Here is a 72,089-nt window from a genome sequence, read left to right on the forward strand (position 1 = left end):
AAAAAGCCTGAGGACCAGCAGAATGAATAGAAATATGCAACCTTGAGTGTGGAAGGGGGGACCCTCTAAAAAGCACCAGAAACTTGGGAGGTGACAGACTCTCAGGACTCAAAGGGAGGGACTTCTTCACTTAGATGAAATGGGGAGAGAGAGCTCCTAGAGTCCACCTTCAGTAGAAAGGCAGGGCATCAAGTGGAGGGATAGGGTTACCATCTCACAGTCAAAAACTCTGACCCAGTATTATTCCTGTCTAAAAGAAATGCAGGAACAAAAATGGAGAAGAGACTGAGGGAAGCATGATCCAGTGACTGGACAACTTGGGATCCATCTCAAGGGGAGGGTCCATATCCTGACACTATTACTGACGCTGTGTTGTGCTTACAGACAAGAGCCTAGCATGGCTGTCCTCTGAGAGTCCCAAGCAGCAGCTGACTGAAAGAGATTCAGATACTTACACTCAACCCTTAGACTATAGTCAGAGACCCCTGTGGTTGAATTTGTGGAAGCCTGGAAGAATCTGGGGAGGAGAGCAAGCCCGTAGTCCAACAGACTCAACTAACCCAGACTTCTGAGATCTCTCAGACACTGAACTACTAATCAAGCACCATAGAGGTGCAGGTCTGAGGCCCAGGATACATATACAGGCAATTACTGCCTGGTCTCAGCGGAAGAAGATGCATCTAATCCTCATGAGACTTGAGACCTCAGGGAGCAGGGAAGGCCTTGCATGGGGTGGGACATCCTCTTGGAGACAGGGGAAGGAAGAAGGAATAGGATGAGGAACTGTGAGAGGGTGGAACGAGTAGGATTAGGGCAACAATTGGATTGTTTCGGATATGTTGCCTGTATTAACTCTGAGAATTCCATGTATACATATAGTGTACTTTTACATCTTAACAAAGTTCTTCTCCACATTATACATGGAGGCTTCCCTTTCCCTCCAAGATTAGGGAATAGCGTTTTTAATGTGATGTGCTTTTCTTTCTAATGATCTTTCCTATTAAGGTCTAATCACAGTATCAAGGCCCTTTTCTCTAAAATTCCTCATTCCTAAAAGGTCAGCTTCCTTTAAGAATAAACACAACTCCTGTTCCAAGGTAGAAGAAACCAATAAAACAGTGAAAGTGAGATGACTGACATTAACAGTTAGGAACACTTGCAGAGGACCTGAATTTCGTTTTGGGGCTTGTTGTAATATCATACCATGATTGGAGTCATTTATGAGCTTAATTCTTAATTTACTGATATCTAAAAGTGAACTTTAATTTTTAAAAATTTTTTAGGAAGACAAAACAATAAGCACATCAATATAATGAAGATTTTATGTTGTTGTATGGATAGCTTTAGTTTAAAGTATTATCACCTTGTCTCTACTTGCAAAATAAAATCTGGCTGTTACTGGACTGTGTTCTCTGCCAGTCTGTGAGTCATCTGTTTACTCCATGTATTCACAGAAAGCCATCATGTGCAGACAGTGCGTGCAGACAAGAGTCCAAAGGTTATTCGGATAAACCTCCAGTGTATTCATCCATGCCTGCAATTCAGTTATTTGTGTTCATGTCTTTTGATATGTTCATGTGTTTAAGATATTACCTTGTAGAACAAACATCACAAAAATCACGCCTCCTTATATAACCCTTGCTAGACTAAGACCTTTTGCTTTGAAACTGTCCATGGCCCTGGCTAGGCTTTGGTCTCAAGAAATGACTAGACTCCTTTACCCAGATGGTCTAGAGGCCTCCCAGTAAGTACAACAGGACAAACTGATATTACACCTCATTACGGGAGGTGTAATCAACAAAATTAAGTGTTTCAGAGTAAAATCTGTTTCTTCCAGAAATATTCTATATATTGATATATGTATGTTTGTATGTCTATTCCATGTGTAACTGTGTGTGTGTGTATGTGTGTGTGTGTGTGAGAGAGAGAGAGAATGTGTTTGTGTGTGTGTGTGAAAGTACATGAATGTGACTCTATGTGGAGACCCAAAGTTATAGTCAAGTATCTTTCTTTGTTTATTCTCCATCTTTATCCCTGCATTTCTTGTAAAAGGACAAACTTTGAGTCAAAAGTTATATGGTGTCCTTATCACATCCACTTGGGGTTGCCTGGGTACAGAAGGTGAAGGGCAACATTCTTAAATCATTTTGCCAATGACTAGAAACATAAAACATAGTAGCAAAAGCCAGATATACCCTGCATAAGCTTATGACCTGGTAACAAAAACACATTAATAAACCAATAATGTTCTTGAAAAGAGAAAAATAAAATTGTTTCCTAGACATAATGAAGGCTTTCCAGGGGACTAATTACCTCTATCTTTTCATGAAGTTAGTGAGGAAGGATTTAAAATTCAGAAGGATGGATTGGAAGGATAAATAAGAATCCTCTCTGAGAGAAAGGACTGGAAGAGCTTGAAGGGGCTCGAGACCCCATATGAACAACAATGCCAACCAACCAGAACTTCTAGGGACTAAGCCACTACCCAAAGACTATATACATGGATTGACCCTGGGCTCCAACCGCATAGGTAGCAATGAATAGCCTAGTAAGAGCACCAGTGGAAGGGGAAGCCCTTGGTCCTGCCAAGGCTGGACCCCCAGTGAACGTGATTGTTGTGGGGAGGGCAGTAATGAGGGAGGATGGGGAGGGGAACACCCATATAGAAGGGGAGTGGGAGGGGCTAGGGGGATGTTGGCCTGGAAACCGGGAAAGGGAATAACATTCAAAATGTAAATAAGAAATACTCAAGTTAATAAAGAAAAAAAAGGAAAAAAAAAAAATCCTCTCTGAGGCAGAGGATATTGTAGGCAGAGGGAAGTGAATGAAAGGTGGAGCTCACTTGGATAAACTTCCAGTATTGCAAAATGAAAACAGCCCTGGGCAAAAGGACAGACTAGAGGAAGTCAAAGGCAATAACTTCACTGGAGTTTCTGATAAGAAGCAACAACCTTTGGATCCAAAGATAACACAGATCATATTTTTTTCCTTGATATTTATACCAAATGAATCCAAATATCACAGTGGGCACATCCATGATTCTCTGCAAGCTGCTGAGGTGGAGAAGGCACTGAACTCTTGGAACTGTAGGTTTGCCCCGGTAGTGTTTCTACTGAATGTAAAACCAGCCCCACCCCCTTTTCCAGTATTTAAGCACTGAAGGCTCCCTGCCTTGAATCACAGCTGGGCAGGGAGGGAGCTCAGCCCTAAAGTTGCAGCACAAACAGCTAAGAATAAAGGACAAAGGAGAGACTTGATTAAAGAAAGCTGCAATGGACCTGATCCCAAACATTTCCTTGGAAACCTGGATGCTCCTGGCTACCATCCTCGTGCTCCTGTATCTGTGAGTAAATTGCCAAGGTTCCTCATCTTAGTGATCAGGACTTAGGGGATGTGGATCAGACAATCCTTTCCTTTACTTGTTTGAAAAATCCAAAGGGAAAATGAAGGGGACATTGTTTGAGCATGGGATGTACAAAGATGTTGTTTTTGATATTATGCAAATCCCTCCTAGGGACTAAGTATACATTCCACTTCTACTAAAATCCACATTTTGTCAGTAGGAGGATTGAGTTGACCTCGGTTACTTTTTCCTCAGATTAACTACCCAGTGCTCAGTGAAGCAGATTGCAAATCACTGGTCATTGTGTTTGGTGGGAGGCTTCCTCTGCCAGGTCTCAGGATTGTTGGTACTGTGGGGATGGGAAGAGCTTTTGTGCTGTCTTTACCTCTGTTTTCTCTGATGCAGGAGACATAGAATGTTGCTCCATGGGCACATGGCTAGTTTCTGCTCCATTTTCTCACCTCTAGGACCACTGATACAGTGCCCCTAGTATATTACATTTAGTCATTTCATTTTTGTGTTTTGCCTGCAATGTATGCATGTATGTATACTACATGTGTGCTTGGTGCCCATTGAGGTCACCAGAGACCATTGTATCCCTCAAAATTGGAGTTACAAATGGCTGTGGGCCACCATGTGGATGCTGGAGAATGAATCCTAGTCCTCTATAAGAGCAAGAAGTGCTCTTAGCCACTAAGCCACTCTCTAGTCTCCCTAAATGATGAATTTTTAGAGCAAACAAGACCTGACTTTGATTCTTTCCATTCACCATTTCCTGTCTAATCCCCTAGCCTCAGGATAGGGGGTTACACCTCCCCTGCTATGGATTCCATTGGCATCCTCAAATGACAGGCACTCTGAAGCAATTTGGATTTTAAATGTTTTCCTTCTAAGTTCCACTGGAAGCATCACTCAAAACATTTATTTCAGTACTTACTTCCTTCCCATGTTAGGATGTCTTCATAATGATGTACGGGAAGCAAAAGGTTATCCTGAGTTCCAGGTTAACAAGTGTGGCCACCTAGGACAACTCATTCTCCTGCCTTTGTGAGTTTGCATGCGTACGTGTGTGTGTGGGTGTGTGGGTGTGTGGGTGTGTGTGTGTGTACACCTTTGAATAGTAGATGCTCTCCCTCACCAAACACTTGACATTTGACTCCTGACATCATTTTACATTAGTAAAAGATAAACATGGTAATATGAAAATAGAAATCTCTCAAATACGGTTTTATTCTTTGAAGGAAAGGCTAAGTATTCACGGTGTCGTGGCAACATCTTCTCCATTTGATCATGTTTTACAGTTAATTTATAAGGTTCCATCTCATTCTATTTGGTCTTAAAGCTTTTATGAGATAATATTACAGTCTTCTTTCAGAGGGTTAAAGTTAAAGTCAGGATTTGTGACAGCAGCTGTGGATAAAATGACTTCACTGGTTTGTAAGTGTCAGGGATATAAGCCTAATGCATAAGAAAATACATAGGCTGGGTTGTATTCATGTTTTGAAATAAACTTGCTCAGCAGGTTTTTTTTTTTAATTCGACAGGTTTTTCTGGACCTGTTCATAAGGTCCTGTGAACCTCTCAGAATAGGTGGATAAGAAAGAGAATGGGCCAGTGATGATGTAAATTCTAGACAACTACAATTCAGGATAGCAGTTCTTGACCCTTTCACGGATGAAACACATCAAATGTCCTGCATATTCAATATTTACATTGGGTTGATAACAATAACAAATTACAATAATCAAGTAATGGTTAAGGGTCATCATAACACAATGAACTGTATTAAAGGGTTGCAGCTTTAGGAAGGTTGAGAACCACTAAGTTATGCATAAATAAGAAAATATTCCTTTCCTCTCAGGGAAGAACTCTCAGGGCACTTGTGTGTTGCAGCTTACATTAAAGATCACTACAAGGGCAGACTCATTGGTATCCAATCAATCTCCTAAATGGCATTACATAAAAGTATTCTAGCCTGAACCTCACTTTAACAGTGAAGTTGTAGGACATTTGTGAATAATTTACTGTGAAACTTACAGCCAAAAAAAATCATCTACTTTTTTAGGGTTTAGGGATTCTCTCAGAGAATGTGAAGATAAAAATGAAGATCAAAAGTAATTATTATAGTTGTCACTCTTGATATTTTTGGCTTACATGTTATACTTTCTCCAGCTCAAATGTAAAGTTCCTGGGTCTGTGCCTGGTAAGTTCACATAACACACAGTGACAATCCCTAAGAGCTCAATCTCTTACCTTACAGGTATGGAACCTCCACACATGGAAATTTTAAGAAATTAGGGATTTCTGGACCCAAACCACTGCCTTTTGTGGGAAATATTCTTGCATACCGCCATGTAAGTATTACTTGAGCTCCTTACCAGTCTTGTTGTGATTGCCAAAACTGGCTTAGGTTCTCCACTTAGAAAGACCAGACTATGGTTTCTCAGAACTTGTGTTTTATTTTATCTTACTGGTTGGGATTCTTCGTTGAGAGATATCAGGGCTAGATTTGGTGGAAGAGACCACAGAGGAATGCTGCCTTATGCCTCTCTTAGGATCTCATTGGCTACCTTTCTTATACAGTTCAGAAGTACCTGCCCATGAGTTAGTGAGCCTGGTCTCTTACATCAACTAACCACCAAGATAAACTCTCACAGACATTGACTCCACAGGCCAATCTGATCTCGAAAACTACTACTGCTCGATGGAGACTCCCTTCTTATCCTATTGGCTTTGTCAAGTTGGAACAGTAAAACAAACTGGGACAGGAAGTAAAAGGTTAAAGAAAATGCTTAATTTGTGACTCAGGGTTTTATTGCTATGAACAGACAATGATCATAACAACTTCTATAAAGTAAAATATTTAATTAAGGCTGGCTTACAGTTCAGAGGCTTATTCTATTATTACCATGGCAGGAAGCACGTCATCATGCAAGCAGGCATGGTGCTGGAGAGGTAGCTAAGAGTTCTACATCTGGATCTGCAGGCAGCAGGAATTGATGAGCATACTGCATGACTTGAGCATCTGAGACTTCAAAGCCCACCCCAGGGACCACTTTCTACAAGGCCACACCTCCTAGTAGCACTCCCTATGGGCTTATGGGGACATGTTTTTCAAACCACCATAATTTGTAATGTTTCATGTGGTTGTGGTATCTCTCTTCTTTCTGTGCTCAGAAGAATACATGATAAAAGAATTCCCTGCCATTCTTTGCTTACCCATTTTCTCACTCAGCAATATACCTGAGACTCACACGTACTCTAGATTAAAAGAGGTCCTGAGTTTGTTCCATCTCCCAATTCCTCTTGTGTTCTAGGAAGCTTATGAGGTAAATAGAAAGGACTGTAAATATGGAGACACACAATGATGCCTGTCCCTGGGATTCTCCTTCATATTCACTTAGTTCCTGTTTCCCATTGTGCCTATGAAATGAATGACTCAGAGACTGTAGGTTAGTGGGGTCCTCTGTCTGCTCCAGGCAAAGGGTCAGGCCACTCGGGGAGGCAAGACTGGGGAAGTTGACCATGTTTACCCCACACCACCACTGGGTGGGTGTCAGGCTGTGGGAAGCCACGGACATGGCTCCTGAGGTGGGGAAGCGCAGTCTGAGAGTGGATCACAGTTGGACTTGGCTCAGGGGTCCCCAGGCCTGCAAGAAGGCTAGGGACATTGGTTCTCAGGTTCTTGGGAATCCAGGCACCATTGGGATGATGTGGAAGAGCTGAGAACAGAGTGAAGGCACACAGAGTTGGATGCACCCCAGTGCTGAGGGGAAAGAGGGGGAGAAGCTCTGGCTAGGTCCATGGAGAAGTCTTTGGCTGAACTGCAGTAGGCTTGAGCTTGGTGGCTGCCATGGCTAGGGATGCAGAGAGGGTTTCACCAGAAGATTAAACAGTGGTGGCTCTGTAGGTGAAAGCCTTCCATTTGACTCCCCACAGTGGATCCTGATGAAAGAGGCAGTCGATGGTTTCAAGGCTTTTATTGTTATGGCAGAAAGTGAATGAATAAAACCTTACTCCACTTCTCTGGGTGGGCCCGAGACCTTTTGCAGGGATGAGTGTCTGGAAAGGGAAATTCATTGGCTAATTCTCCAGGCCTTTAGGTACCTCATTATAATAGATCTGTCTTGAGCCTAGGTGACCTGTGGTCACATCCTCTATCTGTGAAAGAAATTGGGGCATTGCCCTTTACATGACTGATGGCCATAAATCTATGGAGGGATGGGGGTTGGTGACCAGCCTGGTTTCCTGCATGGGAGTCAGGCAAAGCACCTACCATCCCTTGGTATCTTCATGGTTAAAGCCTCCTCAACCAGGAACCAGTGTCTTTTACTCTCCCACAAGAGTCCTTGAGCTTTTAGGAATGACATGTAGGGGAAGCAAACACTTTAGACATGGTATTCACTTGTTCATAGACAAAAGTGGCCATGTTTATACAATGTTGAGAGAAAACTCTGAAAAAAATGTCAAGGTTCTCATTTCAGGCATCTTCTGTATTCTCTTCTACCGATTCATATATGCAAGAATAAGGGCATTCTTCTTATTGCCAATAATAGATAAAATCATGAGTTAGTACATTTAATTTAGGAAAAATTCAAATCATGTGTGCCCCAATTAGATTGGAGCAATCTACTTAAAACAGTTGTCAAAAGAGGAAGATACATGATCTGTCATCTGGTAAATGTGTCTGCTACCACTTGACTTTGATCCTTAGAACCCACAAGGTAGAAGGACAGAATTGACTAACAAATGTCATCCTCTATTCTACACACACACACACACACACACACACACACACACAGACACACACACACAGACACACACACAGACACACACACACACACACACACACACACACACACACACACACAAAGTAGATGTAAAAATAATAACAATGTGTTTTCTTTTCCCAGGGATTTTGGGAGTTTGATAGACACTGCCATAAAAAATATGGGGATATATGGGGGTAAGTATTCTGGAAACATCCAGGGGTTTACTTGAAATGATGATATATCTCAGTTTCTGAATGTCAACTGCAGGTGATAATCTCTTTTTTATTGAATATTTTTTATTTACATTTCTGAATGTTATCCCCCCAGGTTCACCCAACCTCCAACAGGTCCCATGTGTTTTTGATTCTTGATCTCAGAGCATAGTTTATTTGGTGTTGTACGTTCAGAAAATCCACTTAGGTTCCCCAGTGCCCATGTGTCCAAGTTCAATCCATTCCCTTTTTCTATTAATTTAGATGTATATTTGGTTTATTCTCTGTTGAGGTCCTTTCCACCTCGGCTTGAATGTGAGCTTGTCCTTGTTACCAGGTTATAAATATAGATCAATTTGCATTCTTCTACATGGTTGTCACCTCCAGTTGAACCAGGGTTGTTTGACCATTTGTTGAAAATGCTCTTTTTTGTTTAGCACTTTTTAATGGTTTTGAACTCCTTGCCTTCTCTGTATATTAAAGATCAAGTGACCATAGGTTGTTCAGTGGGTTCATTTACAGGATCTTTAGTTCTATTCTTGATCTCAATCTATCTGCCTGTCTCTGTACCAATACCATACAGTTTTTTTTTCACTGAATGGTTTTAACTCCTTTGTCAAAGATCAAGTGACCATAGGTGTGTGGGTTCATTTCTGGATCTTTAGTTCTATTCCGTTAATCTATCTGCCTGTCTCTGTACCAATACCATACAGTTTTTATCACTATTGTTCTGTAATACAGGTTGAGGTCAGGGATGGTGATTCCCCCAGAAGTTCTTTTGTTGTTGAGGATAGTTTTCCTTATCCTGAGTTTTTTGTTATTCCAAATGAATTTGCAAATATTTCTTTCTAACTGCATGAAGAATTGAGTTGGAATTTTGATGAGAATTGCATTGAATCTGTACTTTTGGCAAGATGGTCATTTTTACAATACTAATCCTACCAATCCATGAGCATGAGAGATCTGTCCATTTTCTGAGATCAATTTCTTTCATCAGAAACTTGAAGTTCTTGTCATACAGATCTTTCATTTGCTTGGTTAGAGTCACACCGAGGTATTTTATGTCATTTGTGACTATTGTGAAGGGTGTGGTTTACCTAATTTCTGTCTCACCCTGTTTATCCTATGAGTGGAGGAAGGCTACTGATTTGAGTTAATTTTATTCCCAGCCACTTTACTGAAGTTGTTTATTAGGCTTAGAAATGCTCTGTTGGAACTATTGGGGTCACTAAAGTATACTATCATATCATCTGCAAATAGTGATATTCTGACTTCTTCGTTTCTAAATTGTATCCTTTTCACCTCCTTTTTTGTTTACTGGTTAGAACTTTGAGTACTATATTGAATAGGTAGGGAACAAGTGGGCAGTCTTTTCTAGCCCTTGATTTTGCTGGGATTGCTTCATGTTAATAGTGTTAGAAAAATCAGAAATTCAAGGTCCATACTTTCTTGCATTTTCTTGGGTGTAGTTTCCCCCCCTTGTGTTGGCATTTCTATCTATTATCCTTTGTAGGGCTGGAATCATGGAAAGATATTGTGTAAATTTGATTTTGTCATGGAATATCTTGGTTTCTCCATCTATGTTAACTGAGAGTTTTGCTAGGTATAGAAGCCTGGGTTGGCATTTCTGTTCTCTTAGTGTCTGTATGACATCTGTCCAGAATCTTCTGGCTTTATTAGTCTCTGGTGAGAAGTGTGGAGTATTCCCTTACTGCTTTTAATATTTCTTCATTTTGTGTGTTTTGTGTTTTGATTATTATGTGACTGGAGGAATTTCTTTTCTGGTGCAATCTATTTGGAGTTCTGTAGGCTTCTTGTATGTTTATGTGCATCTCTTTCTTTAGGTTAGGGACATTTTCTTCTATAATTTTGTTGAATATATTTACTGGCCCTTTAAGTTAGTAGTCTTCACTCTCTTCTATACCTATTATCCTTAGGTTTGATCTTCTCATTCTGTCCTGGATTTCCTGGATGTTTTGGGTTAGGAGCTTTTTGCATTTTACATTTTCTTTTATGGTTATGTCAATGTTTTCTATGGTATATTCTGCCCCTGAGATTCTCTCTTCTATCTTTTTTGTTCTTTTGGTGATGCTTGCCTCTATGACTCCTGATCTCTTTCCTAGGGTTTCTATCTCCATGGTTCTCTCCCTTTGTGCTTTCTTTATTTTTTTATTTCCTTTTTAAATCCTGGATTGTTTTGTATAATTCCTTCACCAATTTGGTTGTGTTTTCCTATAATTCTTTAAGGGATTTCTGTGTTTCCTATTTAAGGGTTTCTACTTGTTTATCTGTGTTGTCCTGTATTTAAGAGAGTTATTTATGTCCTTCTTTAAGTCCTCTATCATTATCATGAGATATGATTTTAAATCCAAATCTTTCTTTTCAGGTGTGTTGGAATATCCAATATTTGCTTTGGTGGGAGAACTGGGCTCTGATGATGCCAAGTAGTCTTGTTTTCTGTTGCTAAGGTTCCTATGCTTGCCTCTAACCATCTGGTTGTCTCTAGTGTTAGCTGGTCTTACTGTCTCTGACAGCAGCTATAACCTCCTGTAAGCTTGTGTGTTAGCACTCCTAGAGACTAGTGGGACCTGGATACAGAGTGCTGTTTTAGGCCGGAAACCAGAAGGATCCTGTCCAAGACTGCTCCTTGGTTTCTGTGTCCAGAGGGCTCTAGGAGGGTTCCTCTTGGGCCAGGAATTGAGCATAAGTAGTGGTCTTCCCTGAGTTCTCAGGATTGTCTGCACCTCTGAGAGTCCAGCTAGCTCTCTCTCCCATGAGATTCGGGTATAGAGATCTGTGGGTGTAGATCAGCTCACAATAATCTCTTAAAATGAAGTTATGGTTATAAGTATTTTACAGGCTTTTACTACCACTAGTCTCATATGTCTCCAGATATTGTGGTTCACAGACTGAATTAGTTGAAGAAAGTTGCTTATTTGAGTTTTCTCTTACACTAGATGATCCAATGATGGATCACCTGATTTTTCTGCCTGGTGTCTGTCTCTTCAATTCAATATTCATGTATGCACCACCAAGATTTAACAAACGTTCTCATTTATTTCTAATTATGATCTCGTTGTAGAACTACTTTGTGTTTATCCCTCACTGCTTGAGCTACATTTTACTTCTTTTATAAGACTTCTTTGATATAGAGTCAGAATTTCTAATTTGAACTAGGAACTCATATAGTTGTGTATTGTAACATCTGAACCAACATCTGAGTTCCTGGGCATGCTTCCAGCTACAAAATCTAGTTAGTTGGTTAAACTCTTTCTGCTTTCCCAATACAGGTTTTATGAGGGACGACAACCTATTTTGGCTATAACGGATCCAGATATAATAAAAACAGTGCTGGTAAAGGAATGTTATTCTACCTTCACAAACCATCGGGTAGGCACCCTTTTTTAAAATTATTTCAACGTTTATTCATATGTTTACACATTGGTAGGTGCTTGGGGAGTGTGTATGTATGTATGTGTGTGTAGGGGGAGGGTGTCTCTGCCCATCACACAGATGGAGGTTACAGGCATACCTGGTCATGCCCAGCCTTTGAAGCTTGTGCTTGGAATTCGATCATACACAGCAAACACTTTAATCACTGAGCCATCTCTCCAGTGTCATGTTTATGCACTAGCTAGTAAAAGAAGTTTTCATTTGTCTTCTCCTATTTTATCCAATGGTAATAAACTTAGTGTGTATCTGTGACAGATAATTAATAGAATCCATACATATTATTCAGTTGTCATCTATTTTATTTGCCTTGATTGTGTACGTATATGTGTGTAATGACATAGCAAATTAATACATGTATACTTATCTCTAATAACCAATAGCTAAGACACATAATTGTTGCTTCAACATGGATAAGGCTTCCTCTTGCTATTCTGATAAAGTATCCCTGTATAGTTTCTGTCTTCATTTACTACCTTTATCAGCATATTTTATTGTGCAAAATCATGGGTTTTCTTATGACATTTCTTACTGTATATAATGTACTTTTTTCAATTATTTATTAAGTTGTTTTAATTATTTACATTCCAAATGTTTTCCCCCATCTTGTTCTCCCTCTCAGAGTTCTTCATCCCACCTCCTCCCTTTTGATCCCACCACACACACACACACACACACACACACACACACACACACACACTCACACCTCTTCACATACTCTCCCACTGAGGGCAAACAAGGCAGTCCTCTGCTACATATGTGCAGGGTGCCACATATGAGCCCATGTATGCTCTTCGGTTGGTGGCTTAGTTTCTGACAACTCTGATGCATGAGTTAGTTGAAACTGTTGTTCTCCCTATGTGGTTGTAATCCCTTTCAGCAACTTCAACTTTCCCTTAACTCTCCCATAGGAATAGCTGACCTCATCCCAATTATTGGCTGTAAGTACCTGCATCTGTCTCAGTCAGCTGCTCATAAAGCCTCTCAGAGGACAGATATGCTAGTCAATGTCTGAAAGCATAATATGGTATCAGTAATATTATCAGGGTATAGAGCCTATACAAAGGATAGATCCCAAGTTGGACCGGTCGCTAGATCGCCAGTCTTTACAAGGCTACTTGTTTAAACAAGTTACTATATACTTGACACAGAGTGAAAGGATGTTCCAAGTACTGTTGCTCTGTAGTCCTCGTGAAACAGTGGTTCTCCATTTGTTGGAACGTCTGTAGAAAAAGAAGGCTAGATGATAAAGTCCTAAAGCCACATGCACTGGCTGTGTGCCACCTCCAAACTGGCATAGAGCTAGACATTTGAGACAAATATTCATTGAACATGTAACATTCACTAACTATACAGTCATAAATATTTTTAAATAAATGATACCTGTATTTTTACACCTATGGAGTTTCAAACTTGCATATGGTAACATCTCTTTTACTTTGGATTCTAGAGCTTTGGTCCAGCGGGAATTTTGAAAAAAGCTATCACCTTATCTGAGAATGAAGAATGGAAGAGATTAAGAACATTGCTATCTCCCACCTTCACCAGTGGAAAGCTCAAGGAGGTAATGAATAAGATTTTCATTGGAGACATGAAGAACACATGTGGGGGGAGAATGAGGATCACAGCCCTTTTTAAGTCCTTGTCCTCTGAGGTGAAACCTCCTAACAATGGCCTTTTGGGTTAATGTGACTTCTTGCTCCTCCCTTGTGAAGGCTGTGCCCCCTCTTCTCACTACAGATGATAATTTGTTTTGCATGTAGATGTTCCCCATCATTAACCAGTATGCAGATTTGCTGGTGAAAAACGTGAAACATGAAGCAGAAAAAGGCAATCCCATCACCATGAAAGAGTAAGTACCAGCACGGTTGTTGGGTGCTAGGCTGTTGCATTAGTTAATTCCCTGTTGCTGTGACAAAACACTCCAACAAAAGCAACTGGGGGAAAGGACTTTATTTTGGCTTCCGTTTCCAGTGGGATAAAGTCCCTTATGGCTGGAAGACATGTTGGCAGGAATAGGAGGCTACCTCTTTACACTACATCTAACACTTGAGAAACAGGAATCGAAGCCTATAAAGACTCAAGATCTAGCTGTAGCAGCCTACTTCCTCTAGAGAGGCTCCATTTCCTAAAGTTCAAAACCTCCCGAAAGAGTAGCATGGGCTCCGAACCAAGGGTTCAAACATCTGAGCCTATGGATGATATTTTATATTCAATTATCACCATAACTGCCTGCTGGGATTCTGAACTTCACATTGTTCAGTCACCTTAAGAACCAAATAGAAGTAAGTTGTTGGTGTTACAATTGATGACAGCAACTCTGGCTTCTACTGGGACTGAGACCAGAGGAAAGTTGAGACTTTCCTACAACGTATTATGACTGTAGTAGGCCATCCAAGAAAAAGGGCATCTCCCAGGAAAAAGTAGGGTGATATCTTAGTTTGGGTGTTATGGCTTTGAAGAGACACCACAACCATAGTAACTCTTATAAAGGAAAACGTTTAATTGGAGGTAGTTTTCAGTTTCGGCTGTTTAGACTGTTATCATGGTGGGTAGCATGGCAACGTACAGGCACACATGGTGATGGAGAAGGAGCTTGGAGTTCTATATCATGATCATAAGGCAGCAGAAAATGACTGTCCCACTTCACATGGCTTGAGCATATGTAAGACTTCTTGACTGCATACATAAAACTGCTTGTGCCTATATAAGTCCACCTCTACAGTGACACACTTCCTCCAACAAGACCACTCCCGCTAATAGTGCTACTCTATATGGACCAAACATTCACACACATGAGTCTATAGGGGCCATACCTATGCAAACCACCACAGGTGGCTATATATAAAATTATGCCATTTCTTAATATTAGAGCTGCGATTAATCTACTAATTGTTACTTTGGAGATTCTAGAAAACAAACTAGTTTAAAAAGAAGGATCATGTTTTCAAACACTTGTTAGAGTAGATTCCATGAAAATAAACAGCAAAGAAAGCATTCATCTCATACTAGGACATTGTGTGTGCACCAGGGAAGTGAAAATGTAGAGAGCTTAGAGCAATTTATATCTCATCATTGGTTTATGAAAAATATCAGTGAACCAGTGAATTTTCTCTAGGATCAGCAAGATGGCTATGTTGGTAATGGTGCTTATCACCAAGACTGAGAACCTGTCTTTGATCCCCAGAATCCACAAGGGGAAGGAGAGAATTGATCCCCACAAGTTGTCCTCTACATGCATATCAAGGGACAGGTGTAGCCACTCAATACAAACACTCCACAGAAGAGGTACACATACATGCAATATGCATCAGAGTCAATAAATGAAAGTGTAAGGATCCTGCTATTTCTCTTTTATCCCACTTTTAAAGAGGGAAGTCCTTGTAAGGTTGTGGGCTTTGTAATCAGATAATTTTCATTGAGTTATCCAGAAATACTGATTTAATATTCAACCCTCCTAGCAAATGAGGACTGTGTGGGTAGATAAGTAGAGGTTTTCTCTGGTGCGCATGGGGGTATCTTTTTGTGTCTTACCAGGAATGATATTAGGTTTTACAACTTACAGTAACACTTCTGCCATCTGCATAATGTAAGCCCCAAGGGTGGGAGAATAGCAGATCTATCAGTACCTTGAGAATGGCATGTGATCTAGGAAATTAGTAACAATCCTTGGGTGTTATACTGAAGATGAATAGGCTTTGAGCACACATACCCGTGATACAAAAGTACCTGATACAATATTCTTTTTCTTAGTCTCCTAGGAACAAACAAGCACTCTACATCACACTGGTGAGGCATGGCACCTCCACATTATTCTCCTCCACACTTCGCTCTCACTGAAGCAGTTTGACTCATTGTAGGTTTCACTTTTTCTGTGAATCCATGTCTCTTGATGTCTATTCTAATCCCATATCTATTTCTGTGATAGAATACACTGAATATAAAACAAAAGTTATAAGGAAAAGAGTTCGCAATATCTCAGAGTTCCAGGTTCCAGTCAATCATTACAGGGACGTTAAGGTGGGAACTTGAGGCTCCTAATCACATCCACAGTCAAGATCAGAGCTAAATGAATACATACACACTTGAGCTCAATTTGCCTTTTCCATTCTTATGCGCTCAGGCACCCAAACCAAGGCGAAGGTGCTGCTCAAAGTTAACTGGCTCTTTTCACATTAATTGCAACATACCTCACAGACAAGCCCACAAGCCACCTTGTTGCAACCACTCACTGAGAATCTCTTCTCAAATGAATGAAGATTGTGTGAAGTTAACAACTAAACTAACCCATATAGCATCTGTGACACAACCTAGCATGAGAATAGTGTTAACACTGTCAAATGGGGGGAGGCTGGAGAGATGGCTTAGTGGTTAAGAGCGCAGATTGCTCTTCCAGAGGTTCTGAGTTCAAATCCCAGAAACCACATGGTGGCTCACAACCATCTGTAATGAGATCTGGTGCCCTCTTCTGGTGTGTCTGAAGATAGCTACAGTGTACTTATATATAAGTAAATAAATCTTTTTAAAAAAAGAGCAAGGGAAGAGTAGAGATTAAATAAATATACTTTAAAAAAAAAACAAAGAAAAACTGTCATATGATAAAATATACACAAGAACATGTGATGGAGGCCTCGGTTGACCACAGCAGGGGTTCTGACAATGTTTGCCTTTTCTTCGCTTGTGAATTTAGTCCCATTGGATCCATCATGTTAGAAGGAATAAGAGGAGGTACAGATGCTAATTTCCAATTCTCTCTTTAGCATCTTTGGGGCCTATAGCATGGATGTGATCACAGGCACATCATTTGGAGTAAACGTGGATTCCCTCAACAACCCACAGAATCCCTTTGTACAAAAAGTGAAGAAACTCTTAAAATTTAATTTCTTGGACCCATTCTTTCTCTCAGTGAGTAAGTGAACTAATATTTCCTTATGAATTCTTCCATTTTATTTTCCAATAGTTTTATACATTTTACAATGGCTTTTAATCCTTTTATTTCCCCCATTCCTCTGTCTCATCCTTCTGCTCTCCTACTGGCACCATTCTTACATTTGGTGAGCTTTAATTCGCATGTATGAGCCACATCAGTGAGCTGACTCATGCTTTACATGTTTTTAAAGATATTCAAAATTATCCATGTTGTCAGCTATGGAATCTTTTTTCACCTCAGCAGCCCTGTACATTTAGCTTCCCACTGCCTACCTTCTGCCTACTTGAGCAAAAAGTCTAGTTTCTAATTTCCTATAACTAGATTTGTGTAATTTGTCACCTCTTACGTCAACTTTCATAACTGTCATATTTCTAAAAGTCCCTTATAGGCTGAAGGGATGGGCCATGAATTAAAGTTTGTGTATGTCAAGGGTGTTTCAGTATGTCCTTTCTTCTCGTGGCTGAATTTGTCATCGACGGACATTTGGAATTTTTCAAATTTTTAACAATACTGTTGCTGTAAATATTTATATACAAGACTGAACGATAGTTTCATTTCTTTTCTACATTTACTCAAATGAAAATGACCTATTGCACAATAATGCTTAATATAAATACTTACTTGGGCACTTGCTGCTCTTCCAGAGCACCCAAGTTTATCTCTAGGATTCATATCAGATGATGCACAATCACTTATAACTCCAGCTGCAGAGGATCCAGTACCTCTAGCATTCAAGGGCACCTTCACTCACATGCATAAAACCAAAGGCAGATACACACAACTACATTTAATTAAAAATTATAAAAATAATTTCTAAAAATATATGATAAATTTATCTAATTTTGGAAGTACATTTAATCTCAATATAGTGTTGGTTCTTCTCAAAGGATGTTTTACATCTATAAACCCTATTTGTTCATTTTAATTTGTATCGGTATGCCTCATTACACAGCAGAGCATCCTTGAGGTAAATTCTACTTAGATACAGCGGCATAATTGTTCTTAAATTATTTATTATATTTTAGTAGTTGCTTGACATAGTGTATTGTCATTTTGGGAGCATTTTGTAACCGTACTGGCTGGTTTTGTGTGTTAACTTGACACAAGCTGGAGTTGTCACAGACAAGGAGCCTCAGTTGTGGAAATGCCTTCAGGAGACCCAGCTGTAAGGCATTTTCTCAGGTAGTGATCAACGAGGGAGGACACAGCCCACTGTGGGTCGTGCCATCCCTGGGCTGGTGGTCTTGGGTTCTATAAGAAAGCAAGCTGAGGAAGCCAGGGGAAGCAAGCCAGAAAGTAACATCCCTCCATGGCCTCTGCATCAGCTCCTGCTTCCTGAACTGCTTGAGTTTCAGTCCTGACTTCCTTTGGTGATGAACAGCAATGTGGAAGTGTAAGCTGAATAAACCCTTTCCTCCCAAACTTGCTTCTTGGTCATGATATTTGTGCAGGGATAGAAATCCTAAGATAGCAACCATATTTAAAAGTAATGTTAGTTTGCAGTTTTGTATATCTGTGATATATCAGTTTGACCATGGAATTACAGCACTGTAAACCTAGAGAATTTTGGAGATGTTCTACTTCTCTTCTGATTTTAGAAGTTTATGGGAACGGATTCTGGTGTTTGTATGGATTCTCTGTGAATAGTTGGCTGAATTCACCACTGAAATTTTCTGCTCTTAGCCTATTCTTGTGTCCCCTCCACCTCCCTACACCTGTCAGTTGCAAATTTCCATTCATTCTCATGACCAGCTGTCCATCTCTCCTGTCCCTCCCAACAACTGATCCTAGACCTCCCATCCCCCCATTCCCTTCCCCATCCAATTCCCCTTTTCAATCTGCCTCTAATGACTATTTTATTCCCCCTTCTAAGTGAAATTCAAACATCCCTGCTTCTGCCTTCCTTCTTGTTTAACTTCTTTGCATCTGTGGAGTGTAACATAGGTACCCTGTATTTTATGGCTAATATCCACTTATAGTTAAGTTCATACCTTTTGGAACTGGGTTACTTCATTCAGGATGATATTCTCAAGTTTCCTCTGTGTAGCTGCAAATTTCATGATGTCTTTATTGTTAATAGCTGAATAGTATTCCCTTGTGTAGATATGTAACATTTTCTTTATCCATCCTTCAGTTGAGGAACATCTAGATTGTTTGCAGTTTGTGGCTATTATTAATAAGGCTACTATGGACACACCTGAACAAGTGTCTTGTGGGAGAGTGGAACATCTTGCCCAGGAGTGGTATAGCTGGGTCTTGAGGTAGACATATTTCCACCTTGTTTGAGACAGGTGCTTACTGGCTTCAAATTTCACCAAGTAGCCTGGGCTATGTGACCATCAATCTTCCAGGAAATAATTGTTTCCATCCCTCATATTGCCATTGCTGAGACCCTGCACTTGTCTTTTACCTTAAATTTTGGGAACTGAACTCAGATCCTCAAATTTGCAATGCAAGTACATTACCCATCTGTCCATACCTAAAAGCTCTTTCCTGAACACTGTTCATTGCAACATTTGATTAAAGCTTGATTTATTCTAACAGACCTTAGTCTAACAAGTAAAAGGTGAGAGCAAGTGACGCTGAGATCATTGATCTGTTGGGAACATACACTGACTTGCCCTTTTCCAGCCAATGGTCTGGAACCTGAGCATTATCACAGAAGGAATGCATCTTGGTTGAAATCTTAATGACCTTTCTTGTACTGAGTGTCAGAATAAATGTAATCATTCCAGGTAAATTTTGCATTTTCATCATGATTTCTTTATTTTTCCCCTTCTAGTACTCTTTCCATTCCTTACCCCAGTTTTTGAAGCATTCGACATAACTGTGTTTCCAAAAGATGTTATGAAGTTTTTTAGAACTTCTGTAGAACGAATGAAAGAGAACCGCATGCAAGAGAAAGTAAAGGTAATAACTGGTCACACATGATATTCATTTATCGACAGAGTTAATGTGAATGTACAATTGTTCCCATATAATTTTTAAAAAATAGACAAGGTTAATAACATGGGGTTTTTATATTTTGAAAAAATGAAGCATTGGGAATATAGATATGAAATAAACCAATTTATTTTAAAATAAATGATACATATTATGACTGACATGACATGAAATACATTTTTTAAGATGAAAACTTCACATGCCAAAATATCCCATGCATACAATTTCTAAGGATGTTAATTAGTTAGGAGGATTTTGAAAAACATTATGGACATATTTCAACTCAGGCCTGTATACATGATTGGCAAACACGCCATCCTTGAATAATGGTCCAAGTTGTCATGAGTATATCACAACCCTATCTCAGAGTTGCATATTGGGAAGAGAGTTTATGGCTTTAACATTGGATCAGGAGATCCCAATGCTGCAACCATTATTCATTTCTTCGAGGACTAAGGTCTGTGGTCTTAGTACATACCACTCACATCGCACCTTCCAAAAAACTTTTTCTTTCAGCAAAGATTAGATTTTCTTCAACTGATGATAAACTCCCAAAGTTCTGGAGATAAAGAGTCTCACCAAGGTAAGCAAAGCTGGGTCATATATACTGATGTGCAACCACAAAGACTTATACTTCTTCCTGAAATATTCAAGAGGCTTTCCGTGTAGATTAACAAGTGTGTACATTACAGAATAACGTTTTGTAATATTATACAACCAAAGGTAATTTCTAGAAGCATAGTATTGTTACTGTGTTTAAAGCCTGAAAGGCAGTCATAGCATGTGCTTCAGGCCTGGAAGTCATCAGTGGTTGCTATATCTTATACCACAGAACAAAATCTCATCCTCATTTAGATCCTCTGAGGCAGAGGCTGTGGCTGGAGATTTGCATCTAGACATCCAGTGAGCAGGAACAGCCTGACAGTGGTGATGGTCCCTGGTAACACCCGGTGCTAGTCTACCCAGCCTCTGATTTACAATGAAGCTTTGATTTCCTGTCCAGTTGATAAGGAATGTGTGGAGAAAGCCATGGTACTAATACCATACCCCATTCCTTTCTAGGTTTCCCATACTGAGTTTTCCATTATGGATGGATTATCACAATTTCTGTGATAGTTGAAGAATAATGGCTTTTTAATTCCACTAGTTCCTATGCAGCTATATTCCCATTATGAAGGAGAGATAGATGCCTGCCCTTTTGTTTTCCTTTTTCCTTTCTTTCCACTTCCATTTCTTTGTTTCTTCTTTCCTCACTCTCTTCCTTCTCTTATCCTCCAACTTCTTCCACATATTTTTCTCTCTTCAACATAATCGTACATTAATCCTGTTCCTTTATAATCGTAATTTATTTTGACACACAGAAAAAATTACATTTGTCTACTGTAAAATCCCTTTCATTTGAACTCCTAAATGCTTTCTTAAGCCAATGGAGTGTTGATTTATTAGCTACGTAGGCTTGCATCTCTAATTAGCTAGCACACCAGAGAATAGGGTTCTGAGGCTCTTGCCTTCATATTCTATGTTCAAGTATTGGTTATTTTCTTTTTGCTTTGAGAAGATACATGACAATCAGAAACCTAAAGGAAGGAGGGTTTTATTTGACTTGTGGTTCCAGCTGATTGTTCTTTCATTTTGGGGAACTTGACAACACATGGGGCTAGGCATGGTCACAGAAACTTCATAGAGTGCCCAGGAAGTATGGCCAGGCTACCAAACCTCAAGTCCCACCCCAGTGACCCACTTCCTCCAAGGAGGCTACAACCTTCACAAGCATCACCACTCTCAGGGAACCAAGTGTTCACACAGATGAGATCAACTTGATTTTCAACCCACTACAATAACACAAAGTTCATGTTCACTAAGACAAATAATCTGATTGGCCTTCTTCCCACCAAGAACAGCACAGGTGTCATGATCAACAAACCAAAGCTCTGTAAACTCTTCCAACATTCATTTTCTACTACTGTTTATTCTTTCAGTTTTGAATTTATAAGTTTGGAGCAGGTCATATATTTCTAAAGGTCTTACACTACTTATTACTAAGTGCTTAACAGTTCATTGCTTAACTGAGCTGAGCTTCTGTGCAGATTAAGACCCAGGAGGGAGGACCACACTTGTCAGGAACAGTGTGTTCCATATGAAGCATAGCTAGAGGAATGGGATACTAGTAAAGATGACATTCAGCCATGAATGAATAGCATTGCTAACTTTATTCTATGGACATACATATTTGTGTGTGTGTGTGTGTGTGTGTGTGTGTGTGTGTGTGTTCCACACACAATGTTTGTTCCTCTGCTACTTTAGTGCATTTATTGGAATAAGGCCAGTCACCATCCCTGTAGCTTCTTATTTAGAATAATTAATATTTAGCATCATTCATTTGGGAAGAAAAGAATTTCATGGTTGAGAACAGTTACTCCACAAGACCTTCAATTTGAATTCCCCCAGCACATAAAAAGCCAAACATAGGTGGACATCACTGTAACCCTAGCATTTGAGAGCAGAGATAGGAGAATCCTAAGGAATTTTACCTAACCAGTACAGCTGAAGCTTCCAGGTCTATAAAAGGTCATATTGCAAAGAAATAACACAGAGAAAGACATACGAAGTCACAGTGGTATGGAAATGTGAACATTGACCAGTTAAGTTTCTAAAGAGCAGCTCTGTAAGACATCCTGTTCTTGCTCCCACACCATGTACACACCACACTCACACACATCATACTGACACATACTTCACTCATGCACATACACACCACACTTACACACACACACACACACACAGGATAGATCACACACAAACACACATAGTGAATATATCACACGTATACAAACACTCGCATGGTTTAGATAGGCTGTTCCTCATGTAAACCATGATTTATACACAGCTCCCTCACCTAAAATGTATGGCCTGGTGTGATGAGATGGCTCAACAGGTAAAGACACTTGCTGCCAAGACCTGAGTTCAAACTCCAAGACCCATATAGTAGGGGAAAAAAAATCTCACACTTGAGCAAGATTTTCTTTGTCTTCCAAACACAAACTGACTTGTAGCTTTGTCCTGCTAGAATCTACACACACACACACACACACACACACACACACACACACACACACACACACACACCCACACACACACACCCATCCATCCATCCATCCATCCATCAATGTACCAATAAATGTAACAAAATATACTCCCTTTCCCTTCAGGTTTGACTGATGTGGAGATTGTAGCTCAGTCCATTTTCTTTATTTTTGCCGGCTATGAGACCACTAGCAGTGCTCTTTCCTTTGCTTTGTATTTGCTGGCCACTCACCCTGATCTCCAGAAGAAACTGCAGGATGAAATTGATGCATCTCTGCCCAATAAGGTGAGGGGATGGGACCTGGAGAGGGCAATACGAAGAAGTGTTGATTTGAATGGCTTCTTAGCACATTCAGTGGGAAATTTTCAACAAAAATGGTAGTTCCTCCATCATCTTTATTCAAGAAGGTTCTGAAGAGATAAGTTAATGAGAAATAGGCATCAGATGCTATTTTTAGCAAAACATATTTTAGACAAATTTTGGGATAGATTTTTTCCAATGTCTGTCACCAAAATACTACAGTGAAACATCCACAAGCCACAGTGGCAAGGAATTGTGAGCACTGGTTAGTCATATGTCTGGACAGTCAACTCTTTTGATGTCATGCACTGTACTGTTGCTTGCTGTTGGCTGACTGTGACTGGCCTTGGCTCGGCTGAGCTAGGCAGATTAATTTGGTGTAACTCCACATATCTAATAAGTGGGCCCTGACTCATACTCTTAATTCTACATTATGTTCTGTCCAAAGTTCCATTATGTATTAGGCACTTTGGCCTTTAGAACTTAAACAGGTTGATTATAGTGTGAGGGTGCCTGGTCTGTGAGGCGGTATGTCTGGCTTATCATTCTCTTCAATGTTCACAGGCAAGCCAGCAGGCTAAATCAGCAATAGATAATGAGGCTGGGTGAGGGATTCTGTTCTCATTGTGACTCTTACCAGGGTCAAAACTGAATGTTGATACTAATGACTTACATGTGTCTTTTATCATGTTTGGTATAGAAGAGTCTACTAGCACCTCCTCAAATTACCTACTTTTTATTTTTGAAGTTCAACTGTGTTGCATGCTTTTACTTAATGTTAAATGTTTTTAATTGAAATAGAGCTATGGCACTTTCCTTCTTCATCTGTTTCCCTCCAGCCTGTGCCTCAAACCTCTTCCCTCACTTTCAAACTGATAATTCCTTTTGATTGCTCTTGTTACATAAATATATGCAGATGTTTGTGTGTATATGTATGTAAACATGCATACACACAGAGAGATACACACAACATGATGAGTCCATTTTTGTTATTTGGATATATATATTTTTCAAGGCTGACCACTCTATGATGATAGACAACCAATAAGAAGGCTCACCCCTGAGAGAAGCTAATTATTCCTCTTACACTAGTCATTCATTGCCTAAAGTTCCTCTGTCTAGGAGTGGGACCAAGTGAAATTATCTCCTTCCACATTAACATGTCCATTAATATTGCCACTGTTCTGGTCTTGCTTATGTACCCATTTCTTAGATGGACCATTTCACAGCAGATTTTCACCTCTTCTTCCCCATGTTCCCAAAGCTATAAATTCAGGAGCTGTAATGTGAATATTTCTATTGGTGCTCAGCTCCAAATGATCCATTGATCTCTATATTGTGACCAGATGCATTTTTCTCGTAATGGTCTCCATTTGATGTAAAGGGGAGTTTCCTTGATGAGCAATAATAACTATTTTCTAAATAGCTTAAATCTTTCTAAATCTCATATATAATAACATGCAAGATATACTAAGTAAGATCCTAAATAAGATCCTATATAAGACAAGGATTTGCTTAAAGGCTGGAAAGGTGACTCATCAGTTCAGAGCTCAGATGTACTTTCAGAGGATCTGAGTTCCATTCCTAACACCCACATTATGAGGCTCACAACCACCTGTGGCTACAGTTCTAGCGGTTCTGAGACCCTCTTCTGTCCCCCCAAAGCACATGACATCTTGTGCACAAATCTATAACAGATTGATACACATACATGAAACTAAAGTCTTTGTTCTCATCTGCATTTTATAGACTTTCATATAAATATATAGGTTCTTTGTGGAAAATAACACTGAGGGATATTGTTGTACAATTGTCATTATCTATTAGTACAAATTATTAACATGAGCATGAGATAGTAGTACATGATAATGTTGACAGCTCCAGATGTTGGGGATTATCCTAATAATTGCTTCTCAATGGGATATTTAAAATGTCAAAGGATATGAGTTATTAAAATGTTATGTAAAGGGGTTGGGGACTTAGCTCAGTGGTAGAGCTCTTGCCTAGCAAGTGCAAGGCCCTGGGTTCGGTCCCCAGCTCTGAAAAAAAGAAGAAAAAAAAATGCTATGTAAATGCTAAGTGGATTTATCAATAGGATTTATGCTGTGATACTACAAACAAAATACCTCAGTAGTACTCCATAGATGAAAAATAATTCAAATTCATTTATGAAACTCTTTCCCTCCCCCTACCTCTCTCTCCTTCCTTCTCTCTCTCCCCCCCCCTTCCTTCCCACCGTTCCAGGCACCTGTGACCTATGATGTCCTGGTAGAGATGGAGTACTTGGACATGGTGTTAAATGAAACCCTCAGATTATTTCCAGTTGGTGGAAGACTCGAGAGGGTCTGTAAGAAAGATGTTGAAATCAATGGGGTTTTTATACCCAAAGGGACTGTGGTGATGGTACCAACCTTTGCTCTTCACAAAGACCCAAAGCGCTGGCCAGAGCCTGAGGAATTTTGTCCTGAAAGGTACAAGGATGTGGGAAAGAGAAATTACCATGAGCATGATATGTTGTCTCTTGGTATTGAATTAATGGTTGTAGAAATAACAGTCTATCTGTCTGTCTGCTTGCCTGCCTGCCTGCCTGCTTGTCTGTCTAGGTGAACTTTTAAGAAAGCATAGCATCTGCCGTAACTTCCTTGGCACTATCTTTTTTGTGTATTGTACTTTTCATTCATCTCAGGTTTTTCTTGCCATTCCCATTAGCCATCCCCATCACCTTAGAGAGCATTTGAGTCTCTCATTTCACTAGAGTTTGCCTTCTGGATATTCTATTATGGATGTAATGGGTTTTGCTCTGTATCTGGAGGCCTTCTGCACTTATGGTTAGAGCAACCCTGCTGAGGATAGGGGAGCCCATGGGTCCTCACATTCTTGTCTGTAGCTGTCATCCTACCAGCTTCCTTACTGGCTTATATAATATTATGCCACCTACTTGTCTAGAAGCCTTTATACATGGTTCAATTTTGGAGCTAATGTTGGACTTCTCTCTGAGTCTTATGAGACTCAAAATTTACCACTCTGGTAAGCAAGTCAGATAAGCTATGGCATAGGTATGTATTGAGCCCTAACTGTGCGCTTTCTGCTACCAGAGTCCATGTCTTAGTGGTTGTGGCATGCCAATTGCCACCATGATATTTACCAAGCAAGTCAATTGACATTAATCCATACCAGATGACTTCTGTGTTCCCTCAAGTCTCAGCAACTCCACCTCCTGTAGCATTGTGACTGTAAAAGGACAAACAACCAATTATATTTATGTTGGATTTCTTTAAAGTGAAACAGATATTACATGCACACTTTGTATGAAGAACCACTCCAAACACTGGGAAAATCTAAATATTAATATAAGTCTAATATAAAACAGTTTGACAAATACACAAGAGTAATCTACACATCTTAAAATGAAACTCTATGTGCCCAGCAACCGTTCACCAATGTCAGCCATTCCACGCACACACCTTCCACATTCTTTCTCTCTCTAAACTGTCCATGTGTGGGGTGTGTGTGTGTGTGTGTGTGTGTGTGTGTGTGTGTGTGTGTATGTGTGTATGTAAGACCCATGTTTGTGTAAAACATACTATCCATAAATATTTCACAAGTTTCTTGGAAATAAAAAATACTGGGTTAAAATATATAACCATATTACAATTATCCCCCTTCTCAAATCATTATTCTTCTCTTAAATACTTATGTAGAGTCAAATTCAATTAAAATGTGTCTACTCTTCTAGAATTTTATACCCAAAGAAACATATAAAGAAAACTTGCATAGCGACATTATAAAGTGGAGTGACACTGTATATTTTGTTAAAATGTTTGACTAAAATACTCAATAAAAAAGGAAGGGAAGTAGGAAGGACCAAAATGAAGAGGAAGAAGCAGAAGCAGAATTAAACAAAGAATGGAGAATAAGGAAAAAGAAAAGAGAGGAGAGGGAGGGCAAGAAGAAATGGAGGGAACTGGGAGGAAGAGAGAAAATATCTGGGAAAAAGGAAAAACAGGAAATATAGTTGAAAGGAAAGGAATAATTGAGAGGAGAAGAGATAATCATAGATTTAAAGGTAACAAAATTTCAATGATTGTAGGTGTTATATCCTCTGAGCCCAATGGGCAAGTGAACAATAGAAGTATTAATTGAGGCCAGGACTTGCTCTCCTTTCATTGGTCCTGTTTCTTGTGTGCCAGAATACTAACACATCACTGTGCTAAATGCACTTTTGTTATTTGAAAGTAAACTTTTTAAAACTAGGTATGGTGACCAATTCCTTTAATCCCAGCACTTGGGAGTCAAAAGCAGATAGATCCCTGTTAGTTTGACTTGTTCTACACAGAGAGTGTCAGACCAGCTGAGGCTACATACTACAATCTTGTGTCAAAAATGGTAGATAGATAGATAGATAGATAGATAGATAGATAGATAGATAGATAGATAGATAGACTATAAGTATTTTAAACAGCATTCTAAATGCTTCTCCATTGTAAAGGGAAAGAGAGAGGCCTGTAGCCAACAACTGCCATAGTATATCACATACTCCAAGGCCTAGGTAACATCACAAAGGATGGGGTGGACAGACTGTAGTGGCTGGAGGGTTAGTAAATACGCTCTAAAATGTCTCCCAGACTATTCATGGTCATTTTCATCATAACTGCAAAGCACTTTTGACCACCTGTAAAAGACTTGCACACATTAAAAAAAAATGAATCATGAAAGTAGGAGGATGACTATTTTGGAAGAATAGATCAAAAGTAATGGGGTCATGGTGTGCTGTATACAACTCGAAAAAAACCTGCTGAAAATCCCCAGCGAGACTGTTTTATACTTTTAGCATTTTTTATTCACTTTTACATCCCAATCACTGCACCTCTCCCTGTCTGCCTTCACACAGTCTCTGCCTCTTTCCCCACCCCCTTATCCTATGAGGGGGTTGAGGCCATCCCTTGGGCATCTCCTTAACCTGACACATCAAGTCTCTGCATGGCTAGGCCCATCCTCTCCTGGTAAATCCAGACAAGGCAGCACAGTTAGAACAGATTCCACAGACAAGCAAGGATGGGCCCTACTCCAGTTGTTGGGGGACTCACATGAAGATCAAGCTGCATATTTGTTACATATGTGTGGGCATGCCTATGACCACTCTGAGTGTTCTTTGGTTGGTGTTTCAGTCTCTGAGAGACCCATGGTTCCAGGTTCATTGAGTCTGTTATTCTTCCTGTGGTATTTCTATCTCTTTTAACCCCTCAATTATCCCCCAACTCTTCCATAAGACTCCCCAAACTATGTCCAATGTTTGGCTGTGGGTCTCTCCATCTGTTTTAGTTAGCTGCCAAGTGGAGCCTCTCAGGGGACAGGTACTCCAGAAAGATTCAATGAGCAACCTAAGCAAGCATTCTGTCTATGAATACTTGTAGGTATCTAAGAGATATCAAACAAGTTGCTCTTGTAGGGATTGTACTTTATTAACTCACCTTCATCTACTCCTGTGGGGCCAGGTTCAGAAAGAAGAATCAGGACAACATCAATCCTTACATATACCTGCCCTTTGGGAATGGACCCAGGAACTGCATTGGCATGAGGTTTGCTCTCATGAACATGAAAATTGCTCTTGTCAGAGTCCTGCAGAACTTCTCCTTCGAACCTTGCAAAGAAACTCAGGTCAGTGTGATGTCTCAGTAAGTTACATATATTTGGTATTTTTTGAGACACAAATAAGTTCATTTATTTCAATATTCCCTATTGCCCATTACTAAATTTGTTTCTATAGTCATCTGGAAATTACATTCTTGATATGTCCAGAAACCATGCCAGGAAAACAATGCTCATTGCATTGGTTCAGATCCACTTGAATAATTGTCACACTCAGCAACTCTCACTATCTTCTTCATTTCCAGACAGGCATGCAGCTATCAATTACCCCTTTTTCTCTGGATGAGCCACTTTCAAGGAGCAAAAATACTGTCTCTCTCCATATGATTAAAGTTCATGTTTCAGCCTGGCGTGGTAGTATATATCAGCTTGCTAGCACTGAAGAGGTTGAGACAGGAAGCCTGTCACGTTGTTCTCAGTCTGAATAACAAAGTGAGATCTACTGAATCTCAGTTCATGCATCTCAGACAATGGCAATTGGTTAACAGGATAGAAGAGCTGGCTGGCCCAACCCCATGCCTGCACTGTTGTTATGCTCCATATCAGCTCACACACCTACACTTATTGTATAAATTCTTTGGACATAATCAGATTGTTTCAGTCTTCTAAAGGTCCTATATGATAAAGTCACATTCTCACTGTACAAATACTTTACATTTATAGTTGCCCAGCAATAACCATTCGTAGGGCAAATAAAATTGACATTGGACCTCTAAGACTTATCTGTGACATGTTGACAAGAGGTCTGAGTCCCAAATGCAAGCTGTGAGCTCTCCATTATTCTGCCTTCATCAGTGCAGTCATTGGGGTTAAGAGAGGGACTTATCCAGTCTTCATTCTGGGCCTTTTATTTAACAAGGGTGTCATTTGGTCCTACAGAATGTCTAGCAATATTATTAAACATGTGGTCCAGTCATTCCTTCTGGTGATGTACATATTGTATAAGAATTCAGATTCAATTTGCTATTTTTTTATATGTTTCTCAGTCTAAGCCTCTCTCTCAGCCTTTGGAAAGACATTGTCTGGTAGTTTAATTGGGAGCATCTATATGCAGAGAAGTGTATTCTTGCTTGCTTTTTAATTTATTCTATGAGCCAAGTAACTTCTTCTGTGACTTCTATTGAGGGTTAAGTTCTTCAGTTTAGGAGCTGTATCTTTTGCTTTAAAAAAAAAAGGGTATAACAATTTTCTAAATTCAAAGGCTAGAGAGTGGTTCATTCAGGAAAATGTCTGCATTATAAGCATGAAGACCTGATTTTAGCCTCAGAGCCCAAAGGTTTATAAAATTGTACAGCTCCTATGACACCTGATGAAAATGTTTTCATGTGCCTATACGGCATATTCATCCTTAATGAATCTCTTCCTTGCTTCTGTGTTTGGTGACACTTCATTATTTGTGCTTTATGTAACTGTTGCAGATTCCTTTAAAACTAAGAAAGAAAGGATTTTTTCAACCAGAAAAACCCATCATTCTAAGGGCTGTATCAAGAGATTGAACCATGAGTAGAGCTTGATATTATGCCTACTGTAGCACCATGATACATGGGACAGAAATCAAATTATTTGTGAAGAAAATGCAGCGATGAAGATGGGATTGATTCTCTTCATGTATGGTGGCCTTCATCAAGATGCTCACCTCCTCTAGCCACCAAAGTTCAGCAATCACATGCTTCCCAAAATAGAAAAAAGCAAGAGTATTTTGTGTTCATGTTTTTATTTCTGTTTGTTTTACTTTAGATTTTGGTTGGACTGGGTTGACTGGTTTGTTGGTTTGAAAACAATGTAACCCCAGGCCGGTTCACACTCACTATATAACAATAGATATCCTGGAGCCCTTTACATTAATTTCCAAATGCCGAAATTGTGGTCTTGCACTACTCAGCCCAGCTAAACTGTTACCTCAAAGAATGAGCAATTGTTTTTGTTAAATAGCATTGGTGATCTTGTTTGTTTGGATCGTTTTGCCCAATTAGAATTCATGGGCTGAAAACATGGCTCCTTGTATAAAGCCCTCATTGCGTAAGTGTGAGAAATGGAATTCAGAGTCCCTGAACAAAGTTAAAAGATGAACAGGCTTGAAGATCACACACAATCCCAATACTGGAGAGGCATGGAAAGAGTACCCCTGTGCAAACTGACTAGCTAAACTAATCTAATTAATTAACTACCAATCAATTAATAATCTCCATGCCTCAATAAAGTGGAGAGAGATGTAGGGGGACTTTGTCAACTTTGAACTTCCACACGCACCCTGCACATATGTGTTTGTACTCTCACACACACGTGTGTCCCCACACAGGTATACATGCATACAACAAGCACACACACATACATACACACACACACACACAAATGCAAATTAATTAGCCAAGAGATCATGACTTGTAAAATTTAAATGAAATATGCAAATTGTTGAGAGCAATCTTTTCCTTGTCCTACTGAAAGCAATCCATTCAGCCAGTGGGAGTCAGGTTAGGCTTCTCGTCAGCCACATGAGAGCACATGAGCTATTAATTTAAAAAAGATGAACTAGCACACTGAGTACAATTCTTATGTCATCAGGGGCATGGATCAGGAGGATATAAAGGAGAGCATTGAGCACTCACCTATTTTTTTTTTTTTATTAACTTGAGTGTTTCTTATTTACATTTCGAGTGTTATTCCCTTTCCCGGTTTCTGGGCAAACATCCCCCTAATCCCTCCCCCTCCCCTTCATTATGGGTGTTCCCCTCCCCATCCTCTTCCCATTGCCGCCCTCCCCCCAACAATCACGTTCACTGGGGGTTCAGTCTTAGCAGGACCCAGGGCTTCCCCTTCCACTGGTGCTCTTACTAGGATACTCATTGCTACCTATGAGGTCAGAGTCCAGGGTCAGTCCATGTATAGTCTTTGGGTAGTGGCTTAGTCCCCCTGGAAGCTCTGGTTGCTTGGCATTGTTGTTCATATGGGGTCTCGAGCTCCTTCAAGCTCTTCGAGTTCTTTCTCTGATTCCTTCAACGGGGGTCCGTTCTCAGTTCAGTGGTTTGCTGCTGGCATTCGCCTCTGTATTTGCTGTATTCTGGCTGTGTCTCTCAGGAGCGATCTACATCCGGCTCCTGTTGGTCTGCACTTCTTTGCTTCATCCATCTTGTCTAATTGGATGGCTGTATATGTATGGGCCACATGGGGGCAGGCTCTGAATGGGTGTTCCTTCAGTCTCTGTTTTAATCATTGCCTCTCTATTCCCTGCCAAGGGTATTCTTGTTCCCCTTTTAAAGAAGGATTGAAGCATTCACATTTTGATCATCCGTCTTGAGTTTCATGTGTTCTAGGCGTCTAGGGTAATTCAAGCATTTGGGCTAATAGCCACTTATCAATGAGTGCATACCATGTGTGTTTTTCTGGAGCACTCACCTATTAACCTCCATTTTGTCCTATTTCTGACTCATTGGATTTTTCTATTTATTTATTTATTTATTTATTTATTTATTTATTTATTTATGTATTTTTACACTTCAGATTTTATTCCCCTCCCAGTCCACCCTCCTACTACTCCACATCACATACACCTTCCCCCCACAAAACCTCCATCTCCATGAAGATGTCCCCACCCAAGCAACCCCAGACCTCTAAACTCCCTGGGACCTCCAGTCTCTTGAAGGTTAGATAAATCTTCTCTGACTGAACACAGACCCAGTAGTCTTCTGCTGTACTTGTGTTGAGGGCCTCATATTATCTGGTTTATGATGCACTGTCTGAGGGAACTTGGAGGTCCAGTTAATTGGGGATACTGGTCCTCTTACAGGGTCACCCTCTTCAGCTTCCTCCAACTTTTCCTGAATTCAACCACAGGGATCAACAGCTTCTGTTGATTGTTTGGGTACAAATACTTACATCTGACTTTTTCAGTTGTTTGTTGGGTCTTTGGGTGGACAGTCATGATAGGTCCCATTTTGTGAGCAATCCATAACCTCAGTAATGGTGTCAGGCCTTGGGTCATCCCCTTGAGCTAAACCCCACTTTGGGCCTGTCCCTGGACCTTCTTTTCCTCAGGCTCTTCTTCATTTCCATCCAGCAGTTCTTTCAGACAGGAACAATTATGGGTCATAGGTTTGGCTGTGGAATAGCAACCCCATCCTTTACTTGGTGCCTTTTCTTCCTGCTGGAGGCGGGCTCTATAAGTTCCTTCTCCCCACTGTAGGGCATTTCATGTAGGGTCCCTCCCTTTGAGTTGTGAGATTATATCATCTCCCAGGTCTCTGGTATATTCTAGAGGGTTCTCCCAACCACCTACCTCATGAGGTCACATATTTCCATTCTTTCTGCTGTTCCTCAGGGCTTCAGTCCTTTTCCCCACCCAATACCAGATCATGTTCACACCTCCCCACCATCACCATCCTCTTTCTTCCAAAACTCCCTTCCTCCCTTTTCTCCGTGGTTGCTTTCTGCTCCCTATTTGTGCTGTACCTTGCAGAGCTGAGCCTGCTGAGCTCCCTTCCCTGCCCAGCTGTGAATCAAGGCATTGTGACTTCAGTGCTTAAATACTGGAAAGGGAGCAGGACTGACTTAACAGTCAGTAGACTCATCACCATGCCCCACCTACAGTTCTAAGAGTACAATGCAGTTGGCAGAGAATCATGGATGTGCCCACTTTGATATTAGATATTTGAATACATTTGGTATAAGTATCAATGAAAAACCACAACCCGTGTTATCATTGGATGCAAAGTTGTTGCTTCTTATCAGAATCTCAGGTGAAGTTATTGCCTGTGACTTCCTCTAGTCTGTCCTTTTGCCCAAGTCTGCTTATATTTTGTAATACTGGAAATTCATCCAAGTGACCTCTGCCCACAAGTACTATTTTCATTCACTTCCTTCTGCCTACAATATCCTGTGCCTCAGAGAGGACTCTTACTCATCCTTCAAATCCATACTTTAAAATTTCATCTGGTAGAATCCTTCCTCACTAACCTCATGAAAAGATAGAAGTACTCAGTCCCCTGGACAGCCTTTATTATGTCTAGAAAACAATTCTATTTATTGGTTTCTACATGTATTTTTATTATCAGATCATAAACTTATGCAGTGCACAGTCTTTTCTATTGCTACTATGTTCTATGTTCCTAGCCTTCAGCAGAATGCTTTAAGAGAGTTGGTCTTCATCTTCTGTACAAAGGCAGGACACTCAGTGGATGGGATAAGGACACCATGCAACTTTTGACCCAAAATTTGTCCTTTCTCCAAGAAATGCAGGGACAAAGATGGAGTAGATTTTGAGGAAATGGCCAAGCAATAAATTTTAAGGTAACACAGCATTAAGCTTGCTGTCATGATAACTGCCAGCTGCTTCTAACTACATTTACCACTAGAAAAAGGAGTTCAATGCCAACAGTCAATACATGAAAAGTTTGCAGCTTGGTCAGAAAAAAATGTATATAAAGTTGGGGCCAAAACAGTATGATTATTAAAAGATGAGTGCCATTTAAAAAAAAAGGTGAAGTGGTTTTGATTTGTATTTCCTTGGTGACTAAAGATGTTGAATATTTATTTCTTGATATTTTGGCCATTCTCATTTCATCGTTGGAAAGTATCCATTTAGTTTTTGTGCTTGGTAGTTGCAGGTAAACTTGACACAAAGTAAAGTCATTTCAGAAGGGAAAACTTCATTTGAGAAAATGAGCATACCAGATTGGCTTGTGGGCAAGACTTTAGTGAGTTTTCTTAATCAGTGATTGACGTGGGAGGATCCAGCAATTTTGGGTGGTGTTATATCTGGGTTGGTGGTCCTGGACCCTATAAATAGACAGGCTGAACAAGTTTTGGGTAGGTGCAGGAAAGCAGTGCTCCTCCATGGCATCTGCACAGTTCATGCCCTGCTTGTGTTCCTGGCCTGTTTTCCTTCAGTGATAGAATATGCTATGGAAGTGTGGTAGTTTGAATGAGAATGGCCTGCATAGAAGGTTTGAATATTTGGTCAACCATTGGTACAACTGTTTGGGAAGGATTAGAAGGAATGATCTTATGGAGAAGGTGTGTCACTGGATGTTTATTTTGAGGTTTCAAAAGTCCATGCCACTCCAATTGGTTCTCTCTCTCTCTCTCTCTCTCTCTCTCTCTCTCTCTCTCTCTCTCTCTCTCTCTCTCTCTATTGCAGTGTACCCCACATAGAATCAAAGGAAGCCTGTCCAAGTTGGTTTTTGATGGGTGAATAAAGTTATCAATGGCCAATGGCTAGGCAAGGAGAGAGAGAGAGAGAGAGAGAGAGACAGGACTTAAGATTCACAGGAAGTGACTGAGCAAGGAGGAAGAGGGGATTCCACAATGCCACAGAAAGAGAGATAGACTACACTAGAAAGGTAAAGGAGGGAGAGACAGCAGACAGGGTACAGGGAGAAAATGGTACTTGGAGGGCTGCACAGCAGGGTCCAGGGAAGCAAAAACAAAATATCAATTTTGTAAGTGTTAACTCAGTAATATCAAAGGAAAGTATGTGTTAGCCATGTGGAGTTAAGAAATGGCCCAGTCATTGAGCTTCTTAGGGCATATTAAAAAGTAAAGCTGTGTGTGTGTGTGTGTGTGTGTGTGTGTGTGTGTGTGTGTGTGTGTGTGTGTTTCATTCGTGGATCCAAAACATTTAGGTGGGTGACAAAAAACACATGGGCACCCACCACGGAGTTTAGAGCAGATTATCTACCACTTCAGATGGTGCTCAATTTGTTAGGCTTGTACTCACTTTTACATCTTAATTAGAGATTACAGAGTGGAAGACACATGCTGTGATGTGAGATTCGGAGATGAGAATTGGTTTTCAACCAAACCAAGCTGAGTCACGTGGTTCCTCCTCAATCCTCACAGATTTGGAACTAGAACAAAAGGCATACATAATTCTGGGATTCATGGTGTGAACTGTGCCACAGTTAAGTCTCCAAGTAGGCCCAGACAAAGCTGGCTGGCAGGACCCAGGCCCTTCTCAAAGGCCTATGACTGCCTCAGAGGGTTTGAAACTCAGAGGTGCTGGGAGCCATTGCTACTCAAACAGACAGGCTCCTTGTAAGAGATAGAGAGAGGGGCAGACAATAGAGGCTGCTCTCCTCCAACAAGCAGATAATAAAAAAATAGAGATGAATAAAATTTGATTTAATTGTTTGTAAGGATAAAAGGAAGTATAATGATAATTATTTAAGTGTTTTTAATATACACAGAAAGAAATTCAAGCCTTTGATCTCAAATGTAGGAAACAAAGGCATGGAGATATAATAGAATAAATGAGAACAATGCATTAAAATAAAACTGAAAAAGTCTATGCCAGGGCAGCACTCGGAATCTTTCTAATTTAGTCTATATAGGATTTCTGGGATTGCTTAGATTGGTATGGCAAACTAATAGCCTAAATTAGGCCCACATAGAAATATAGAAAGGATTTTAAATAAAGGTAAATCTATAGAACAGGATGTTCATTCAAGTTAGATAATGAGAAAGAGATATTAATCTCCATAGAAGAGAGAATTCAAGTATACATAAATGAATAAATAAATTGAGGCTTTTGATCTTAAATTGTAGGTCAAGAGAAGGAGATAGGGAGAATAACCTTATCTCGGACAAATATTAGAAACTTAGGCCTTGATTTTATATAAGAACAAGGTAGGAGATAATTATGAAACACTGTCTCAACAGATAATTGTATTTTTTTAGGTTATGATATTTAAAAAATCCTCTGGAAGAGAAGTCTGGCTACGAAATTGACTCAATCTATATCTTTGATTATTTCAAGCTACTGGACCAAGGGCATTTTATTGTGAGAGAGGGGCTCTGTATTGTGTTAATAGGAAAGAAGAAAAGGCTTTGGACCCCTTCCAGAGTGATAAGAAATAGATATGACAGGAGAAGACCCCCTGAAGTTCTTGGCTATAGAAAAGAAAAATTCAAAGAAAACAAACAGTACAAGTAACTTGATTTGCTGATTCCTATATATGGGAACATCTTTGTAAGTGGCTTAGACATAAAAATGTCTCTAGCCAAAACTTCAGCGAAAATTAAACAGTAAATCTTGTTGGTTATGGAATCTTTAAGATTCATCGTGTCATCTTTCACATGGCATGAATGAGGATTCATTGCGATTGGTTATTGAGCAAATTACCTCATAAAAGGATAGTTATCTTTTTCCTGCTCCAACAAGGAACAAAAAATTTATACTTAACTGATCTGTGCACCTTGCCTAATCCATATAAATACCTTAATAGTACTAAAACATTGGTTGTAAGTTTCATATATTACAGAATGTACAGCTCTGCCAAGATTCACCCATGAGGACACTGAAATAACCTTCTATCCACCTATCTGCTTCCCAAAGCATCTTCAAGAATAGCTGTTGATTCCCCATGGATTTGGTTCATCCAGCCATTCAGACAGATCCTGCCTGATCTTCAGTTGAGTCCTGAGCCCTCTAAAACTTACAAAGACTGGCTAACATGCTAAAGCTAGCTTTCTTTAGTCTAACCATTTTTTTCTAATTTTCCTATCCATCCTCACACCTTTAAAAAATGTCTTCCCTATTCAGCAGGATTCTGTGGAGTTATAGAGAGTCATCATCTCTATCTCTTGGGTTTGAGTCATGGTTATTTTGTAAATTATGCATAGGTTATCATTTTAAGGGAAATTTTGGAAATGATCAGAATTTTGAACAGGGAAGAAGCAGATGGGATAAATTATTAAATTTATTCTTGAACAAAGCATTGTATAGCCATAATTTTACATAGAAATTTTTATAATTGATACAAAATTGTTACAAATTTATAATTATAAACATTATAATTTCTTATATTAGCACAGAATTTATATATTGATACATATTTAAGGATTTCATTGGTATAAGTCTTTGTATCTTGATAAAAAATTGAAATTAATGTTGTTGCTCTTAGATAGACATTATAACTATGAAACTCAATTAAGAAGACAAGACATTGACCCAGTCTTTCTATAGTTGCTATTACAAACTGTTTAGAATGATTATGTAATGCAAGTTAAGGGACAGATAGTAAGCTTATGGTTATTTTAGATCCTGATTTAATTATAATAAAATGTTTTCAGTAGTATTCAAATAGAAATAGCCAAGAGTAGTCAAGATTTAGTAGTTCAGATATACCTTATATAGATAGTCTTCAAAAATATCAGAAATCCACAGAAAATGACATTTAATGTTATTTAACTATTAAAGATCATTTGACTATGAAACATGTCTGCTCCTGACAGTACCCCCTACACAATTCAAAGAAGATATTGAGCATCATTCCTTCCAGGTAGAGATCCTTATCGTGGCAAGGTGGCACATGGCAAGAATTACCCTAATTCATCTTCAGACAAAGAGTACTGTCTAGAAAAGAACACACATGCAGGATAGGCAAAAACTTAGCTTTCCCAATACAGAGTAAGCTAGTCCTTCATATATCCTGCTTCATATAAAGTTACTGATGGCCAATGACTGGACAGAGATGACAATTTTAAGGTTCCTGGGAAGGGACTGAGGAATGAAATGAGTGGATTCCTTAATGATAAGGGTGTAGGAGGAAGAGACCACTGACATATAGGAACAGGGGGAAAGTGGCCCCAGGAGGGGTGCCCTGTAGGATCCAGGGCAGTAAAGGCAAAATACAGATTTAGTAAGTGCTAACTCAGGAATAGCAGATGGAAGTGTGTGTTAGCCATATTGAGTTAGGGAGTGGGACAGTCATTGAGCTGCTTAGGTCATATTAAAAAGAAGGCTACATGTGTGTCTTTCATTCATGGATCCAAAATATTTGGCCAGAAGCACATGTGTACATACTGGGGAATTTAGAGCAGGTTAACTATCTACTGCTCTTGTCTGCACACACTGTCTACCTTCAGTGGACTTCTATATATACATGGCTCACAGACTGACAGGAAACACAGTCATATTTTTATTTTTGATTGGAAATAGAGAAAGGTGATCATACCTTGAGGTAAAACTAAGCACAGAACAATATAAGACCTTTATTGATATTATTGTATTTATCCTTTTCAATTTCCCTAAAGAATTAAAGTTCACTTTTACATATCTATCAGTAAAGGAAGCAGTTAAGCTCATAAATGACTCCAACATGCTATGATATTAGAAGGTTATAGGTCCCAATTTGGATAAAGGTTAACAAACTCAGGCCTTCCTCAGGAGCAGCCAGTATTCTTAACCACTAAGTAATCTCTTCAGTCCATGATGCACACATTTATTTAAAACTCACTTTCAGCAATTGCAGATTAACACACTAACCCTACCCTACAACTCTACCTACCTCTCATGGGGCCTGCTCTAACCTGGGACACACAGTTACACCTGCCTTCCAGGAAGGCTACTCCAACCTGGGATACCCAGGCCAGCCAACACCAGAAACAACCAGATGGCAAAAGTCAAGCACAAGAACATAATCAACAGAAACCAGTGCAATATGGCACCATCAGAATACAGCTATTCTTCTACAGAAAGGCCTGGATATCCTAACACACCTGAAGAGAAAGATTGTGACATTAAATCCCATTTGATGAAGATGACAGAGGCTTTTAAAGGGGATATCAATAATTACCTTAAAGAAACAAAGGAAAATGCAGTCAAACAGGCCTTAAAGAATTATGAGAAAATATAATCAAACACATGAAAGAAACAAATAGGTCCAAGATCTAAAAGTAGGAATATAAGCAATAAAAAAGCACAGAGGCAACCCTGGAACTAGAAAACCTGGGACACAGAAAGGGTAAGTGCATCAATACTAATAACTGCATTTTTAATGCCTGTGTGATAAATTTTACTTAAACATGCTGTAAATATCACCTTGTCATCTCAGACTGCAATCTAAATTGCTTCCAGCTGCAACTGACCTTTGTCCTCTGGCTATGAGTCATCTGAGTATTCAAGTATTTTTAGCAACTTGTTAAAGGCATGTCGTAGATGATTCAATAAATAACGTGTGTGGGGATAAGGTTTATCAGGATGTGTTGCCATCACCTAATGTCTGCCTGTATATCTGCAGTTCCATTCTAAGTATTCTCATCTCTTCATGTTTAAAGCTACCATTTACAATAGAACAAAGTTCAGAAAAATATGGCTCCCTTTATAGCCTTTTATAGACTAAGACATTGCATTGGATTGGCCACAATGCTGTCTGGGTCTTAGTTTCAAGAAATGATTAGGCTATCTATCCTTACACAGTTAGACTACAGACCTGTAGGTGCATAGGAAAGATAAACGTCATACTACCCTATTGCAAGATCCTTTCATGCAAATTAAGTTTTTCATAGTAAACTTACTTTTATTGTGTGTGTGTGTGTGTGTGTGTGTGTTTACACAAGCACACATGCTTATGTTGAGGTAAAAAACAACATCAGGAACCTTTTTAAATCTCACCCTACCTCACTTTTTGAGACACGGCCTCTCCCTGGATCTGACTGGCCAGCAAGTTCCTGGGATCTTCCTGTCTCTACCTCCCCACCACTGAGGTTACAAATTTGGCTTTCTGACCTGAATTCCAGGAATTTCAGCTAAGTTCTTCATAATTTGTGAACAATGCTTCTTCCCTAACCTGGTTTTATGTTTTTAAAGTATAAAGGACCTTGAATTTGGGTAAACTCATTAAGTTATCAATAGTTAGGACATAGCAATCTCTGGTTTGATTTCAAGTACTCTTTGTGCTTTGGTTATGATTTCAACAGGACACTCTTTCGAAAACTTGATTCTTAATTTGTCTCTGCTGAGAAAAGACCAAGTAGTAGTTCTAGAACACATAAGTGAGAGCAGCTGGGAAGAGTCTCAGAAAAGAATGTGAATCTCAAACAAAATTGCTGTTGTTGTTGTGAATCTTGATGTTTCCTACAGTGACCCTAGTGAGGGAAAGTGATACTCTGTGAGTCTACTAGCACAACAATTCTAATTTTTAGAATATATATTTTATTTATACTTTGAGAATTCCACACATATGGATCATTAAATGTGGTACATATACACAGTGGAATGCTAGGGGTGTACAAATTGGTTTTCAGGTAATTGGGTAAAAGTAGAAAATATTAAGGTACCCAAATCCTGTGGAGGAGAGAATTGAACTCTCAGAATTGTGGAAAATCCTGAGACCTCAGGGGAGACCTCTACTTCTGCTCATATTTCGGGCTTAAGAGGAACCAGTCTAGTGACCTCACATACTGCAAACTAGGAGCAATCAGACACAGGAAACTTCTGGTTTCTGCCTGCACCAAGAGCTAAAAAATAGTCATATGGCAGGCTGACGCACTTGAGAGCAAAGGTAATACCAAATCTTCTGTTCCAAAAGACTCGCCTGGAAGCTTAAAGACACAGAAACCCAGACCCAGTTCTCTGTTCCCAGGTTCAGCAAAAGAAAACAGGTTTACAGCAGTGCTCACACAAAGGCTTATAGGAGGATCAGGCCACTGTCAGAGACAGCAAGACAAGCTAAAACCAGAGACAACCTGATGGTGAGAGGCAAGCATAGGAACCTAAGCAACAGAAAACAAGACTATTTGGCATCATCAAAGCCCAGTTCTCCCACCAAGGAAATACTGGACATCCCAAAACACTGGAAAAAATATTTGGGTTTAAAATCGCATCTCATGATGATGATAGAGAACTTAAGAAGGACATAAATAAATCCTTTAGAAAAATACAGGACAACACAGGTAAACAAGTACAAGCCCTTAAACGGGAAACATAAAAATTCCTTAAAGAATTACAGGAAAAGCTCACCGCCGGGACAGGTGGGCACTCCTGAGACTGCAGAGCAGAAGAGACCACCAACACTGCCCACCCCTGCCCACATCCCTGGCCCAAGAGGAAACTGTATACGGCCTCTGGGTTCCTGGGGATAAGCGCATAGGAGCAGCAGGTCCCCTGCGTCTGAGACACCACCGGAACCTGAAGGGACCTACCAGATAAACAGTTCTCTGCACCCAAATCCAGTGGGAGGGAGAGCTAAACCTTCAGAGAGGCAGACACGCCTGGGAAACCAGAAGAGACTACACTCTGCCCATATTACTGATTCCAGAGGAAAACACCAAACACTATCTGGAACCCTGGTGCACGGAAGCTCCCGGAAAGGGCGGTGCACATCTTCCTGGTTGCTGCCCCCGAGGAGAGCTCATAAGCAACACCCCACAAGCAAACTTGAGCCTCGGGACCACAGGTAAGACAAACCTTCCTGCTCCAAGCAACCTGCCTGGTGAACTCAAGACACAGGCCCACAGGAACAGCTGAAGACCTGTAGATAGGAAAAACTACACACCCGAAAGCAGAATACTCTGTTCCCATAACTGGCTGAAAGAGAACAGGAAAACAGGTCTACAGCACTCCTGACACACAGGCTTATAGGACAGTCTAGCCACTGTCAGAAATAGCAGAACAAAGTAACACTAGAGATAATCTGATGGTGAGAGGCAAGCGCAGAAACCCAAGCAACAGAAACCAAGACTACATGGCATCATCGGAGCCCAATTCTCCCACCAAAGCAAACACGGAATATCCAAACACACCAGAAAAGCAAGATCTAGTTTCAAAATCATATTTGATCATGATGCTGGAGGACTTCAAGAAAGACGTGAAGAACTCCCTTAGAGAACAAGTAGAAGCCTACAGAGAAGAATCACAAAAATCCCTGAAAGAATTCCAGGAAAACATAAATAAACAAGTAGAAGCCTGTAGAGAAGAATCACAAAAATCCCTGAAAGAATTCCAGGAAAACACAATCAAACAATTGAAGGAATTAAAAATGGAAATAGAAGCAATCAAGAAAGAACACATGGAAACAACCCTGGATATAGAAAACCAAAGGAAGAGACAAGGAGCCAGCCGTACATAGAAGCATCACCAACAGAATACAAGATATAGAAGAGAGAATCTCAAGAGCAGAAGATTCCATAGAAATCATCGACGCAACTGTCAAAGATAATGTAAAGCGGAAAAAGCTACTGGTCCAAAACATACAGGAAATCCAGGACTCAATGAGAAGATAAAACCTAAGGATAATAGGTATAGAAGAGAGTGAAGACTCCCAGCTCAAAGGACCAGTAAATATCTTCAACAAAATCATAGAAGAAAACTTCCCTAACCTAAAGAAAGAGATGCCCATAAGCATACAAGAAGCCTACAGAACTCCAAATAGATTGGACCAGAAAAGAAATTCCTCCCGTCACATAATAGTCAAAACACCAAATGCACAAAGTAAAGAAAGAATATTAAAAGCAGTAAGGGAAAAAGGTCAAGTAACATATAAAGGCAGACCTATCAGAATCACACCAGACTTTTTGCCAGAGACTATGAAAGCAGAAGATCCTGGACAGATGTCTTACAGACCCTAAGAGATCACAAATGCCAGCCCAGGTTACTGTATCCTGCAAAACTCTTTAACATAGATGGAGAAACCAAGAAATTCCATGACAAAACCAAATTTACACAATATCTTTCTACAAATCCAGCCCTACAAAGGATAATAAATGGTAAAACCCAACATAAGGAGGCACACTACACCCTAGAAAAAGCAAGAAACTAATCGTCTTGGCAACAAAACAAAGAGAAGAAAAGCATACAAACATAACCTCACATTCAAATATGAATATAACAGGAAGCAATAATCACTATTCCTTAATATCTCTGAACATCAATGACCTCAACTCCCCAATAAAAAGACATAGATTACCAAACTGGATATGCAACGAGGACCCTGCATTCTGCTGCCTACAGGAAACACACCTCAGAGACAAAGACAGACACTACCTCAGAATGAAAGGCTGGAAAACAACTTTCCAAGCAAATGGTCAGAAGAAGCAAGCTGGAGTAGCCATTCTAATATCAAATAAAATCAATTTTTAACTAAAAGTCATCAAAAAAGATAAGGAAGGACATTTCATATTCATCAAAGGAAAAATCCACCAAGATGAACTCTCAATCCTAAATATCTATGCCCCAAATACAAGGGCACCTACATACGTAAAAGAAACCTTACTAAAGCTCAAAGCACACATTGCACCTCACACAATAATAGTAGGAGATTTCAACACCTCACTTTCAACAATGTACAGATCATGGAAACAGAAATTAAACAGAGACGTAGACAGACTAAGAGAAGTCATGAACCAAATGGACTTAACAGATATTTATAGAACATTCTATCCTAAAGCAAAAGGATATACATTTTTCTTAGCTCCTCATGGTACTTTCTCCAAAATTGACCATATAATTGGTCAAAAAACAGGCCTCAACAGGTACAGAAAGATAGAAATAATCCCATGCGTGCTATCAGACCACCACGGCCTAAAGCTGGTCTTCAATAACAATAAGGGAAGAATGTCCACATATTTGTGGAAGTTGAACAATGCTCTACTCAACGATAACCTGGTCAAGGAAGAAATAAAGAAATAAATTAAAGACTTTTTAGAATTTAATGAAAATGAAGGTACAACATACCCAAACTTATGGGACACAATGAAAGCTGTGCTAAGAAGAAAACTCATAGCTCTGAGTGCCTGCAGAAAGAAACAGGAGAGAGCATATGTCAGCAGCTTGACAGCACACCTAAAAGCTCTAGAACAAAAAGAAGCAAATACACCCAGGAGCAGTAGAAGGCAGGAAATAATCAAACTCAGAGCCGAAATCAACCAAGTAGAAACAAAAAGGACCATAGAAAGAATCAACAGAACCAAAAGTTGGTTCTTTGAGAAAATCAACAAGATAGATAAACCCTTAGCCAGACTAACGAGAGGACACAGAGAGTGTGTCCAAATTAACAAAATCAGAAATGAAAAGGGAGACATAACTACAGATTCAGAGGAAAATCAAAAAATCATCAGATCTTACTATAAAAGCCTATATTCAACAAAATTTGAAAATCTGCAGGAAATGGACAATTTCCTAGACAGATATCAGGTACTGAAGTTAAATCAGGAACAGATAAACCAGTTAAACAACCCCATAACTCCTAAGGAAATAGAAACAGTCATTAAAGGTCTCACAACCAAAAAGAGCCCAGGTCCAGATGGATTTAGTGCAGAATTCTATCAGACCTTCATAGAAGACCTCATACCAATACTATCCAAACTATTCCACAAAATTGAAACAGATGGAGCACTACCGAACTCCTTTTATGAAGCCACAATTACTCTTATACCTAAACCACACAAAGACCCAACAAAGAAAGAGAACTTCAGACCAATTTCCCTTATGAATATCGACGCAAAAATACTCAATAAAATTCTAGCAAACCGAATCCAAGAGCACATCAAAACAACCATCCACCATGATCAAGTAGGCTTTATCCCAGGCATGCAGGGATGGTTTAATATACAGAAAACCATCAACGTGATCCATTATATAAAACAAACTGAAAGAACAAAACCACATGATCATTTCATTAGATGCTGAGAAAGCATTTGACAAAAATTCAACACCCCTTCATGATAAAAAGTCCTGGAAAGAATAGGAATTCAAGGCCCATACCTAAACATAGTAAAGCATATACAGCAAACCAGTTGCTAACATTAAACTAAATGGAGAGAAACTTGAAGCAATCCCACTAAAATCAGGGACTAGACAAGGCTGCCCACTCTCTCCCTACTTATTCAATATAGTTCTTGAAGTTCTAGCCAGAGCAATCAGACAACAAAAGGAGGTCAAGGGGATACAGATCGGAAAAGAAGAAGTCAAAATATCACTATTTGCAGATGATATGATAGTATATTTAAGTGATCCCAAAAGTTCCACCAGAGAACTACTAAAGCTGATAAACAACTTCAGCAAAGTGGCTGGGTATAAAATTAACTCAAATAAATCAGTAGCCTTCCTCTACACAAAAGAGAAACAAGCCGAGAAAGAAATTAGGGAAACGACACCCTTCATAATAGACCCAAATAATATAAAGTACCTCGGTGTGACTTTAACCAAGCAAGTAAAAGATCTGTACAATAAGAACTTCAAGACTCTGAAGAAAGAAATTGAAGAAGTCCTCAGAAGATGGAAAGATCTCCCATGCTCATGGATTGGCAGGATTAATATAGTAAAAATGGCCATTTTACCAAAAGCGATCTACAGGTTCAATGCAATCCCCATCAAAATACCAATCCAATTCTTCAAAGAGTTAGACAGAACAATTTGCAAATTCATCTGGAATAACAAAAAACCCAGGATAGCTAAAACTATCCTCACCAATAAAAGGACTTCAGGGGGAATCGCTATCCCTGAACTCAAGCAGTATTACAGAGCAATAGTGATAAACACTGCATGGTATTGGTACAGAGACAGACAGATAGACCAATGGAACAGAATTGGAGACCCAGAAATGAACCCACACACCTATGGGCACTTGATTTTTGACAAAGGAGCCAAAACCATCCAATGGAAAAAAAAAGATAGCATTTTCAGCAAATGGTGCTGGTTCAACTGGAGGTCAACATGTAGAAGAATGCAGATCGATCCATGCTTATCACCCTGTACAAAGCTTAAGTCCAAGTGGATCAAGGACCTCCACATCAAACCAAATACACTCAAACTAATAGAAGAAAAAGTGGGGAAGCATCTAGAACACATGGGCACTGGAGAAAATTTCCTGAACAAAACATCAATGGCTTATGCTCTAAGATCAAGAACTGACAAATGGGATCTCATAAAACTGCAAAGCTTCTGTAAGGCTTTGACACTGTGATTAGGACAAAATGGCAACCAACAGATTGGGAAAGATCTTTACCAATCCTACAACAGATAGAGGCCTTACATCCAAAATATACAAAGAACTCAAGAAGTTAGACCACAGGGAGACAAATAAGCCTATTAAAAAATGGGGTTCAGAGCTAAACAAAGAATTCACAGCTGAGGAATGCCAAATGGCTGAGAAACACCTAAAGAAATGTTCAACATCTTTAGTCATAAGGGAAATGCAAATCAAAAGAACCCTGAGATTTCACCTCACACCAGTGAGAATGGCTAAGATCAAAAACTCAGGTGACAGCAAATGCTGGCGAGGATGTGGAGAAAGAGGAACACTCCTCCATTGTTGGTGGGATTGCAGACTGGTACAATCATTCTGGAAATCAGTCTGGAGGTTCCTCAGAAAATTGGACATTGAACTGCCTGAGGATCCAGCTATACCTCTCTTGGGCATATACCCAAAAAATGCCCCAACATATAAAAAAGACATGTGCTCCACTATGTTCATCGCAGCCTTATTTATAATAGCCAGAAGCTGGAAAGAACCCAGATGCCCTTCAACAGAGGAATGGATACAGAAAATGTGATACATCTACACAATGGAATATTACTCAGCTATCAAAAACAATGACTTTATGAAATTCATAGGCAAATGGTTGGATCTGGAAAATATCATCCTGAGTGAGGTAACCCAATCACAGAAAAACACACATGGTATGCACTCATTGATAAGTGGCTATTAGCCCAAATGCTTGAATTACCCTAGATGCCTAGAACACATGAAACTCAAGAAGGATGATCAAAATGTGAATGCTTCACTCCTTCTTTAAAAGGGGAACAACAATACCCTTGGCAGGGAATAGAGAGGCAAAGATTAAAACAGAGACAGAAGGAACACCCATTCAGAGCCTGCCCCACATGTGGCCCATACATATACAGCCACCCAATTAGACAAGATGGATGAAGCAAAGAAGTGCAGGCAGACAGGAACCGGAAGTAGATCTCTCCTGAGAGACACAGCCAGAATACAGCAAATACATAGGCGAATGCCAGCAGCAAACCACTGAGCTGAGAACAGGACCCCCGTTGAAGGAATCAGAGAAAGGACTGGAAGAGATTGAAGGGGCTCGAGACCCCTTATGAACAACAATGCCAAGCAACCAGAGCTTCCAGGGACTAGGCCACTACCTAAAGACTATACATGGACTGACCCTGGACTCTGACCTCATAGGTAGCAATGAATATCCTAGTAAGAGCACCAGTGGAGGGGGAAGCCCTGGGTCCTGCAAGACTGAACCCCCCAGTGAACGTGATTTGGGGGGAGGGCGGTAAGGGGGGGAGGATGGGGAGGGAAACACCCATAAAGGAGGGGAGGGGGAGGGGTTAGGGGGATGTTGGCCCGGAAACCTGGAAAGGGAATAACACTCGAAATGTAAATAAGAAATACTCAAGTCAATAATAAAAAAAAAGAAAAGAAAAAAACACACAGACTTGGATCATTCATGTTAAGAGAGAATGCCAAATCTTTTGCTTTATTCACCTAATATATACCCAAGTTCATCAGGTGAAAAATTCCTGGAAGCACAGTGGGAAAACTGGCTTAAGGCTCCAGGAACAAGAGACTGAAGAACAAAAGACAGGAACGGATTGTCGCCCAGGTGTACCACCCAGGTGTGTCACTACAGGGCCAAGGCATTCCTTTGTTAGGAACAAAAGGCTTCTACAGGAACAGCAGGGCTTCAGCTAGGGTCAAACATTGTAGGGGACCCAGGAGGGTCAGACACCCAATCTCGTTGTAACTACAATAAATACCGAGCACCTCTCAGTTTGGACCCAATGCGAAGTTGACTGGTGAGTCCCTGTTATTGAGGCCATAATAAAGACCTTTGTGCATTTGCATGACAATAGGCTCCTTGGTGGTCTTTAAGGTCCCTATAACTTGGGCATATCATCTTGGCATGTTGACTGGAACCCCAAGACCCCCAGGACTCCCAACTGAAGGGTTGAAAGTCCAGCTGTTAAGATTTGCCACTGTTGTTCTTTGTGTCAGTGACTTGTCTGTTAGGTTTGTGTCTGTGTGCCTGGAGTTTTGGATTTTTCATGAGTATTTGTGGAGGAGGGTTAGTAAAGCAAATGTGGAACCACGTTACAGTGGATGCACTGGACAGTTGTAGGCACAGGGGCTTGGAAAATGTTCCAGAGCCGTGAATAGGAGACAGTGTGCTATGGGTCTTAATCTGGGAAGGTTTGAGCAGACTTGGAAACCTGTGACGTGGCTCACTGCCGCCATCCTGCCTTCATTTCTCCTCTGTACAAGTGGAGGAATCGGCTTCGTAGCCTTTACTGCCCCCTTGTGGCTGTCTATTATATGTGTGGTACTTTACTATTCTGTGACTGAGAGAGGAAATGAGACAGTTTCCACCTCAATTGATATAATCAACTCATTGGTTTTGGGCTTTTACAAAATCCTCATTTATTATTGTTTCTGTGTCCTTTTTTTCTTTAGTTCTCAACATTTCAGAGCTACGGTTTTTGGAAGGAGACTCTGTTTTGGAAGGAGATTGGCTGGTTTCTATGCCTGTGAGAGATAGTGTTGATGATTGATGTGAGAAGGCTCCTGCACTGAGGGTGGCAATATTCCTAAGTACATGGTTTTAGCTTAGATGAGAGTTCTATGTGAGCATGAGAAGTGACCAAGCAAGAAAGCAATCCAGGAGACAATGTTTATCCATGGTTTTTGCCTTCTTTTTCTATATTCTGTTTCTATTCTGATTTCCCAGTCTGAAGAGATGTGGAAAATATCAGAAATTGAGATAGTAAAAGTCATAGAAAGCTGTATGTGGAGCTTAATCATTTCTTCTCTTAGGATCTGGAAGATTGGAGTGTTGATAGTAATGCAGCCAGAGGAAGTTGATGTCATAGTATTTCATGGAAAATAGACTCTGTGCAAAATTTAGCTAGAGGTCATTTGTGTGATATTTTGGCCAAAAATCTTTTGTAATATGCTTATGCCCTAAGAGAATGACTAGGTCAAAAGTTAGAAATAATTGTACTTGTTGATTTATATATTAAATTTACATCTCAGTTGCTATCCCCTCCTTATTTTACATTCCCAGTCCCTCATCCTGACCAATCGTTATCTCCCCAGGGAGAGTAGGGACCACCTCATCCCTCAACTGTGGCATGTCAAGTCTGTGCAGGGTTAGGCACATCCTTCCCAACTAAGGCCAGACAAGGCAGTGCAGTTAAGGGAACAGTTTTCACAGATAGGGAACACTTTAAGGGACCTTTCCCTGCTTTAGTTGTTGGAGGACCCATGTGAAGACTGAGTAGCACATATGCTACATATGTGGTGGGGGCTTATTCCACCCTTAGTATGCTCTTTGGTTGGTGGCTGAGTCTCTGAGAGCCTCCTAGGTTTCAAGTTCTGTGACAGTTTTGATCTTCTTGTGGACTTCCTATTCCATTGTGGCCCTCAAACCTTTCCTCAACTCTTCCAAAAGACTTCCTGAGCTCTGGCCAATATTAGGCTGTGGGACTCTGCATCTGTTTCCATCAGGTTCTGCAAGGAGACTCTCAGAGAACAATTATGCTAAACTACTGTCTGCAAGGACAACAAAGTATCCTCAGTAATGTTAGGGTATTGGTGCTCTCCCATGCGATGGGTCTCAAGTTGGGCAGGTATAGCTTGGCCATTCCCTCAGTCTCTGCTTCATCATTGTGCCTGCATTTCTTGTAGAAAGGACAAGTTTTTGGTGGAAATGTTTTTGGTTCAGTTGGTGTCCTTAACTCAATACTGGAGTTCTGCATAGCTGTAGGATGTGGCCCCTTCATGCTCCATATCATACAGCTATTCATCTAGCTAAGACCTCCTCTCCCCATAGACTCCTTAGTGCCCTCCAATTAGTGGTTTCTGGCACATCCTAAGTTGTCTCCGCCCTTCCTCCCTGGCCATGGGCAGACTACAAATTTCAATTCATTTTTCTGGCCCTCTGGCCCTCTCTTGTCTCTCAACACACGTCTTTCTGATTGCACCCCTTTCCCTTTAATTATCTGCTCTCCCAACTGTAGGGAGCCGTATTGGATTTGGGCCTGGCTGCTTTGTGACTGCATAGCTCAAGGTGGCTATGTGACTCTGGGCTGTATGGCCAATTGAATAGTGATAAATATACACTCAAAACCTTCTAATAAGGAAATAGTCCATGGTAAAGTTGGTGATAACTATGTTCTTGTAGGGACATTGCTAAGTTTATTGAGAGGCCGGTTTATGATAGTCAAGAATCTTGTCATGGAGTAACCTTAATCAATATACCACATGTCTACAAAGGACAAAACTGTCAAATGGTGTGAGTGCTACATGGAAACCTTTCATTTGTTCTTCTTTTAATGAGTATATCAAGTATGCAAATGGATAAAACCATATGAGCATAGGGGCATTGAAAGGAGCATTGTACTTCTTTCTAATCCAGAGAAATGAGAAGATATGTAGTATTCTGCCTTTGGTATATTTTCTGAATATGATAGAAGTTTGAAATTAATTGGTTTTCTGACTTTACTGGGAACACAGTCCACATTGTCACACTGCAGAAAATACCTATGTATACTAGCAATTTGGAAATTCTTCTGTTTCTCCTGGTTCACAGTGCTAATGTGACGTGATTCATACTACAGGCAAAATTATGAGTGCAATCGGTTTTTTAAAGCTCTGAGTTGTTCTATTTTTCTACAGATACAAGAAATACATCATATAGAAACCTCATATTGAAAATGGATGTTATAATGTGATCTATGTAATAAATGTTCTTACCATCACGCTATTTTCAAAGAGTCAAAACAACCCAAAGTAAAGGAGAACACCATGAACATACAAAGTGATGAAATCTTAAGATCTGATTCTTTATTATTAGACTGTAAAATTAATTCATATTAATAAAATGATTGATAATAGTAATGAATGTGGTAAAGCTTTCACATGTTCCAATTATTATTGAAGAGAAACCTTATGAATGTAATTAAGGTAATAAAACCTTTGAAGACTCAATCATCTCCAATATCATAAAAGAATACATACTGGAGAGAAACCTTATGAAAGTAGTCAATGTGGTAAATCCTTTTCATGTCAGAATAGTCTCCAATATCATAAAAGAACCCAAACTGGAGGGAAAAACTAATGAATATATTCAATGTGGTAAACCCTTTTCCTATAGGAATCTTCTCCAAAAATGTAAAAGAACACATACTGCTGAAAAAACCTTCTGAATGTAATCAATGTGGTAAAGCCTTTGCAATATCCAGTTATCGCCAAACTTATAAAAGAACGCATACTAGAGAGAAACCTTATAAATGTAATCACTGTGGTAAAGTGTTTGCAAAACCCAGTCTTCTCCACTATCATAAAAGAACACATACTGGAGAGAAACCTTATAAATGTAATCACTGTGGTAAAGTGTTTGCAAAACCCAGTCTTCTCCACTATCATAAAAGAACACATACTGGAGAGAAATCTTATGAATGTAATCAATGTGGTAAGACCTTTAGAAGGCAAAGTCATCTCAAAAGATATAGAAGAACACATACTAGAGAGAAACCTTATGAATGTAATCAGTGTGGTAAGGCCTTTGCAACACTCAATTATCTCCAAAGACATAAAATGATACATACTGGAGAGAAACCTTATGGAGGTAATCAATGTGGTAAAGCATTTGCAACACCTAGTCATTTCCAAATATAAAAATGTGTCAAGCCTCTTCACAAGGGAGAAGTCTCCAAAGGTGTAAAAGAACACATACTGGAAAGAAATCTTATTAATGTAATCAATGTGATAAAAGAACTCCCAGATCCTTCTCCAGCATTATGCCTGCCTGCAGTCATGCTTCCTGCTAGGATGCTAATGAACTAAACATTTGAAACTGTAAGCTAGGTAGGCCCAATTAAATATTTGACATTATGGGAGTTGCCTTGGTCAGAATACCTAATCTTAGAACTGGAAATTCTAAGATAGAAGTTGGAACCCCAGACTTAAGTATTGCTATGATGGCCTGACCATGTTTTTATTCGGAGCAATGTGGATTTTTAGACTTTGGATTTGCACATGCATTTAGGACCATCCTAGTAGGAATATGGAACACATATGTACTGTGGGTGATTTGAAATTTGTATATAGATTTTATGATTTTAACATTTTACTAAAGAATGTTGTTGCTTATTGCCCTTGTCTGAAGAGTGTCTTAAGGGTAAGGTAAAGAGGTTCATATTAATTGCATTGCAAGGAGTACTCAGAAAAGTCAGCATAGCCTTTGTTTGCTCTGGCCTCTGTTTACTCTCATGATGATTGTTTTGATCAAGCATAATAACCTTAGAAAGAAAAATATAAAATGTAAGGTTTAAAGAGAAAAGTCTTACAAGGAAGTTGAATGAAGATAAATCCTGTGATCAAGGACATTCAATGGTATTAAAGGAATGGTGATGTTAGGGTAAGATTCTATCCAGATAAACTTATGGATTTGTAGTTGTATGAAGGAGAACTATATCATGTTAGGCAATATTATTACCTGGTTATTGTTTTCATGTGGACATAAGAAGATACAATTCTATTTCAAATTGTCAAGTGATGGATTGTGATTACTATTCTTATTTTCAATTTGAGACCTAAAAGAAAATACCTAGGTCCAAGCATGTGGTACATGCCTTCATTCCAAGGAGATGAGAGTAAAGCAGATTCAAATTATCCTGGTACAGAACAAGTTTTATGCAAAGTGAACTGTAGATTTAGGCAAAGTGTTACATAACTTTTACCCCAGCATTCAGGAGACAAAGTCATGCAGATCTCGAGTTCAATGTAGTCTACAGAGAAAGTTCCATGTCAGCCAAGCTTAGATAGTTGAAAAATTGAAAGCTGGTGGTAATGTAATAGAAGGGGCCATGTTCCAGCCCCTATCAAGCGGCAGAACTCAGCAGCTTTGTCCATGTGGATCTGGTTTTAGGGGCAAATACAGAAGGGACAACTGAGGCAATTGATGCTGGTTAGCTATAGTTAAAAAATTAGCAGTGATGAAAAAGAAACCAGCATAACTAAGGTAAAATCCTTCCGGTAAGTGTTTTCTGAGAGGTCACAGAAGCTGTGTCCCAGAGATAGCCAGTTATACCTTGTGGTGCAGCTGGATTTGGCCATATGTAAGAACCATCCAGGTGCGGTATGTTTTCGAAGGCCTGAAAGTGTCATGCAGGGCAGCTAAGACTTTGCACCATGAAGGAAGTGTATGAGAGGAAAGCCACAAAGCCTTATTGCAACAGGGGATCCAAGTTTATTGAAGGTGCCAGTCCTATGGGGTGAGCAGAAAGAACAGATTCAGCAGTAGAGTGTAGTCATCCAGAACCTAGAGTGCTATAGAGGAAAGAAGAGGAGAAGTGATCCAATTTCTTTTGAGGAGCGGAGAAGATCATATGCAGATCTGAGGTACTAAGAAGAAGCGGTAATATTGTAGTTACCTTGAAGACCCCAAGATTTTGAGATGCCAACGCTATCAGATACCTTTTCTGGCAAACTGCTTTCTGGAAATAAAACCAGTCAAAGGGAAAAAAATTGTGCTTCAGTGAACAAAACAGAAAGTCATTAGAGATCTGAAGAAAGCTTTGACATCAGACATGGAGTTGCAGAGTTTGGAGATTGCTCAGCTGGCTTCTGGTCTTCTTCTGGTCCAGTATTTCCTCACAATGGCACTTAGGACTGGTGAAGTATATCCTGTGAATTTGGAGGTATATGATGTGCTTTTTTTTTAAATGTAAGGGATTACAAGTTCATGATTGAATGAATCTCAGAAGAGTCTTTGAACTTTGGACTTTTGCCATTTTTGTGACTGCTGGTAATGATGGGGACTTTTGATGTTGGAGCTCATGTATTTTGCATTATGTTATGTGGGGTGGGGAGCTGTGAAAGGTACCCTGATTCCAGGTTGAGATAGGCCAAATCCCTGGAAACCTTAATAGGGACGCCAGGCACATTCCCAGCCTCCCAGATCAAGGCCTCATTAGTTGCAGCAACCCCTGTAGAGAGGTTTGAGGCAGACCAGTTACATAAAGCAATGCCCCAAGCCTCTCCTCCATAGGTGAGATGTGACCACAAGTTACATAGGCTCAAAACAGATCAGTCACAGAGGACAACACCCCAAACCACTTCTCCACAGGTGAGGATGTGACCACAGGTCATGCAAGCTCAAGACAGATCAGCCATAGAAACAGGACCATGCCCCCAATATGTAGATGAAGTCTTCCCAACCTCTCCGGCCAAACCAATAGAAGTGCCTGCTGTGAGACTGACCCATCCAAAAAACTGTATTTAAGAGTCATGTTCAGAATTAAAAGTGTTCAGGAATTATTCCATCGTCTGAGAGCTTCTGTAATAAGAGCTGTAACAAGGCCTCTTGGGGAAGAGATCTGCTTTTCTGAAATCCCTACCAAAAGCCCTCCTGTACCCCTCACTGGCCAGTCAGTCTCCTGCTGGCTCAGCCTGCCAGAGCAATGGAAGAGGAAGCGACAGAAAGGAGAAGGACAGACAGCAGGAGGCGGCAGAAGCAGTCCCCCACTCCCTGCCTGAGTTCTTACCCACACACCTAGCTGGGTGAGAGATCACTGTGGAAATCCCCAGGCACCAGAGCCCTACAATGCTATATTTACAGGTGTACCCCATATATCTATGTATTTGAACAATCATATCGGGACCAGCGAGTGGAATGTACTAGTTTGAATATGCTTGGCCCAGGAAATAGCTCTATCAGGAGGTGTGGCCTTGGTTTGAGTAAGTGAATCACTGTGAGGGTGGGCTTTGAAATTCTACCCAGTGGTAAAGAGACCCTCCTAGTAGCTCCCTAGAAGACACTCTCTTCATGTCTGCCTTTGGATCAAGATGCAGAACTCTCAGCTCCTTCTTTAGCACTATGTTTGCCTTCATGTGTACCATGGTTCCTGCTATAATGAAAATGGACTAACCCTTGGAAATTGTAGGCCAGCCCCAATTAAAAGTTTGCTTTTACAAGAGTTGCCTTGGTCATGAAATCTATTCCTAGCAATGAAAACGCTGTGATAGATACCCTGTGAGTGTATTTAATGTGGTGAAACCTCTGCACAATTCTGTAGTCATCTTCTTCATGTAAGGATTTGTACTGTGGAGAAACTTTGTGAATGTATTTAGTATGGTCACCATGAAAATGAAAGCACAGCAAGTGTCTTTCAAAGTGTCATGGAGTATTAGGCTGAGGCAAAGATGAGGTTTGTAATAGCTTATCCAATGCAAAGTGTTCATCCCTGGACCACACACACACAAACAAAAAAAAATGCACTCAGCATGTTTTATTCTTGTATTTGTACATACTTTCTCAAAATCCTCTAAATGAGTGACTTGAAAGAGAAGAATTATGGAAGGTATGGAGAGACAACAAGGAATAACATAATACACAGCTACAGAGGCAGCATACTAGACAAGAGCACTGATATTTGTTAGAAGACAAGTTTCATTCCCAGACACCACTTGGTAGTGAATCATGTCCTGTAACTCCAGTCCCAATGGGTCCGATGCTCCTCCTAGCATTGCAGGTACTGCACACTAACATATTCAGGCAAAACATGCATGCACATAAAATAAAAATGAAGATTGAAAGAAATTCTCTATAGTGCTGACTTAACCTTGAGACAGAGACCAGTCAAGACTTGATAAAAGGAACACCTTCGGGTTCAGATTTAGACATAACTGTGGCCTTCCATTAAACCAGCCTGCTCAGAGGCAAAAGCAGCCATATTCTAAGAACAGAATAGGACAACATAGCTGTTCATCTGAGATCTGCAACCACAGTACTGTAAGATCATTTGTCCTTGATCTTTTCTGTATTTGTGTTTTCTGTCTTTGAATATGTGTGAATTGTGCAATTGGTACGTGTTTTCAATTTATCATTTAGATCATATATGATGATCTAGAAGATATATGTCCTCTGTAAATATCTGTCTGCCTAACTGGGTAGATTTTCAGTCTCTTGTCCCTATTCAAATTGTCTAAAGTATACCATAGGGCCTGCAACTATAAGAGATTTAAGATTGACAGCATATGTAGAAAGCAAATTCTCTTCTAGGCTGGGTCTTCTTTGAGCATTAGCCAGAACTGAATGCATGCTATCATTAAAGTGATTTTTCACTTATTAAACTCTTAAGTGTGTAGAGTAATTTCTACTTGGGAAGGGATATTAATTCTAGCATAGCTATACCTGCAGCCTTTTAGAAAAATGAACCTGCAACAAACTTTCCTGTGTTTATCTGACTCAGGTGACCTTGATGACAGAATTTTGCTTTATAGGTCAATGACCTTGCTGTCCTCTTAAATAAAACACTAAATTCTTAAATGACTGTATCACCACTCATTAACCCATTGAGTCACATAGCCATCTTTCCTTTCTTTCATAGGAGGATTTGCATGTGGAGCATGACTTTTACCTTCAGACCAGAGTAGGACTAGTTAATTTATGTTCTTAGAGCCTGCACTGTAGGTGCTCTGTTCAGAAAATGGTCCCCTGTGCCAGTGAGTAGAGGGTGTCTCCACTTTTAATTCTATCACACTCAATGTATCTGGTTTTGTGTTTAGTTTTCAAACCACATAGACTTGAGATTAGTTCAGCATCATACACGTGGATCTATATGCATCTGTCTGACAGATAAACATGGAGTCTGACAAGCACCGTTTTTTTGAAGATCCATTGAGGTATGTAAGACAGTTCAAAATAGAAGATGGTTCTGTATCCTGGAATTCTTTTATTGTCCAGGATTGTTTTAAATATCCTGGTTTTTCTTTCCCTAAGAAATAGAGTGCTGACCTTTCAATATATGTAAAAAAAATTGTGCTGGTATTTTGAAGGGGGCTGGTATTAAATCTGATGATTGCATTTAGTACGTCATCATTTTATTATGTTATTCTAAATATTCTTGAACGTGGGAGATATTTCAGTCTTTTTTATTTATTTTTTATTTTATTCTTTACAGTCCAGTTGTTATCCCTCTCCCCATCTACTATACCAGAATTCCTCATTCAAATACTTCCCCTAACCCATCTCCATGAGCATATCCCAACCCTCCAATCCCCAGCTAAAAGGACCAGAAAACATATTAAAAAAATCACAGTAGCAAATTCCCTAATCTAAAAAAGAGATGGCCATAAATATACAAGAAGCCTGTAGATCATCAGATAGATTGGACAAAAAAAGGAAAATCTACTTGTCAAATAATCAAAATATTAAATGCATAGAATAAAGAATATTAAAAGCTGTAAGGCAAAATGGCCAAGTAACATATAAATGCAGACCTATGAGAATTACACCAGACTTCTCAACAGAGACCCTAAAAGCCAGAAGAGTCAGGGAAGATGTCGTGCAGCCTGTAAGAGAATACAAATGCCAGCTCAGGATGCTATACCCTAAAAGTCTCAAATATCATAGATGAAGAAACCAAAATATTCCATGACAAACCTAACCCAGCCTTACAAAGGATTCTAGAAGGAAAACTCCAACACAAGGAGAGTACCTACACCAACGAGAAAACAAGAAATTAATCATCTCACAACAAAACCAAAAAAAAAAAGAGAATCACATACACATAATGCCACCTGTAGCAACAAATGTAAGAGGAACCAACAGTCATCTATCTTTAGTATTTGTCAATGTCAACTTAATTACTTGGTAAAAACACATCAGCTAATAGACTGAATACTCAAGCAGAATCCAGCACTTTTGCTGCATACAAGAAACATACCTCAATGATAAAGATAGACACTACCTCAGAGTGAAAGGCTGGAAAAAAGTCTTCCAAGAAAATGTTACTAAGAAATAAATGGGAGTTGCTATTTTAATATCCAATAAAATAGACTTTCAACCAAAAGTTATCAAGCAAGATGGGAAAGGATACTTCATATTCATCACATGAAAAATTCACAAAGAGAAAATCTTAATTTTTAACATCTATTCTTCAAATACAAGGGTACTCTCATTCACAAAAGAAACTTTACAAAAGCTCAAAACACACATTGAGCCCCACAAAATAATAGTGGGAAACTTCAACACCCCACACTCACCAATGGAAAGGTCATTGAAACAGAAACTAAGCAGAGACAAAATAAATGAAATATAGTATATAAGCAAAATTGATATAAACCACTTATTAGTGAGTACATACCTGCATGTCCTTTTGGGTCTGAGTTACATCAGACAGGATATTTTCTAATTCCATCCATTAGCCTGTGGAAGTCATGATATCCTTTTTTTAATGGCTGAAGAGTATTTTATTGTGTAAATGAACCACATTTTCCATATTCAATCTTTAGTTGAGGGACATTTAGGTTGTTTGTGGATTTTGACTATTATGAATAAAGCTTCTATGCATATGTTGAGCAAATGTCCTTGTGGGGTGGGAGAGCATCATTTGGGTATATATTCAGAGTGATATGGCTGGGTCTTGAGGTAGCACTATTCCCAGTCTTCTGAGAAAACACCAAACTGATTTACAGAGTGTTTGTACAAGTTTATGCTCCATCCTTCAATGAAGAAGTGAATTCTCACTCTCTATATTCTTGAAGGCATGTGCTGTCCTTGAGATTTTTATCTTAGCCGTTCTACATGCTATAAGGTAAAAGCTCACAGTCTTTGGTTTGCATTTCCCCAATGACTAAGGAAGTGGAAAATTTCATTAGATGCTTCCTGACCATTGGAGATTCCTGTTGAGAATTCTATTTTGTTCTATACCCTTTTGAATCAGATTATTTGGTTTTAGGTGCCTAACTTCTTGAGTTCTTTTTACATTTTTGATATTAGCCTTCTGTCAGATGTAAGGTTAGAGAAGATTTTTCCCCATCTTTAGGTTGCCGTTTTGTCCTAATGATGATGTCCTTTGACTTAGAGGAACTTTTCAGTTTCACGATGTCCCATTTATCAATTGTTAGACTTAGTACCTGAGCCACTGGTGTCCTGTTCAGGAAGGTGCCTCCTACACTGAGGAGTTCAAGAGTGTACCTACTTTCTGTTCTATTACATCTAGCATATGTGATTTTCCACTGTGGCCTTTGGTCCATTTGGATGTGGGTTTATTCAGGATGATAAATATGGATCTATTTGAATTCTTCTACATACAGTCATCAAGTTAGACCAGCACTGTTTCTTGATGATGCCTTCCATTTTCCATTGTATGTTTTTGTATTCTTTGTCAAAAATCAAGTGCCCATAAGTCTGTGGATTCATTTCTGGGCCTTTGATTTGATTCCGTTGATCAACCTGTCTGTTGCTATAACAATGCCATGCAATTTTTATTACTATTGCTCTGCAGTACAGCTGGAAATCAAGGACAGTGATACCTCCAGAATTTTTTTTTTGTTCAGGATTGCTTTATCTGTCCGGGGAGATAATATATATATATATATATATATATATATATATATATATATATATATATTGTTCCTTTAAGATTTGTAAATAATTGTGTTGGAATCTTGATCAGGATTACTTTGAATGTGTAGATTGCTTTTGGTAAGATGGCCATTTTCACTCTGATCCATGAGCATAGGAGATCTTTCCATTTTCTGATATCTTCCCTAATTTCTTAAAGTTCTTGTCAGGCTAGCCTTTCATTTGCTTGGTTAGAGTTAGACCAAGACATTTTTCTTTTATTTGTGAATTTTGTGAAGGTATTTACTCCCTATCTTCTTTCTTAGCTTGCTTATTTCATGCATAGAAGGCTACTGCTTTTATTCGGTTAATAGTATATCCAGCTACTTTTAAATTCTTAATAAAAGACAATGGCAAATATTTAATTCCATAAAAGTACATAATGTAAGTAGATGAATTTGTATGATTGTCAAAAAAATTGAGTTTATTTACTGGAGATGTAGTAACCACCTATAGTACTATATACAATGCATGTAAGACTGAGGTGTATATAAAGGACATGCTGTCTTCTCCAAACTAAGTAAAAAACTAAGCAAAGAAAGAAATGCAACATTCATGGCAGGAAGGCAGAAAAAACATCCTCTTAGTGTATAAATTCTGAATTGTGATTATACATGGGAACTGGCAAGATGCATAGTCAGATAAGGCAAAAGTGAGACTCTCAATGTTTGGTCACAGGAAGTAACCAAAAGAGGTTGCTCTGAATGAAATGGCAGCAGTTCTCACTAAATGCTAGAAATGTCAGGAAACTGGGTGGCAAGTTGTGGATGGAATTTCTACATGGACATATAATAGACTCCATATATTGTGAGGGATTCATAAAGGGGGAATTTTGTACAACTAATACCTCTACTCTTGGGGTACTTTGAAATGCACCTCTTAGGATTCCAAGGGAAACACCTCTTATAATCTTGTTTAAATTGCCATTGACTATAATCTTAACCATAGAAGACAATATGACCTTGATAACCAAAGGGAAAGTCCGTTCCTCTTCTACAAAAACTCTGGCCACCGAATAGGGGGGGAAAGTACTTATTGATATCCTAGTTACAAAATCCTATTAAGCTTAGCTTCTCTTTATAAGAGGAAATAAATGGGACAGATGCAATTCACAGAGTTGCTTGTTTGATTTGCATGTCTTTCCCAATTATAAATGAGCCAAGGAAACTGAAAAGAAAGGAAAAACTGAATTCTGAGGTGACAATGTAAATCTATTCCTTAAGTCTATACAACTTGTAGGGGATCACATTGTCATTCTATCTAAAAGTATACCCATATATTGATTAACTTTGTGAATGCGTCCCAGTCATAACTATTACAGGGATTTCCTCACTATGATGTAACACACCAATTACATGCTTCCATATATATATATATATATATATATATATATATATATATATATATATGTGTATGTGTGTGTGTGTGTGTGTGTTTTTATTTTATATTCTGATCAAAGCCCCCTCACTCCTCTTCTTCCAACCCCACCCTTCCAGTTCCGCCCCCATTCCTCCATGCCTTCTCCTCAGAGAAGCAGGGAGCCCTGAAACTATACACCACCTTGGGACATCTTTTCTCAGTGGGAGTAAGTACTTATACAAACGTTCGACATCCTTATTCATCAGTGAAATGCAAATCAAATCAACCCTGAGATTTTATCTTACACATGTCAGTATAGTTAAGTAACAGCATATGCAAGCAAAAATGTAGAACAAGGGGAATACTCATCTTCCATTGCTGGTGGGATTGCATACTTGGCCAACCACTCTGGAAATCAGTTTGGGAATTTCTCAGAAAAATGGGAATAATTCTGCCTCAAGACTCAGCTATACCAGTCCTGGGTGTATACCCAAAAGATGCCCAACTGTACTGCAGGAATACTTGCTCAACTATGTATGTAGAAGTGTCATTTGTAATAGCCAGAAACTAGGAACAACCTAGATGTCCCTAAACTGAAGAATTGATAATGAAAATGTGATACATCTATGCAATGAATTAGTATTCAGGTATTAAAAACCAAAGACATCATCAGTTCTGCAGACAAATGGGTGAAACTTGGGAATATCATTCTGCATAAGTTAGCTCAGAGCAAAAGAGACAGGTACGGTATGAATGTACTGACTTATAAGTGGTCTTTAGCCATGAAGTTCAGGATAACCATGGTGGGAATTATAGGCTATTAATGTATTTTAGGTGCCTATATTCATAACTTTCTTTGTTGTCTTACTGTAGATTAAACACCTTTATGATACACCCATTGCCTAGGAACCAGGACACTGTCTTAAACAAATCTATTTTACTAGATCATACTCATTACTATTGGGTTCAGAATTAACTGTTTTTATTTTTAATATAAAGTAGCCTGCAGAAATCATGAGTCTGAACACTGGATTCTAATCTAACAATGCTGCTTTGCATTTGTGCAAACCTTAGGAAATGAAGCTTTCCTTGAAAATTGGATTGTTATGGAGAACTCAAAGTTTATATATGATGGAAATTCCTATTTGCAATACAATCCCTGATGTCTGTGTCAAATGTAGAGCTGTACTTGCAACAATGCTCTCAATTCTTTCCCTCTATAATGGAATATTTCCCCTCTAACTATAAGCTAGGATATATGTTTCATTTCTCACATCACATGTAGTAGGGTTTATGTTGTTGCAAAAGTATAGTAATTCAAATGCCTCTTTAATGTCTTCTTGTAGGACAAAAGGACAAATTCTGTTACTGGTTTTTGAATCTAAGTGTCAGACCTTACATAAAACCTTTCATTCCTATAACCACCCAATTTGCTGCCAGGTGTTAGCTTATATCAAACTGTCTAGTTTTATGTTTCCGATGAAACTGTAGTTATAAACAGATATGAGCTCTCATATGAATGCTAAATACTGAACCTGGGTTTATAAACAGTGGTATTAGCTACAGTTTTATCTCTCCAGCCCCTTTAAATCATTCTTGGGAGGCAGGCAGTGCTGTGTTTCTTCAGAGAAGTCCCCCCTGTTCCTCTGGTTTGGGCAGGCCTCCTGGGAAACAGGCTGTGGGTAGAGAAGCACCCTTTCAGAGGTAAAGAGGCCTCTGAGTATGGGAGAAACTCTGCAATGGGGGACTTGAAGGAGGAACAACCTTTGGGATGTAAATAAATAAAATAACAAAATGAAATAAAAACATCTTTCTAATATAAAATATTTAAACCAGCAACTCTTTTCATATGTTCTTCTTATGTGGTTACTTTATTTGCTTTTTTAATTTCATCCATTTAAAAATGTTTGTACTGTGTTTTTGTGTATACACCTGTGCATACACATGTGCGTGGCAATGAGAGGACAACTTATTGCTGTCTATTATCTACTTTCTCTATGTGAGCTCTAGGTAAAAAAAATCCAGAGAGTCATTTGGTTCCAGTGATTTCATTGGCTCATATTCAGGTTTAAAATTATTTAAGTATGTTCTGGTGTGTACTGTGTAAATGCCACAGCCCAAGAGTAAAAAGAAGAGAAAAATGTGTAGAATAAGATGGGTCTTCCAGAGATTGAACCCAGATACTCAGGCTCAGCCACAACCAACTTTACCTAAGGAGACAATTCTCTGGCATTCATTTGTATGTCATGAGCAAATGTGTTCTGAGAATGTGTCATGAGCAAATGTTTACTCCTCAGAATAAACTAACAAATCAAAAAGAAGTACATCTTTTTTGTTTACAAGTAGGATTTCTTATTCATATCATCCTGTTTTCCTCCATCCTTAGATGATAATATATTTACACTACAATCTGGAAAGACAACATATTACTAATTTAATGTTTCTACTAATCTTATTTGAACATCAGTCAGATGGCTCAATGTGAAATGCCTGTGGTGTGCAATGCTGGCAACCTGAATTTGATCATATTATGAAAATGTTCAAAGTTGACCCCACAAGGTTGTTGTCCAGTTCACACATATACATAATGGCCTAAAACCCAATAATCACATTACACACCTATACAACAGAAAGGTTTTTTAAATAAATCTCATTGCTGTTGCCCTTTCTACTTTCTCTAGATAATTCCCTTAGAAGGCATACTTCAAGATAAATTGACAAATGGTAACCAATGGGAACATAAAGTAGCATGGAAGATATATATATATGTTTGTATGTATGTATGTATTCCAACCAATAAAGTTATGTTTCGAGATACACAGTTGATTACTGATTATCCTACTTGATTACATCTCTACCAGATAGATGAAAATACCATGTAGGATATAGTTATGAGATATTTAATGTTTCTTATATTCTGTTCTACTAACATTAATGTTGTTAAAATGTTGTGACAAAACAAGATATATTGGAGTTGGGTACATCTTCTATACTTCGACTTGTATTCAGGATGTTGATACATTAGAATCAAGACTCAAATATAGCTTTGATAATTGATGATGTCCATGTCAACCTTTCCATTCCCTTTTCTCCTCTCTCCCCACATACTCATGGCAAGCCTCTTCTCCTCTACCTCTCTCCCCAACAAATTACTACCCTCTTTACTCCCCTCCCTATCCCCTGAATAACTCTATTCTATATTATGCTGTGCCGTCATGTGGCTGGTCCCTCAGGGGATATGGATGCCTCAACATGGGTGTGCAAAGACACCCCCTTCCCCCACATCTCTGTAGAGCATAATCCCACCTCTCTATATTTTTATAAACATATCACTAACATTTGGGAAGATTTGGTAAATGCTGCCCTGCTAGAGGAAATATATCACTTGGGGTGGACTTGAGTGTTTACATATGTACACCATTTCTTTTTAAAGATTTATTTGGAGGGCTGGAGAGATGCCTCAATGGTTAAGAGCACAAACTATACTTCCAGAGGTCCTGTGTTCAATACCCAGCATACATGAAATAAATACATATCCTGTCTATCCTATCCTATTCAGGACATGGGGAAGGGAGTTAAGGAGAGAGAGAGAGAGAGAGAGAGAGAGAGAGAGAGAGAGAGAGAGAGAGAGAGAGAGAGAGAGAGGCAAGAAAGAGAAAGAGACAGAGACCGAGAGATAGAAAGAGGGGAGGAGAGCAAGAGAAAGAGAGAGAGAGAGAGAGAGAGAGAGAGAGAGAGAGAGAGAGAGAGAATGAAGTAGAGAAGTAGAGCCTGACCATGAGCACATGGGGAGAGGCAGGGGGAAGGGAAGAGAAAGAGAGCAAGAGGGCAAGAAGGCCAGGAAGCAAGAGAGGGCAAAAAGTAGGGCAACCCTCTTTTTTTTTTTTTTTTTTTTTTTTTTTTTTTTGATTCTTTTTTTCAGAGCTGGGGACCGAACCCAGGGCCTTGCGCTTCCTAGGCAAGCGCCTACCACTGAGCTAAATCCCCAACGGCAAGCAACCTCTTTTATAGTGTCGGGCATACCTGGCTGTTGCCAGGTAACCGGAGGGGTGATGCTTAAGCAAAATGCTAACAGATACTATAAATTGAGGATGGATTTTTTTCTGAATTCAAGCCTTACATCTTCCTTTATGTTATGGGAACCAATTCCTGATGAAGAAAAACACTGTAGCTAAGTCTTTCTCTATGTACCTCAACACCTGATTTACGTATAGTAATGAATGCTTATACAAGATATACGTTCATGAGTAAAAATTTGTATCTCAATTTGTTTTAATTTTAAATACACAAATAAATCTTTTTTTTAAAAGATGGTTGTGAGCTCCCATGTGGTTGCTGGAAATTAAACTCAGGACCTCTGGAAGAGCAGTATATGCTCTTAACTGCTGAACCTCTCTTCAGGCCCATGTATACCATTTCTCGTTTTCAATCTCTGCTTCATGCTACAGGTTAAGGATGTAAACTCTGGGCTTTCAGGTTTAGACGCCATGTGTGACACTTGTTGACACTTTTATGCTGATCCCATATCCCTCTGGAGCATAAACCGAATGAAGTTTTAGTAAATTGCCTTAAATATTTTTATCACAGCAACAGAAAAGGTGCTAAAAGATACCCACATACTTTTACACCTGGATGAGTTATTTCATGTAATTAAAGAGAATTGTGAAATCTAAAAGGGTTACTTTACTGTTTGAATTCATACAGCTTTTGTCCATGAGTTTGAAGTAAAAAAATCAGAGGGACAATGTAACAAATAGATTGTGGCACTTGTCACATTTCTTCTCCAAAATAAATGATCTTGTGTAACTGTAAGTATATAGGGTAAAAATTTTACCAAATTCTTTATCCTCATAGATTCCCTTCTGTATGAGTTCTCTATGGTCCTCTAAGTCTACTGTGATATGCAAAGGCTTTAGCAGATTACACACTAACAGTTTTATTCTTGAATAAATATACAAGGAAGTGCAAAACTTTTAACACATTGACTATGTTTATGGGGTTGCACTGCACCATGACTTTTTCTATTGTTTCTAATACTACTGCTACAGACAAGGATTTTAACATATTGCTTATTCATAGGGTTTCTCTCCAGGATGTGTTCTTTTTATGGTTTCATAGATAACTGTGTTGTGAAAAGGCTTTATCACATTAATTAAATTTATAAAATTTCTCTCCAGTAATTGTTCTGTTATGTATTCAAAGAGATTGTGATATATAAATGTGGGAACAAGCAAAAGAAACTTGTCCTAAGTACTGTCTTCTTGTTATCAGCTTATATTTAACCATAGAGACAAACAAACAAACAAACAAATAAAACTTTGTTTTAGTTCCCAGATTCTTGGGGAGCTGGAGAATTCCTAATAGCTGGGGAGCTTTAATTATTCATCTTCTTTTCAAAATGTGATGATTGTTCTTAAGCAGGGCCTCTGTTATTCATGATTTATTCCTCAAAATATAATGCCTATTTCTAACCACAATGAACAAATGACTATGACTGGTTAGACTGTAACACCTACATTCTGTATCAGTTGACATAGATCAAGTACATAAGAAAAGCCCCTAACCATAAATCTTGAAATTGGGGAAAATGTAGCTCTAACTTGGCACAAATGTTTGTTCTTTTCAAGCTTTAAAGCTCTATGTCCTTCTGGCTGGTGGGCTGGGGTGGTGGTGGGTTGTCCCAGTTTAGCTTTGGAGTATGTTTTTTTTTGTCCTGATATATCAGTAATAGCTTGATTACAATAATTTTGTCATTTGCATTGACCTAGTGTTTGGATGTGTTGGATCTCAGTGGACCCCATAACATAAAGGCTTTACCAAATTGCTTGTATCCATAGAACTCATCTTCAGTACTAATACTTCCATAATAGTGTAGACCATAGAAATGTGTTATTGGTTGTGCAGGAGGAAAAGTGAAACAGCTCTAGAACTCATAGATTATAGCCCACTGCTTGACAAAGCCAGGAGGGTTGTGGCTCAGAAAGGCACATGCCTGAGGACTACATGCTCTGAGGACTTCATGTCATTAAGTAGCATTGTTGTGCTTGTTACCTTTGCAGTCTTCACTTCCATCCTTCTTAATTTATGAATTGTATGAAATTCAATACAGCCCCTCACTGGGCAGTATCAATGGCACTTACCATAATAGTTCTTGACCTTTTTCAAACATTGCTCCTGGAGCAGGTTAGTGATTCATCCTCCACACTAAGAAAGAGCTGAAGAGATGAAGATTGTTAGCAGTGACCTCCATCCACCCTTAGAAAGAATTTGGAGAAGCAGCTTTATAGTAAGATCATATTAAGATTTTTTTTAGTGGCTCTGATGTAGAAAATTGTATGGAATAATTTTGGAGTTAAGAATAGCACACCATTTACATTCTAATTTTTTATTATGGTGGATTTTAATGAAAACATTTCCCACTTCCTTTCCTCCCTCCAATTTCCTCCATATATCCAATCACTCACTGCTCCTTCTCCCAGTCCATCTCCTCACTGTCTCTACCCATATTCACCTCTCCTTTTTCCTTAAAGATGGTGGAGCCTGTTGTGGTAAAATTTAAAAAATATGGTTTCTTTTATCCCACACTAGATCTGGCACCATAGTGCCCAATGACATCTGTGGGATATTTTCCTCTCAGTCAGCAAAGCGTCTTACCTGCTATGCTCCATTCCATATCACACTGCTGATGGCTTCTCTCTGAGCCTGACAACAATCTCTCTACCCTTCCAGTTCCCAGGGCAGGGTGCCACCATACCAAACATACATCCCAATTCCAGGGTGGCCCAGTGTCTCCAGCACCACATACTCTCTTAAACTCAATTAAATTGCCACATGAAAGAACACACAACACAATAACCTCTGACCTAATTGATAAGATATAGTTTGCTCATCTAGACACACAAAGCCCTCTATACATCCATCCCTTAAGAATATTCATAACAGCCTGTAAATGTGCAGAGAGGAATCTTAACATCCGCCTCCATGTTCTCTCAGCTGCTCTCTCTCCTCTCGCTCCAGTCTCCTCCTCCTCTAAAATTTTTCTCCTGCCCATCCTTCCTTCTCATCCAATGACAAGCCTCATTCTATTCTGTACCTGCCTTCACCTGAATAATGACATCATCCTACAGGAGCCCACCTCCTCATGTATCCCACCACCATGACACAAGTCTCTGCAGGGATAGGTCCATTCTCTCCCACTTAGCCAGACAAAGCGATCCACTTAGGAGAACAGATATCACAAATAGGCAACAGCCTTAGATATAGCCCCTACTCCAGTTGTTGGGGGACTCATATGATGACTGAGCTGCTTATCTGCTACATACACGTGAGGGACTGTCAAACCATCTAGGAGAGGTCAATACTAGATGCTGACTACTGTGGAGGGGTCCCAACATTTGTGCATGGTTTATGATGGGTGAGCTCTGACAGGTAAAGTTCCAAGACACTAAGGAATTCTTTAGGTATTGTCTCATTCATAAGTTCCCTTGGCGGGTCACTGTTATGTGAACCCCGTACATCAGTTGCCCATTTCACAGTTTGCTATCACAAATCCCTTTAACCCCTTATAATAAAAACCCTTGAGGCTTGTAATTTATCAATCAGACTTATATCAGTAAATTCTCACCACACAAAAACCTCCACACATTAAACTCAGAGCCAATTAATATTGGAATAAAGAGCCCACCTAGAGAAGAGAAATTATCCTGTAATTATCTATCTCTTATAAAATATTCATAGCTACCTATGGCTATTTAAAACCACATTGATTTGGGTCGTCCTTCTCTTCCTCCATCTTTTTCCTTCTCCTGCCCCATACTCTCTGTCCCATCTCTAAAATTCTCAACCCACCTTTCTTTTTCACTGCCCCATCAAAGGCCTTGCCTCTTGTGCCCGCCCTCACCTGCTATCAGAGAGCAATTTACATTATCCAATTCATTTTATGAAGCCATGGTTACTCTAATACCAAAACAACATAAAAACTCAACAAAGAAAGAGAATTACAGACCAATTTCCTTTACAACCATAATATTACAAGAATATTCAATAAAACAAATTAAATACAAGAGAAAACACATGCAAAGATCATCCATAATGATCAATCAAGTAGGCTTCATATCAAAGAGTTAGGGATGGTTCAACATATGAATGTAGGTATGTGTAACCAACAATGTGAATAAAGGATAAGAAAAAAACAAATGATCATCTCATTAGATGAAAAAATTTTCTCTGATATATCCAACACCCCTTTATGATAAATTTCTTGGAGTCATTGATGACACAAAAGTCATACCTAAACACAATAATGACATTTGATAGTAGGCCCATAGCCAACCTTAAATTTAATCATGAAAAACTCAAAACAATTACACTAATTCAGAAACATGACAAGGTTGTTCATTCTCTCCATATCTATTGAATATAGTATTTGAATGTTTAACTAGAGCAATAAAACAACTGAAGGAGATCGAGGAAGAAGTCAAATTATCTTTATTTGCAGATGATATGATAGTATACATAAGTGAACCAAAAACACCACAAGGCAATTCTTACAGTAAACACTTTGAGCAAGGTTGTTGTATACATGATCAACTAAAACTAAACAAATAAAAATCAATAAATTTCCTATATACAATAACAAACTGAGAATACAGCGGTGAGACAAAACACTTCACATTAGCCTCACATAATGTATGTAGGAGTAATTCTAAAATAGCACGTGAATGGCTTGTATGACAAGAACATCAGTGTTTGGAAAAAGAAATTAAAGAAGATATTAGATGACTGAATATCTGTCATGCTAAACAATGTGTAGTATTAACATAATAAAATAACATACACTAAGCAGTCATTAGATTTAAAACAATCACTTTCAAAATTTCAACACAACAGAAATTGAAAAGACAATACTCAGTTTCATAGGGAAAAACAAAGAAACATAAAAAAAAACCAGGATAACTAAAACAATCCTGCACAGTATAAGATTTCCCATAGGTAGGACCATTTTTTTTTTTTATTTTGAGGTATCTTATATACCTGAATGGATCTTCAACAAATGGTGCTGGTCAGATTGGACGGTTGCAGGTCAGACAGTTCCATGTTTCAAGTCTGTGCAGATCTAAGATTTCAACACAAAACCAGATACACTGAACCGAATTTTAAAAAAAAAAAAGAACAACTTTCAACTCAATGGCACAGGCTACAACTTTTTCAAGTATTTTCTATCACTTATTAATCATTTCATTCAGTTACATCTCAAATGATATCCCCCTGCTTGTTTACCCTCAAAAATCCCCTATCCCACATTAGCCCTCTCCACATCCCCTTTGCCTCTATGAGGATATAAGGATATTGCCCGACCCACCCAACTTTTCCTGCCCTCCTGCTCCAGCAATCCCCTGTGCTAGGGAATAAAACCTCCATAAGATCAAGGGCCTCCCCTCCCACTGATCTCAGAAGAGGCTGTCCTCTGCTACACATGCATCTGGAGTCATGGGTCCCTCCCAGTGCAGTCCTTGGTTGATGGTCAAGTCCCTGTTAACACTGGATGGTCCTACCAGCAGACATTGTTCTTCCTATGGGGTTGCAATCCCCCTCTGCTCTTTCAGTCCTTCCACCAGCCCCTCCCCCGGGGGGTCCCCTAGCTCAGTCTGATGGTTGGCTCCAAGCACCCACATCAGCATTGATCAGTTGCTGGCAGCACCTCCCAAGGAACAGCCACACCAGGTTTCTGTCAGCAAGCACCTCTTGACAACAGCAAATGAGTCCCATTTCTGCGGCTGCTCGTGAATATGCAAATCAGCTAGTGGGCTGACTAGCGGGATATGCAAATGAGCCTGATATCAGGCTGTGTGAATATGTAAATGAGGCATTGACATCCAGGCGAACCTGTACATGCAAATGAATATTCATAAAACACCAGTTATATACAGATTTATACAAATGAACCAATGACATAGACTCAGATTTATGCAAATCAAGGCAGGGGACCTGAAACCAATATATGCAAATTAAGCTTGTGAATATTCAGTTATTCTAGCTAGGGGTGGGTCTGAGGCCTTATACGTAAATAAGGTCCTTATATGAATATTCATGAGTCCTAACCCTGAAGCCATTTGCCCCATGTGGGCGGTAACATGCAAATGACCTCATTTATATTCGTCAAATGCAAATGAGGTTGCCTGGTCAGCTGTGATCCAGGGGTCCTGCCTGAATTGGGTCATGGGGTCACAGCCAGGAGGAGGACATGGAAGTAGGGGTCAAAGAAGGAGGGCAGAGTCCGGAAGGGTGAGGTCAGAGGTCATGCATGGTGGGCAAGGCTGCTAGGTGAAGTCATCTGTTGGTAGAGGGCCAAGTTGACACTGTGAAGGTTGGAGGTGGGGCTGGCAAATGATAGGCATGATGTGGGCGTGGCCAGGGCACGAGTGATTGCTAGGTGCTTAACTTCTGACATGGATCCTTTAATGACTGACAGCAGTGGGCAGGGAAACACTTGACGGATGTCTCAAGCCGGTGGGACCACGCAAAAGCCTGCATGAATATTCAGGACCCGCTATTGAAGGGAAGGGGTGGGACTGTGATGAGGGTGGGGAAAGTTTTGAGCTGGAAGCAATGATGTCACTGGGCACAGAGGAGTGACAGTCACTGTGATGTCTGGGGTGGGGTTGGGCAGCGAGTGATTGACAGGCAAATGAAGGCTGACTCGGATCGTTTAATGACTGACAGTGGGGACGCGGCTACACTTGAGGGACAGTTCCCGTTGGCAGAGTCTCTGGGTGTTGATAGAGCAATGGTGACCCCTGCAGCCATCACTCAGGCAGGTGTGGGATCTCATGGGGTCGAGAGGCGGGGCCTATGGCGTCACTAGCAGCGGAGGCGGAGCCTCGGTGTGCGTTTGAGGTCA

At 39.5% G+C, this 72,089-nt stretch overlaps 1 protein-coding gene across 1 annotated transcript; it reads left to right on the forward strand.

Moving 5' to 3' along the window:
* Nucleotides 1-3,197: 3,197 nt before the first annotated feature.
* Nucleotides 3,198-30,381, forward strand: LOC116885891 (cytochrome P450 3A9-like). The gene is made up of 13 exons (XM_032887213.1): nt 3,198-3,343; nt 5,604-5,697; nt 8,257-8,309; nt 11,618-11,717; nt 13,228-13,341; nt 13,541-13,629; nt 16,538-16,686; nt 19,490-19,617; nt 20,167-20,233; nt 22,860-23,020; nt 25,280-25,506; nt 28,531-28,693; nt 30,103-30,381. The coding sequence occupies exons 1-13, from the start codon at nt 3,273-3,275 to the stop codon at nt 30,178-30,180; spliced, it is 1,494 nt and encodes a 497-aa protein (XP_032743104.1). The 5' UTR covers nt 3,198-3,272; the 3' UTR covers nt 30,181-30,381.
* Nucleotides 30,382-72,089: the final 41,708 nt, after the last annotated feature.

The sequence above is a fragment of the Rattus rattus genome, chromosome 16 (assembly GCF_011064425.1).
Source record: "Rattus rattus isolate New Zealand chromosome 16, Rrattus_CSIRO_v1, whole genome shotgun sequence".
Taxonomy (NCBI): domain Eukaryota; kingdom Metazoa; phylum Chordata; class Mammalia; order Rodentia; family Muridae; genus Rattus; species Rattus rattus.

Coding starts and splice junctions, on each gene's coding strand:
- LOC116885891 (XM_032887213.1), top strand. CDS start 3,273: ATGGACCTGATCCCAAACATTTCCTTGGAAACCTGGATGCTCCTGGCT. Junction 13,630..16,537: donor AATCCCATCACCATGAAAGA/GTAAGTACCAGC, acceptor TTCTCTCTTTAG/CATCTTTGGGGCCTATAGCA. Junction 16,687..19,489: donor CCCATTCTTTCTCTCAGTGA/GTAAGTGAACTA, acceptor TTCCCCTTCTAG/TACTCTTTCCATTCCTTACC.